At 33.2% G+C, this 72,089-nt stretch overlaps 3 protein-coding genes across 3 annotated transcripts; 1 reads left to right on the forward strand and 2 right to left on the reverse strand.

Moving 5' to 3' along the window:
• Positions 1 to 37,122: 37,122 nt before the first annotated feature.
• Positions 37,123 to 41,800, reverse strand: LOC139889284 (uncharacterized). The gene is made up of 6 exons (XM_071872245.1): positions 40,696 to 41,800; positions 40,336 to 40,423; positions 39,454 to 39,600; positions 37,803 to 39,373; positions 37,379 to 37,726; positions 37,123 to 37,229 (listed from the first exon to the last, which is right to left on the reverse strand). Exons 1-6 carry the CDS (start codon positions 41,798 to 41,800, stop codon positions 37,123 to 37,125), a joined length of 3,366 nt encoding a protein of 1,121 aa, XP_071728346.1.
• Positions 41,801 to 45,244: 3,444 nt separating this feature from the next.
• Positions 45,245 to 51,415, forward strand: LOC139892482 (probable boron transporter 2). The gene is made up of 12 exons (XM_071875584.1): positions 45,245 to 45,373; positions 46,111 to 46,193; positions 46,282 to 46,474; positions 46,566 to 46,704; positions 46,800 to 46,965; positions 48,977 to 49,143; positions 49,217 to 49,390; positions 49,670 to 49,765; positions 49,916 to 50,053; positions 50,158 to 50,477; positions 50,564 to 50,834; positions 50,915 to 51,415. The coding sequence occupies exons 1-12, from the start codon at positions 45,270 to 45,272 to the stop codon at positions 51,218 to 51,220; spliced, it is 2,157 nt and encodes a 718-aa protein (XP_071731685.1). The 5' UTR covers positions 45,245 to 45,269; the 3' UTR covers positions 51,221 to 51,415.
• A 1,236-nt stretch (positions 51,416 to 52,651) lies between these two features.
• LOC139892483 (BOI-related E3 ubiquitin-protein ligase 1-like) lies at positions 52,652 to 57,035 on the reverse strand. Its single transcript, XM_071875585.1, has 4 exons — positions 56,815 to 57,035; positions 55,998 to 56,104; positions 53,845 to 54,176; positions 52,652 to 53,347 (listed from the first exon to the last, which is right to left on the reverse strand). Exons 2-4 carry the CDS (start codon positions 56,098 to 56,100, stop codon positions 52,826 to 52,828), a joined length of 957 nt encoding a protein of 318 aa, XP_071731686.1. The 5' UTR covers positions 56,101 to 56,104; positions 56,815 to 57,035; the 3' UTR covers positions 52,652 to 52,825.
• Positions 57,036 to 72,089: the final 15,054 nt, after the last annotated feature.

Genomic DNA, 72,089 nt, shown 5'->3' on the forward strand with positions numbered 1-72,089 from the left:
CCAATATGTTGGGGTGAAGTGGGTCAAAGGGAATTGGGAAGCACGAAAGTAGTACAACAAACAACCGAAATGATAGACCAAATTCGTGAAAGAATGAAAGAGGCACAAGATCGACAAAAGTCATATGTGGATAAAAGAAGGAAGCTGATAGAATTTCAAGTGGGTGATAAAGTAATGCTCAAAGTTTCCCCATGGAAGGGTATAATTCGTTTTAGAAAAAGGGGAAAATTGGGTCCAAGATTTATGGGACCATTTGAGATAGTGACAAAAGTCGGGAAGGTAGCTTATCATTTAGCCTTGCCTGATGAATTGAGTAATATACATGACACGTTTCACGTGTCACAATTGAGAAAGTGTTTGGCGGATGAATCAACATATGTTCCATTGAATGAGATTGAGGTTGATGATAAGTTAAGGTATGCAGAAAAGCCAATAAAGATATTGGATCAAAAGGTTAAGCAATTAAGAAATAAGTCGGTTATGTTATTAAAAGTGTTATGGCAATTTAGAAAGGGCTCTGAATGTACGTGGGAACCAGAAGAATGGCTTATGAAGTATTATCCATCATTGCATCAAGAGTGGTTCACGAGGACGTGAACAATCCAACGGGGGGAGAGTCGTAACATCCCAATTAATTAAGGTATTATTTTATGTAATTTAATATGGATATATATATTGTTGGTATTATTTTGTATAATATAAGTGGATGATATTTAAGTTTGTTAGTTAAGTTGGAAAGGACTAGAGATGCAAAGTTAGATTTAAGGACCTCCCATAATATAGTTTTGGTGGAGAGGGTAGAAAGTGCATATGAGGCAAAGTTAAATCAATTAAAAGATTAAAATACTGAAAATGGATATCAGTTGCAAAGAAATTACAGAAGTGTGTGTGTGTGTGTGTGTGCGCTAGAGTGGCGACCCAAACAAGAAGAGAAGGAGAAACCTTCAATTAGAAGGATTTGAGGCATGCAAGTGAAAATTAGTGAAATCTAGTGTGCTCTAATCATCCTAGCAAGTTACAATTCTTCAATTTCTTCTCCATTGTGCACAATTAGGGTTCTTAAATTCCTAAAGTTATGGTATGAACTTCTATGCCTAATTATCACTAAAAATTTAGGTGTTTAAGATGAATCTCAAGCTTAAAAGTTGTTGTATGTTGAAAAGGTGCACACTTATATGATTAAAATGAATTTGTAATTGATATTGGAAGTAAATCCATGTATGAACTTGCAATTTGAGTGTACATTGTGAATATGATGAATTTGATGTTAGTTATAGCTTAGAAACAAGTCATGCACACTAGGTGTGTAGTGACTCGAACTTTTCCATGTTTATATATATATTAAATGAAATTGTTATTTACATGATTAAGTGTTTCCAACATGTTAAGCAATCAAACTTGTTAAGACTTGATTAATTGAAATAGGTTTCATATAGACAATTGACCACCCAAGTTGACCGGTGATTCACGAACGTTAAAACTTGTAAAAACTATACGATGACATATATATGGTTATATATATAGTTAACATGATTTTATTATAAGTATGTATCTCATTAGGTATTTTAACAATGAGTTATATACATAAAAATGAGACTATTAATTTAAGAAACTCGAAAACGATATATATAACGATTATCGTTATAACAACGTCTTACTAGGTACATATGAATCATATTAAGATATTGATACACTTGGTTAATTATGTTAAATGATAAGTAAATATATTATTAAGTGTATTAACAATGAAATACATATGTAAAAATAAGACTACTAACTTAATGATTTCGAAACGAGACATATATGTAACGATTATCGTTGTAACGACATTTAACTGTATATACATCATACTAAGATATATTATATATCATAATATCATGATAATATAACAATTTAACATCTCATTTGTTATAATAAACAATGGGTTAACAACATTCAATAATATCGTTAACCTAAAGGTTTCAAAACAACATTTACATGTAACGACTAACGATGACTTAACGACTCAGTTAAAATGTATATACATGTAGTGTTTTAATATGTATTCATACACTTTTGAAAGACTTCAAGACACTTATCAAAATACTTCTACTTAACAAAAATGCTTACAATTACATCCTCGTTCAGTTTCATCAACAATTCTACTCGTATGCACCCGTATTCATACTCGTACAATACACAGCTTTTAGATGTATGTACTATTGGTATATACACTCCAATGATCATCTCTTAGCAGCCCATGTGAGTCACCTAACATATGTGGGAACCATCATTTGGCAACTAGCATGAAATATCTCATAAAATTACAAAAATATGAGTAATCATTCATGACTTATTTACATGAAAACAAAATTACATATCCTTTATATCTAATCCATACACCAACGACCAAAAACACCTACAAATACTTTCATTCTTCAATTTTCTTCATCTAACTGATCTCTCTTAAGTTCTATCTTCAAGTTCTAAGTGTTCTTCATAAATTCCAAAAGTTCTAGTTTCATAAAATCAAGAATACTTCCAAGATTGCAAGTTTACTTCCAAGTTTTCTAAATCCATTCCAAGTAATCATCCAAGATCAAGAAACTTTTGTTACTTACAGTAGGTTATCTTTCTAATACAAGGTAATAATCATATTCAAACTTTAATTCAATTTCTATAACTATAACAATCTTATTTCGAGTGGAAATCTTACTTGAAATTATTTTCGTGTCATGATTCTGCTTCAAGAACTTTCAAGCCATCCAAGGATCCTTTGAAGCTAGATCCATTTTTCTCATTTCCAGTAGGTTTATCCAAGGAACTTTAGGTAGTAATGATGTTCATAACATCATTCGATTCATACATAAAAAGCTGTCTTATTCAACGTTATAAACTTGTAATCACTAGAACATAGTTTAGTTAAATCTAAACTTGTTCGCAAACAAAGTTAATCCTTCTAAATAGATTTTTAAAATCAACTAAACACATGTTCTATATCTATATGATATGCTAACTTAATGATTTAAAACCCGGAAACACGATAAACACCATAAAACTGGATATACGTCGTCGTAGTAAAACCGGGGGCTGTTTTGAGTGGGATAATTAAAAGCTAAGAAGAACTTTGATTTAAAAGCTATACTTCTGGAAAAATGATTTTTCTTATGAACATGAAACTATATCCAAAAATTATGGTTAAACTCAAAGTGAAAGTATGTTTTCTAAAATGGTCATCTAGACGTCGTTCTTTCGACTGAAATGACTACCTTTACAAAAACGACTTGTAGCTTATTTTTCCGACTATAAACCTATACTTTTTCTGTTTATATTCATAAAATAGAGTTCAATATGAAACCATAGCAATTTTATTCACTCAAAACGGATTTAAAATGAAGAAGTTATGGGTAAAACAAGATTGGATAATTTTTCTCATTTTAGCTACGTGAAAATTGGTAACAAATATATTCCAACCATAACTTAATCAACTTGTATTGTATATTATGTAATCTTGAGATACCATAGACACGTATATAATGTTTCGAACTATCATGTCGACACATCTATATATATTTCGGAATAACCATAGACACTCTATATGTGAATGTTGGAGTTAGCTATACAGGGTTGAGATTGATTCCAAAATATATATAGTTTGAGTTGTGATCAATACTGAGATACGTATACACTGGGTCATGGATTGATTCAAGATAATATTTATCGATTTATTTCTGTACATCTAACTGTGGACAACTAGTTGTAGGTTACTAACGAGGACAGCTGACTTAATAAACTTAAAACATCAAAATATATTAAAAGTGTTGTAAATATATTTTGAACATACTTTGATATATATGTATATATTGTTATAGGTTCGTGAATCAACTAGTGGCCAAGTCTTACTTCCCGACGAAGTAAAAATCTATGAAAGTGAGTTATAGTCCCACTTTTAAAATCTAATATTTTTGGGATGAGAATACATGCAGGTTTTATAAATGATTTACAAAATAGACACAAGTACGTGAAACTACATTCTATGGTTGAATTATCGAAATCGAATATGCCCCTTTTTATTAAGTCTGGTAATCTAAGAATTAGGGAACAGATACCCTAATTGACGCGAATCCTAAAGATAGATCTATTGGGCCTAACAAACCCCATCCAAAGTACCGGATGCTTTAGTACTTCGAAATTTATATCATATCCGAAGGGTGTCCCGGAATGATGGGGATATTCTTATATATGCATCTTGTTAATGTCGGTTACCAGGTGTTCACCATATGAATGATTTTTATCTCTATGTAAGGGATGTGTATTGAAATATGAAATCTTGTGGTCTATTGTTACGATTTGATATATATAGGTTAAACCTATAACTCACCAACATTTTTGTTGACGTTTAAAGCATGTTTATTCTCAGGTGAATACTAAGAGCTTCCGCTGTTGCATACTAAAATAAGGACAAGATTTGGAGTCCATGTTTGTATGATATTGTGTAAAAACTGCATTCAAGAAACTGATTTCGATGTAACATATTTGTATTGTAAACCATTATGTAATGGTCGTGTGTAAACAGGATATTTTAGATTATCATTATTTGATAATCTACGTAAAGCTTTTTAAACCTTTATTTATGAAATAAAGGTTATGGTTTGTTTTAAAAATGAATGCAGTCTTTGAAAAATGTCTCATATTGAGGTCAAAACCTCGCAACGAAATCAATTAATATGGAACGTTTTTAATCAATAAGAACGGGACATTTCAGTTGGTATCCGAGCGTTGGTCTTAGAGATGCAGAATTTTGCATTAGTGTGTCTTATTGAGTTTGTTAGGATGCATTAGTGAGTCTGGACTTCGACCGTGTTTACTTGAAAAATGATTGCTTAACAAATTTTGTTGGAAACTATATATTTTTAACATGTGAATATTATGTGATATATTAATCTCTTAACGTGTTTGATATTATGTGATAGATGTCTACCTCTAGAACAAGTCCCATTGACTCACCTAATAATAATGAAGAGTCAAATGTAATTTGGAATGATTCATGGACTGATTCACAAGTTCCCGAAGAGGAACCGGAAGAAGAATCGGAACCGGAAGAAGAATCGGAACCGGAGGAGGAGGAACCGGAAGAAGAAATAGAACCGGTGGGGGGAAATAATAAAACGGTTAAGTAAAAGAAAATCCTCAACCAACCGACCAAGGTTAATTATGGTCAACGGTGTTTCCGCCAAGGAAGCAAAATATTGGGAGGATTACCAATTCTCCGATGAATCGGATCCCGACGAGGATTCCGATGATGTTATAGAAATTACCCCAACTGAATTTAAAAAGGCAAAAGAGAACAATAAGGGAAAGGGCATAAAAATAGAGAAATCTGATTCCAACCCCGATGAACTTTATATGTATCGTCAATACCCGTATTTCTTAAGTTGTAACAATAACCCGGGAACCTCTAAACCACCAGGTTTTTCTAGACCAATGTGGAAAACGACGGCTCGTATTAGGGGAACATCATATATCCCTAAAAACTTAGCAAAAAGAACCAAGTTCGAAAAAGAAGAAACGAGTGAGTCGGAATAAGATAGTTGTATTTGTGCGGTGTAATATATGTAATATAGTGTGCTTATACTTTACGATATATGTAAAAATTGCTTGTATTAATAAGTATCTTTTATGAATCTAACTCTTGTCTATTTTACAGTATAAAAACACAATATGGATAGACAACCCAATATTTTAGAAGACTTACCCGGAGACATGATTGATGAAATCTTGTCTAGAGTTGGTCAGAATTCCTCGGCACAACTATTTATGACAAAATCAGTTTGAAAGACATTTGAAGAACGTTCCAAGAATGCCTTGGTTTATAAAAGGCTTTCGTTTGAAAGATGGGGGATATCACATTGGGAAACCCATAAGCTACGATGTGTTTACTTTGACGCATATATTGCGGGGAACCCAAATGCTATTTTACGCAACGGGTTAAGAAATTATTTTGACTTAATGTATCCGAATATAGAACTTCATGATTTAGAAAAAGCGGCTAACATGCAACATAAAGAAGCATGTTATGCTTACGGGTTAGTAATGTTCGCTTCTCACCAAAGTGAGAAAAAGAACATCGGGCTACAACTATTAAACAAAACGTTCCCACAAATGACGGAGTCGGTAATTGGGGTAAGAAATGAGGTTTTTAGGTTATTACGAGACTGTTGGTCATTACGTAACCTTTGTCCTTTTGACGACGTTACAACACGTTGTCATACTATCGGTCACAACGGTTACGTTCCACAAGACCAAGGATGGGAAGTGGTATTAGTAAAACCAGAATGCATGACTTGTTTCTGGACGTATGAATTACGTGTCTTTGTTGCCTTTGCTGAACGCCTTATTTATTAACTAGAATTATCTTCGCAACTACTTTGTATCAAAGTTTTATGTGCTATATTTCATGCTATATGTAAAATAGCGGTATTGTAAGTTTGCAAGTTATTGTATAAAGGTTTGAATATGATATATATTTTTTTGTGATTAGTTTTTCATATAGAATTGTAGTAGTTAAAATGGTATGTTAGCTACTAAGTATGAACTTAACGGGTAGGTACTACCCGAATTAAAGAATATAAAATGCTAATATGAAGAAAGAGCTTTTATAAATTAGTTCATATTACGCTACGAAATACTATTGACTACTCTTGATATTCTATATGATTAACTCGTTTCATTTAACTATTTTGAAGGAAATGGCACCGACTACTCGACACACCTTGAATATGAGTGAAGAGGAATTTCGTGCCTTTCTTGCTTCAAACATAGCCGCAGTACAGGCTGCACTACATACCAACAATAACCTTGGATCTAGCAGTACAGGAAATCGTGTAGGATGTACCTACAAAGAATTCACTGCCTGCAAACCTTTGGAATTTGATGGAACCGAAGGACCGATCGGATTGAAACGGTGGACCGAGAAGGTCGAATCGGTGTTTGCCATAAGTAAGTGTACTGAAGAGGACAAAGTGAAGTACGCTACGCATACCTTCACAGGTTCTGCGTTAACATGGTGGAATACATATCTAGAGCAAGTGAGACAAGATGATGCTTACGCACTACCGTGGTCAGCATTCAAGCACTTGATGAACGAGAAGTACCGTCTCAGAACCGAGGTCAATAAGCTCAAGACAGAACTTAGAGGGTTACGAACCCAAGGATTTGATATTACCACGTACGAAAGATGATTCACAGAATTATGCCTTTTGTGTCCGGGAGCGTTCGAAGATGAGGAAGAGAAGATCGACGCGTTTGTGAAAGGATTACCGGAAAGAATCCAAGAAGATATAAGTTCACACGAGCCCGCCTCTATACAACAGGCATGTAGAATGGCTCATAAACTAGTGAACCAGATTGAAGAAAGAATTAAAGAACAGACTGCCGAAGAGGCCAATGTGAAGCAAGTTAAAAGAAAGGGGAGGAAAATGGTGATAAGAATCACCAATACAACAACAACAGCAATTACAACAATAATCGCAACAACTATCCAAACAATCACAACTACAACAAATGGCCCAACAACAACAACAACAACAACAACAACAACAACAACAACAGCAACTACAATAATCATCCCAACAACAATAATAACCGCAACAACAACAACAATCAGAAGCAGCTATGCCAAAGGTGTGAAAAGTATCACTCGGGGTTCTGCACCAAATTTTGCAACAAGTGTAAAAGAAATGGTTATAGCACGGCGAAGTGTGAGGTCTACGGACCAGGGGTTAACAGAACGAAAGGAACAAATGGTGTCGGAACGAGTAATGGCGGAGCAAGTAGTGTCAGAGAAAGTTATGCCAATGTAGTTTGTTATAAATGTGGAAAACCGAGCCACATTATTAGAAATTGCCCGAACCAGGAGAACACGAATGGACAAGGCCGTGGAAGAGTTTTCAATATTAATGCGGCATAGGCACAGGAAGACCCGGAGCTTGTTACGGGTACGTTTCTTATTGACAATAAATCTGCTTATGTTTTATTTGATTCGGGTGCGGATAGAAGCTATATGAGTAGAGATTTTTGTGCTAAATTAAGTTGTCCATTGCTGCCTTTGGATAGTAAATTTTTACTCGAATTAGCAAATGGTAAATTAATTTCAGCAGATAATATATGTCAGAATCGAGAAATTAAACTGGTTAGCGAAACATTTAAGATTGACTTGATACCAGTAGAGTTAGGGAGTTTTGATGTAATAATCGGTATGGACTGGTTGAAAGAAGTGAAAGCAGAGATCGTTTGTTACAAAAATGCAATTCGCATTATACGAGAAAAAGGAAAACCCTTAATAGTGTACGGAGAAAAGGGCAACACGAAGCTACATCTTATTAGTAATTTGAAGGCACAAAAACTAATAAGAAAAGGTTGCTATGCTGTTCTAGCACACGTCGAGAAAGTAAAAACTGAAGAAAAGAGCATCAATGATGTTCCCGTCGCAAAAGAATTTCCCGATGTATTTTCGAAAGAATTACCGGGATTACCCCCACATCGATCCGTTGAATTTCAAATAGATCTTGTACCAGGAGCTGCACCAATAGCTCATGCTCCTTACAGACTCGCACCCAGCGAGATGAAAGAACTGCAAAGCCAATTACAAGAACTTTTAGAGCGTGGTTTCATTCGACCAAACACATCACCGTGGGGAGCTCCTGTTTTGTTTGTCAAGAAGAAAGATGGTACATTCAGGTTGTGTATCGACTACCGAGAGTTGAACAAACTTACCATCAAGAACCTCTACCCACTACCGAGAATCGACGACTTATTTGATCAACTACAAGGCTCGTCTGTTTATTCAAAGATTGACTTACGTTCCGGGTATCATCAAATGCGGGTGAAAGAAGATGATATTCCAAAGACTGCTTTCAGAACACGTTACGGTCATTACGAGTTTTTAGTCATGCCGTTTGGTTTAACTAATGCACCAGCTGTGTTCATGGACCTTATGAACCGAGTGTGTGGACCATACCTTGACAAGTTTGTCATTGTTTTCATTGATGACATACTTATTTACTCAAAGAATGACCAAGAACACGGTGAACATTTGAGAAAGGTGTTAGAAGTATTGAGGAAGGAAGAATTGTACGCTAAATTTTCAAAGTGTGCATTTTGGTTGGAAGAAGTTCAATTCCTCGGTCACATAGTGAACAAAAAAGGTATTAAGGTGGATCCGGCAAAGATAGAAACTGTTGAAAAGTGGGAAACCCCGAAAACTCCGAAACACATACGCCAGTTTTTAGGACTAGCTGGTTACTACAGAAGGTTCATCCAAGACTTTTCCAGAATAGCAAAACCCTTGACTGCATTAACGCATAAAGGGAAGAAATTTGAATGGAAGGATGAACAAGAGAAATCGTTTCAGTTATTGAAGAAAAAGCTAACTACGGCACCTATATTGTCATTGCCTGAAGGGAATGATGATTTTGTGATTTATCGTGACGCATCAAAGCAAGGTCTCGGTTGTGTGTTAATGCAACGAACGAAGGTGATTGCTTATGCGTCTAGACAATTGAAGATTCACGAGCAAAATTATACGACGCATGATTTGGAATTAGGTGCGGTTGTTTTTGCATTAAAGACTTGGAGGCACTACTTATATGGGGTCAAAAGTATTATATATACCGACCACAAAAGTCTTCAACACATATTTAATCAGAAATAACTGAATATGAGGCAGCGTAGGTGGATTGAATTGTTGAATGATTACGACTATGAGATTCGTTACCACCCGGGGAAGGCAAATGTGGTAGCCGACGCCTTGAGCAGGAAGGACAGAGAACCCATTCGAGTAAAATCTATGAATATAATGATTCACAATAACCTTACTACTCAAATAAAGGAGGCACAACAAGGAGTTTTAAAAGAGGGAAATTTAAAGGATGAAATACCCAAAGGATCGGAGAAGCATCTTAATATTCGGGAAGACGGAACCCGGTATAGGGCTGAAAGGATTTGGGTACCAAAATTTAGAGATATGAGAGAAATGGTACTTAGAGAAGCTCATAAAACCAGATACTCAATACATCCTGAAACGGGGAAGATGTACAAGGATCTCAAGAAACATTTTTGGTGGCCGGGTATGAAAGCCGATATTGCTAAATATGTAGGAGAATGTTTGACGTGTTCTAAGGTCAAAGCTGAACATCAGAAACCATCAGGTCTACTACAACAACCTGAAATCCCGGAATGGATATGGGAAAACATTACCATGGATTTCATTACTAAATTGCCAAAGACTGCAAGTGGTTATGATACTATTTGGGTAATAGTTGATCGTCTCACCAAGTCAGCACACTTCCTGCCAATAAGAGAAGATGACAAGATGGAGAAGTTAGCACGACTGTATTTGAAGGAAGTCGTCTCCAGACATGGAATACCAATCTCTATTATCTCTGATAGGGATGGCAGATTTATTTCAAGATTCTGGCAGACATTACAGCAAGCATTGGGAACTCGTCTAGACATGAGTACTGCCTATCATCCACAAACTGATGGGCAGAGTGAAAGGATGATACAAACGCTTGAAGACATGCTACGAGCTTGTGTTATTGATTTCGGAAACAGTTGGGATCGACATCTACCGTTAGCAGAATTTTCCTACAACAACAGCTACCATTCAAGCATTGAGATGGCGCCGTTTGAAACACTTTATGGTAGAAAGTGCAGGTCTCCGATTTTTTGCAGTGAAGTGGGGGATAGACAGATTACGAGTCCGGAGATAATACAAGAAACTACCGAGAAAATCATCCAAATTCAACAAAGATTGAAAACCGCCCAGAGTCGATAAAAGAGCTACGCGGACAGTAAAAGAAAAGATATAGAGTTTGAAATTGGAGAAATGGTCATGCTTAAGGTCTCACCTTGGAAAGGCATTGTTCGATTTGGTAAACGGGGGAAACTAAATCCAAGGTACATTGGACCATTCAAGATTATAGATCGTGTCGGACCAGTAGCTTACCAACTGGAGCTACCTCAACAACTTGCGGCTGTACATAACACTTTCCAAGTCTCAAATTTGAAGAAATGTTTTGCTAAAGAAGATCTCACTATTCCGTTGGATGAAATCCAAATCAATGAAAAACTTCATTTCATTGAAGAACCCGTCGAAATAATGGATCGAGAGGTTAAGAGACTTAAACAAAACAAGATACCGATTGTTAAGGTTCAATGGAATGCTCGTAGAGGACCCGAGTTCACCTGGGAGCGTGAAGATCAGATGAAGAAGAAATACCCACATTTATTTCCAGAAGATACGTCAACACCTCCAACTGCTTAAAATTTCGGGACGAAATTTATTTAACGGGTAGGTACTGTAGTGACCCGAACTTTTCCATGTTTATATATATATTAAATGAAATTGTTATTTACATGATTAAGTGTTTCCAACATGTTAAGCAATCAAACTTGTTAAGACTTGATTAATTGAAATAGGTTTCATATAGACAATTGACCACCCAAGTTGACCGGTGATTCACGAACGTTAAAACTTGTAAAAACTATACGATGACATATATATGGTTATATATATAGTTAACATGATTTTATTATAAGTATGTATCTCATTAGGTATTTTAACAATGAGTTATATACATAAAAATGAGACTATTAATTTAAGAAACTCGAAAACGATATATATAATGATTATCGTTATAACAACGTCTTACTAGGTACATATGAATCATATTAAGATATTGATACACTTGGTTAATTATGTTAAATGATAAGTAAATATATTATTAAGTGTATTAACAATGAAATACATATGTAAAAATAAGACTACTAACTTAATGATTTCGAAACGAGACATATATGTAACGATTATCGTTGTAACGACATTTAACTGTATATACATCATACTAAGATATATTATATATCATAATATCATGATAATATAACAATTTAACATCTCATTTGTTATAATAAACAATGGGTTAACAACATTCAACAAGATCGTTAACCTAAAGGTTTCAAAACAACATTTACATGTAACGACTAACGATGACTTAACGACTCAGTTAAAATGTATATACATGTAGTGTTTTAATATGTATTTATACACTTTTGAAAGACTTCAATACACTTATCAAAATACTTCTACTTAACAAAAATGCTTACAATTACATCCTCGTTCAGTTTCATCAACAATTCTACTCGTATGCACCCGTATTCGTACTCGTACAATACACAGCTTTTAGATGTATGTACTATTGGTATATACACTCCAATGATCAGCTCTTAGCAGCCCATGTGTGTCACCTAACACATGTGGGAACCATCATTTGGCAACTAGCATGAAATATCTCATAAAATTATAAAAATATGAGTAATCATTCATGACTTATTTACATGAAAACAAAATTACATATCCTTTATATCTAATCCATACACCAACGACCAAAAACACCTACAAACACTTTCATTCTTCAATTTTCTTCATCTAATTGATCTCTCTCAAGTTCTATCTTCAAGTTCTAAGTGTTCTTCATAAATTCCAAAAGTTCTAGTTTCATAAAATCAAGAATACTTCCAAGATTGCAAGTTTACTTCCAAGTTTTCTAAATCCATTCCAAGTAATCATCCAAGATCAAGAAACTTTTGTTACTTACAGTAGGTTATCTTTCTAATACAAGGTAATAATCATATTCAAACTTTAATTCAATTTCTATAACTATAACAATCTTATTTCGAGTGGAAATCTTACTTGAAATTGTTTTTGTGTCATGATTCTGCTTCAAGAACTTTCAAGCCATCCAAGGATCCTTTGAAGCTAGATCCATTTTTCTCATTTCCAGTAGGTTTATCCAAGGAACTTTAGGCAGTAATGATGTTCATAACATCATTCGATTCATACATAAAAAGCTGTCTTATTCAACGTTATAAACTTGTAATCACTAGAACATAGTTTATTTAATTCTAAACTTGTTCGCAAATAAAGTTAATCCTTCTAACTAGACTTTTAAAATCAACTAAACACATGTTCTATATCTATATGATATACTAACTTAATGATTTAAAACCCGGAAACACGATAAACACCATAAAACTGGATATACGTCGTCGTAGTAAAACCGGGGGCTGTTTTGAGTGGGATAATTAAAAGCTAAGAAGAACTTTGATTTAAAAGCTATACTTCTGGAAAAATGATTTTTATTATGAACATGAAACTATATCCAAAAATTATGGTTAAACTCAAAGTGGAAGTATGTTTTCTAAAATGGTCATCTAGACGTCGTTCTTTCGACTGAAATGGCTACCTTTATAAAAACGACTTGTAACTTATTTTTCTGACTATAAACCTATACTTTTTCTGTTTAGATTCATAAAATAGAGTTCAATATGAAACCATAGCAATTTGATTCACTCAAAACGGATTTAAAATGAAGAAGTTATGGGTAAAACAAGATTGGATAATTTTTCTCATTTTAGCTACGTGAAAATTGGTAACAAATCTATTCCAACCATAACTTAATCAACTTGTATTGTATATTATGTAATCTTGAGATACCATATACACGTATACAATATTTCGACCTATCATGTCGACACATCTATATATATTTCGGAACAACCATAGACACTCTATATGTGAATGTTGGAGTTAGCTATACAGGGTTGAGGTTGATTCCAAAATATATATAGTTTGAGTTGTGATCAATACTGAGATACATATACACTGGGTCATGGATTGATTCAAGATAATATTTATCGATTTATTTCTATACATCTAACTGTGGACAACTAGTTGTAGGTTACTAACGAGGACAGCTGACTTAATAAACTTAAAACATCAAAATATATTAAAAGTGTTGTAAATATATTTTGAACATACTTTGATATATATGTATATATTGTTATAGGTTCGTGAATCAACTAGTGGCCAAGTCTTACTTCCCGACGAAGTAAAAATCTGTGAAAGTGAGTTATAGTCCCACTTTTAAAATCTAATATTTTTGGGATGAGAATACATGCAGGTTTTATAAATGATTTACAAAATAGACATAAGTACGTGAAACTACATTCTATGGTTGAATTATCGAAATCAAATATGCCCCTTTTTATTAAGTCTGCTAATCTAAGAATTAGGGAACAGACACCCTAATTGACGCGAATCCTAAAGATAGATCTATTGGGCCTAACAAACCCCATCCAAAGTACTGGATGCTTTAGTACTTCGAAATTTATATCATATCCGAAGGGTGTCCCGGAATGATGAGGATATTCTTATATATGCATCTTGTTAATGTCGGTTACCAGGTGTTCACCATATGAATGATTTTTATCTCTATGTATGGGATGTGTATTGAAATATGAAATCTTGTGGTCTATTGTTACGATTTGATATATATAGGTTAAACCTATAACTCACCAACATTTTTGTTGACGTTTAAAGCATGTTTATTCTCATGTGAATACTAAGAGCTTCCGCTGTTGCATACTAAAATAAGGACAAGATTTGGAGTCCATGTTTGTATGATATTGTGTAAAAACTGCATTCAAGAAACTGATTTCGATGTAACATATTTGTATTGTAAACCATTATGTAATGGTCGTGCGTAAACAGGATATTTTAGATTATCATTATTTGATAATCTACGTAAAGCTTTTTAAACCTTTATTTATGAAATAAAGGTTATGGTTTGTTTTAAAAATGAATGCAGTCTTTAAAAAACGTCTCATATAGAGGTCAAAACCTCGCAACGAAATCAATTAATATGGAACGTTTTTAATCAATAAGAACGGGACATTTCAAGGTGTTTGATGTAATGCCTCAATGAAAATGTTTATGATATTTATTTAAATTTGCAAAGGAGAAAGTTTATATGTGAATTGTTGTTATTGTTGTAAGTAATGATATTTGGATAAATGATGATTTAGGGTTGCTAGTAGTAGAAATGTGTTTATGCACATTTGATGTTTGATGAAATGTTTGAAAGAATTGCAAGTCATGATTGTAAGGGATGAACTAGAGAAATTGTATAATTAAGGAAATGATGTTTGTATGATAATGTTGTTATATTGGAAAAGATAAGTTAAACATGTTATGTATATGAGTGTTTATGTGAGTGTTGGAGTAAAAAGGGGATTAAGTCAATGTGTAAGTGTATGAAAGTGTTGAAAGCTTTTGAAAGTTTTGATTTCGTTGAGCTATGTTATTGATGAAATTAGCTCATGTATAGGTGCTATTCAAGGCATAGGAACTCCAAGAGATCAAGGAACCTCATTTAATCAAGGTGAGTTTATAGGGGGTAAATTGGGCGAGTCAAGAGTGACTTAGTGTTTCCGGATTGCATCCGTGCAAGAGGACAATGACTAAGTGCACTAGATGGATAGCTTAGATAGAATTATTAGGCATGCCTAGTAATTGTATCTACGATTGATGATTAGCTTAGGCAAGGTCATTAAGCTTGCTTAATGATCTTATCTATGGTATGACTTAGCTTAGACACTTTGGGTGTCTATGTACATATGTATGAATGCAAGGTGATTAAGGTAGCTTAGGCATATGCGTATGTCTATGGTTGTGTTTAGCTTAGACATAATTACTAGGGTTGGCCTTAGTAAGTTATGTCTATGGTAAGTAATGGGTCGTATCCGAAAGTAAGTAAGCAACCATTTGGTTGGAAAGACAAAGTGATATGATGATTATGCTCAATATTGTATGCTTTATTATTCGCCTATAACTCACTATGCGTAAAATCTTACCCCCCCCCCCCCATGTTGTTTTATGTTTTTATAAGAACGAAAGGACATCGAGAAGGTAAGGAGCCTATGTAAGGATAGCGGAGCATTGGGTTTTAGTAAGTGGTAATGCAAGTCTCTATTTTGAATCAAGCTCTAATGGTACCGCTTATCAACTCCAAGTCTTTTGTATTTATAAACTATGTTTTTTTGAAGGAGTGGGACCAAAATGTTATGTTTAAGTTGTGTAAAAGTGTTACTTATGATTAAAAGATTTTCGAAGTATTTAATGATGTATGAAACTGTTTTAATTAAGTTTGTTTATGAATTATGTTGTCAAAATATGTTGGATGATGATGAAATGGCAAAAATGTGGTTTTTTGTAACAAGATGCAGCTCAGTATCAGCAACCGTGTAAGGTCGCACCGCGACACTATATGTCGCACCACGACATATCGAATGTTTCAAATACAGAAGGGCTGTCAAGCAGGAATGATTTCCTTTGAAATGTCGCGCCGCGACCAAGGCTTGTCGCGCCGCGGCATATCACTTGGTCTGGGCGGACACCCATTTTAAAAAAAATATATATCTATTGTTTCATGGCGTTAAACGATCATAAAAGTCTTCAGCATATCTTTGACCAGAAGCAATTAAACATGAGGCAAAGGCGTTGGATCGAGTTATTAAATGACTACGATTGTGAACTTCGATATCATCCTGGCAAGGTGAATGTAGTTGTCGATGCTCTTAGTCGAAAAGACAATGTTAGACGTGTTCGTGCTTTAAACCTGAAAATCAAATCGAATCTTATATCACGAATCTGTGAAGCTCAACTTGAAGCTATTAAACCAACACTTATCGAAGGTGAAGGACCTATCGGTTTCGAGAACCAACTCCAAGTGAAAGATAATGGTACACGGTACTTTGGTAACAGAATTTGGGTTCCTCGCTTCGGTAATCTCCGTGAACTAGTCTTGGATGAAGCTCATAAGACTAGGTACTCTATTCATCCCGGTTCCAGTAAGATGTACCACGATGTGAAGGAATTCTACTGGTGGCCTAACATGAAAGCCGACATTGCTACTTATGTTAGTAAGTGTCTCACTTGTTTGAAAGTCAAGGATGAACATCAAAAGCCTTCTGGTCTGTTGACACAACCCTATATCTCGCAGTGGAAGTGGGAATGTATCACTATGGATTTTGTTACTAAGTTGCCTAAGACTTCAAATGGTAACGATACTATTTGGGTCATAGTTGATCGTCTTACTAAATCTGCACATTTCTTACCGATCAAGGAAACCGACAAGATGGAGAAATTATCACAACTCTATATTAAAGAAATTGTCTCACGTCATGGAGTTCCTATCTCAATTATTGCCGATCGCGACAGTCGATTCGTTTCTAAATTCTGGAAAACTTTGCAATCTGCACTTGGAACTCTGATAATGCTAAAAACGAACATATATTTCATAGCATTATCCCTCAAGAAAGACAAGCTTTTAGTTGCAATTGTTCTATTTACAAATGATATTCGGTTAAATAATAAAAGGTGAAGACAAAAGACAGATTCGACGAATTGAAGACGCAAACGACCAAAAAGCTCAAAAGTACAAAGTACAATCAAAGAGGTTCCAATTATTGATAAGAAACGTCTCAAAATTACAAGAGTACAATATTCAAAACGCAAAGTACAAGATATTAAATTATACGCAAGGACGTTCGAAAATCCGAAACCGGGACCAGAGTCAACTCTTAACGCTCGACGCAACGGACTAAAAATTACAAGTCAACTATGCACATGAATATAATATAATATATAATTAATTCTTAAAATTAATATATATATATATTATATTATAAACCGTCGGCAAACTAAAAAACAAACACATGTGAGCCTCCCCAGCTGGCCATGCGATCGCATGGCCTTGAAGGGCAAAGCTCATGCGATCGCATGAGCCACTTTTTCTGGCCACAGCCCTATAAATTTCGAGCTTTGGTGCATCATTATATATCCATTCATCTCTCTATCTATATACGTAAATATATATATATATATATATATATATATATATATATATATATATATATATATATATATATATATATTATAATTTTAATTTTAATTTTAATTTCTAATAATAAGGGTATGTTAGCGAATGTTGTAAGGGTGTAAATCGAAATTCTGTCCGTGTAATGCTACGCTATTTTTAATCATTGTAAGTTACGTTCAACCTTTTTACATTAATGTCTCGTAGCTAAGTTATTAGTATGCTTATTTAAAACGAAGTAATCATGATGTTGGGCTAAAAATATTAAAATTGGGTAATTGGGCTTTGTACCATAATTGGGGTTTGGACAAAAGAACGACACTTGTGGAAATTAGACTATGGGCTATTAATGGGCTTTATATTTGTTTAACTAAATGATAGTTTGTTAATTTTAATATAAAGATTTACAATTAGACATACCTATAAATAACCATATACACTCGATCGGACCCGATGGGCGGGATATTTATATGTATGAATAATCGTTCATTTAACCGGACACGGGAATGGATTAATAGTCTATGGAATTATTAAAACAGGGGTGAAATTATGTACAAGGACACTTGGCGTAATTGTTAACAAAGTATTAAAACCTTGGGTTACACGCAGTCGATATCCTGGTGTAATTATTAAACTAAGTATTAAAACCTTGTTACAGTTTAAGTCCCCAATTAGTTGGAATATTTGACTTCGGGTATAAGGATAATTTGACGAGGATAGTCGCACTTTATATTTATGACTGATGGACTGTTATGGACAAAAATCAGACGGACATATTAAATAATCCAGGACAAAGGACAATTAACCCATGGACATAAAACTAAAATCAACACGTCAAACATCATGATTATGGAAGTTTAAATAAGCATAATTCCTTTATTTTCATATTTAATTGCACTTCTAATTATCGAACTTTTATTTATTGTCATTGTATTTAATTGCACTTTTAATTATCGTACTTTTTAATTTTCGTAATTTTATTTTATCGCACTTTTATTTATCGCAATTTCATTATCGTTATTTATTTTACGTTTTAAATTAAGTCTTTTATTTATTAATATTTTACATTAGGTTTTAACTGCGACTAAAGTTTTAAAATAGACAACCCGGTCATTAAACGGTAAAAAACTCCCTTTTTATAATAATAATAATATTACTTATATATATATTTGTATTTTTATAAATTAAAACTAATATAGCGTTAAGCTTTGTTTAAAGATTTCCCTGTGGAACGAACCGGACTTACTAAAAACTACACTACTGTACGATTAGGTACACTGCCTATAAGTGTTGTAGCAAGGTTTAGGTATATCCATTCTATAAATAAATAAATATCTTGTGTAAAATTGTATCGTATTTAATAGTATTTCGTTGTAAAAATAAAGTTATTTCATATACACCTCCCATAACATCAAGTATTTTTGGCGCCCCTGCCGGGGAACAATCTAGCTTAAAAGCCAGAAGCGCAATGCTATATATAGAAAAAAAAAATATTTTTATTTTTAGTTTACTTTTATAAAAAAAATACGCTTTTGTAAAAATACGTTTTAAATATTCGAAAATATAAAAAGAAAAACAAAAATATAAATATTTTTAAGAGTTTGTTAAATATATAAGTTTTATAAAGTTTCTTTATTTTTATTTTTAAGTTTGTAAAAATATAAATTTTATTTAAATATTTTGTATTTATTTAAAACAGAAAAATCAAAACAGCAAAATAAAAAAAAAATAAAAAAAACACTCGAGTCCAGTACTGTAGCAGCCCAGTCACTGGCCCGAAACCCTAGCCCATGCGATCGCATGGCGGGGTAACTTAGAACTCATGCGATCGCATGAAGCTGTCTGACACGCCACAGGAAGCCCTAAAACAACATTAATTACGGTATATTATTTATTATTATAATTTAAAACCCTAATTAGGTTATTAATTATTTATTAGTTAATTTAGTTTTGTTAATTAATTTATATATTTAGTTTATTTAGTTTTAATAAATTATAAAATAAATAGTTTTATAAAATAAATAATATAAAAATAATATTTTTTATAAAAATTGTACTTTTTACAACTTTTAGTATATTTTTATATTTTGTTTCTTTTTAATTGTTTTAGCGTAATATTTATATTTTTCGTTCGTATTTAGTTTTAAGTCATAGTTTTTGCCATAGTTATTTTTATTTCTAGATTTTTAGGTTTTGCCGTAAAATTCCTTAAGTGCTTTTTCTTTAGACTAAGATTTAGGTGCTTTAGAATTTTGCAACACCTTTTTAAGTTTTAGTACCTTTTTAAGATATTGCCATTTGGGATATAGTTTTACTTGTAAGCTTTAATATTTTTAGACGCAACTTTTAATTTTTAGTTTTTAGTTCCTTTTTAAGTTTCGACGCGCTACTTTCTTATTTTTATTTTTCGACGCCTATTATTTTTCAACCTTTTCTTTTTCGACGTTTTTTGACGCGCTCTTTTTCTTTCTTATTTCTCGCCATTCTAGTTTTTAGGACTTAGAATTTTCTATTTCTTCTCTAAAATTTCTTTAAATTACGGAAAATTATTTTAAGTGATTAAATTGATAGACATCAAAATTTTCTGGTTCGCAGTAATAGTTGGATTTGTACGTGGACCGGGTTATTGGAGCCAAACAGTACTCAATTATATTGAGACCAAACGAATCCTGCCCCTCTGCTACATCTTTTGGCTATTCGAAACGTGGGCAAAATCAGAAAAGTCTATTAATTGGATAACTTATATAATTTTTCTTTCTTTTTAAAAACTAATAGGATATTCAGTGAATGCACCGAGCAAAACGTTCACCACCTTTTGTACGTTCACCACCTATAACTCGATCAAGACATCTAGCAAATATTGTCTCCGTTGATTTTTCTTTAGAATCGTCATCCAGTCGACCAAGTACTCCAATTCAAATTTCCGATAATCCATTTTTTGAACCCGACCTCACAATTGAGAATCCGGAGAATATTCAGGGACATTTCATAGATCCTGAACCACTAATCTTTCCTCCGGAACCACCAATCATTCAAACAGAGATTGTTGAGGAACCAACCATTAAATCAGAATCCTCTAGTGATTCAGATTCAACAAATTCAATTATGGAAAATCTGGAACCTTTAAGTATGGAAGATCGAATGAGAGCTAAACGCACTGGCCAAGGTCACGCAATTACACATCCAGACATCAATGCGCCAGATTATGAAATCAAAGGTCAAATTTTACACATGGTGACTAATCAATGCCAATTTAGTGGTGCGCCGAAGGAAGATCCAAATGAACATCTTCGTACCTTTAATAGGATCTGTACACTATTTAAAATAAGAGAAGTTGATAATGAATAAATATATCTCATGTTATTTCCCTGGACTTTAAAGGGAGAAGCCAAAGATTGGTTAGAATCGTTACCTGAAGGGGCGATTGATACATGGGATGTTTTAGTTGAAAATTTTCTTAAACAATTCTTTCCGGCATCTAAAGCCGTAAGACTTCAAGGAGAAATTGTTACGTTCACACAGAAACCAAATGAAACTCTATATGAGGCGTAGACCAGATTTGAAAAGTTATTAAGAGGATGTCCGCAACAGGTTTAGACACTTGTCAAATAGTACAAATATTCTACCAAGGATGCGACATCACTACAAGAAAAGACATAGACATAGCAGCTGGTGGTTCTATTATGAAGAAAACAGAAACTGATGCTTATAAAATTATTGATAACACTGCTTCCCACTCACATGAGTGGCACCAAGAAAAAGATACCGTTAGATCATCTAAAGCAGCTAGAGTCGATTCTAGCCATGACTTAGATTCCATTTCTGCAAAGATAGATGCTGTCGAGAGACGAATGGAAAAGATGACTAAAGATATCCACTCAATACGAATTAGTTGTGAGCAGTGTGGAGGACCACATTTGACAAAAGATTGTCTCAGTATTGAACTAACAATGGAACAAAGAGAGAATGTTTCATATCTAAACCAAAGGCCTGGAAATAATTATCAGAATAATTATCAACCGCCAAGACCAATTTACAATCAAAACCAGAATTATAATCGAAATGTTCCATACAACAACCAACAAGGTCCTAGTAATCAACAAGTATCCAACAATACTTACAACCAGCAAAGACCTAATTTTCAAAACAAACCACCACAAACCGATGATAAGAAGCCAAATTTAGAAGATATGATGACGAAGCTAGTTGAATCTCAAACACAGTTTTTCACATCTCAAAAACAAACGAATGAACAAAATGCTCAAGCATTTAGAAATCAACAAGCTTCTATTCAAAATTTGGAACAAGAAGTGAGCAACCTAGCAAGGTTGATAGGTGAAATAAAACCAGGAAGTCTACCTAGTAATACAAATGTTAACCCCCGGAATGAAACAGCTAAAGCTATTACCACAAGAAGTGGTATTACACTTAAACCACCTGAAATACCTGTAATTTCTGATGAAGCTATTCCTACTCCACAAGAACCACAACCTGAACAAGATAAGGAAAAAGAACCGGTAGTTGAAAAGGTTAATGAAGATAACACAGTTAAGGCTAAACCTTATGTTAAACCATACCAACCACCACTTCCTTACCCGAGTAAAATGAGAAAAGAGAGACTTGAAGCCGAGCAATCCAAATTCTTGGATATGTTTAAACAGATAAATGTAAATCTTCCTTTCATTGACGTAATTTCAGGAATGCCTAGATATGCTAAATTTCTGAAAGATCTAATATCGAATAGAAAGAAAATGGAAGAACTCTCGGCTGTTACTATGAATGCTAATTGTTCTGCAGTGCTGTTGAATAATATACCAGAAAAATTATCAGATCCAGGAAGTTTCACAATTCCATGTTTTCTGGGTAGTCTTAGTTTAATAGAAGCATTGGCAGATTTAGGTGCTAGTATAAATTTAATGTCGTATTCACTATACACTAAACTAGACCATGGAGAATTGATATCAACACGAATAAGTATACAACTAGCCGATCGATCAATAAAATATCCTAGAGGGATAATGGAGAACATGCTAGTTAAAGTTGGTACTTTAGTATTTCCAGTAGATTTTGTTGTTCTGGACATGGAAGAAGATTCTCAAGTTCCTCTCATATTAGGAAGACCATTCTTAAAGACGGCTAAAGCAATGATAGACGTGTTTGGTAAGAAACTGACCCTAAGTATAGAGGACGAGAGTGTTACCTTTTCAGTTAATAGAGCTATGCAACAACCGCAATCTGCAGATGATACATGTTATTATATTCAAACTATAGAATCACATGCAGAATTGTTAGAAGAATTTCCAGAATTACAAGGAACAGGAGAATGTTCTTTAGGAGAAGGAACTGAACCAATTGATGAAACTGAAATGTTAGCTACACTAATGGCTAATGGATATGAAGCAACAACAGAAGAAATTCAAATGCTAAAAGAAGAAGACAGATATCGATATAAATCATCGATAGAAGAACCTCCGACATTAGAGTTAAAGCCACTTCCAAACCATTTGGAATATGCTTATTTACATGGTGAATCTGAATTACCTGTAATAATATCGTCTTCTCTTACTGAAAATGAAAAATCTCAACTCATTTATGTGCTGAAAGCTCATAAACCAGCTATTTCATGGAAGATTCAAGACATTAAAGGAATAAGTCCTTCGTATTGCACACATAAAATCCTTATGGAAGAAGGTCATAAAACGTATGTGCAACGCCAACGAAGACTAAATCCTAATATGCAAGATGTTGTTAAGAAAGAAATTATTAAACTACTAGATGCAGGTTTAATTTATCCAATCTCTGATAGTCCATGGGTAAGCCCAGTTCAATGCGTGCCTAAGAAGGGTGGCATGACTGTCATCACAAATGAGAAAAATGAGCTTATTCCTACTAGGACTGTAACAGGATGGCGTGTATGTATTGATTATAGAAAATTAAATGACACCACCAGAAAAGATCACTTTCCCTTACCTTTCATTGATCAAATGTTGGAAAGATTAGCCGAAACAGTTACAATTGTTTTCTTGATGGTTTTTCCGGATATTTTCAAATTCCAATAGCACCCGAGGACCAAGAGAAAACCACATTCACGTGCCCTTATGGTACTTTTGCTTATAAACGCATGCCATTTGGACTTTGCAACGCCCCTGCAACCTTTCAAAGGTGCATGATGGCGATTTTTCACGACATGATAGAAGAATGCATGGAAGTTTTCATGGATGACTTTTCAGTCTTCGGTGATACTTTTGAATCATGTCTAGTTAATCTTGAACGAATGCTTATTAGATGCGAACAATCAAATCTAGTTCTTAATTGGGAGAAATGCCATTTCATGGTTAAAGAAGGCATCGTTCTTGGTCATAAAATTTCAAAGGAAGGAATTGAAGTGGATAGAGCTAAAGTAGATGTAATTGCTAAACTTTCAAATCCCACCAATGTTAGAGGAGTTAGGAGTTTTCTAGGACATGCCGGTTTTTACCGATGTTTCATAAAAGATTTTTCTAAAATTGCCACTCCTATGAATAAACTCCTAGAAAAGGATGCTCCATTTATCTTTTCAGAAGAACGCATCAAATCTTTTAATATTCTTAAAGAGAAACTCACTAATGCGCCGATCATGATAACTCCAAATTAGAATTTACCGTTTGAACTTATGTGCGATGCAAGTGATTTTGCAATGGGAGCCGTTTTAGGACAAAGGATTGAAAAACGATTTCAACCTATATATTATGCTAGTAAGACGTTACAAGGAGCACAAACAAATTACACAACTACTAAAAAAGAACTCCTTGCCATTGTCTTTGCTTTTGACAAATTTCGTTCATATCTCGTTCTAGCTAAAACGGTGGTCTATACCGACCATTCTGCTCTTAGATACCTATTTTCAAAACAAGATGCTAAACCAAGATTAATCCGTTAGATCTTACTCTTACAAGAGTTTGATATTGAAATCCGAGATAAAAGAGGAGCAGAAAATCTCGCCGCTGATCATCTTTCTCGTATTGAAAATCCTGAATTAGAAGTTCTAAATGAATCGGCCATACAAGACAACTTTCCTGATGAATATCTATTGAAGATAGATTATAATGAAATTCCATGGTTTGCAGACTATGCAAACTATTTAGTATGTGGATTCCTTGAAAAAGGATTGTCGTACCAAAAACGAAAGAAATTCTTTAGTGATACAAAACACTATTTCTGGGAAGATCCACATTTGTTTAAAAGTTGTCCCGATGGAATAATACGCCGATGTGTATTCGGAGATGAAGCTAGTAAAATTTTAAACCATTGTCACACAGGACTAACAGGAGGGCATTATGGGCCTCAACTCACAGCAAGAAAAGTTTATGATGCTGGATTCTATTGGCCTACAATTTTCAAAGACGCACACCTTCTTTGCAAATCCTGTGATGCTTGTCAAAGGGCCGAAAAAATAAGTCAACGTGATGAAATGCCACAAAATGTCATTCAAGTATGTGAAGTATTTGACATTTAGGGTATTGACTTTATGTGTCCATTTCCAAAATATCATAATAATCTCTATATTCTCGTTGTCATTGATTATGTATCTAAATGGGCGGAAGCACAAGCTCTCCCGACTAACGATGCACGAGTTGTAGTCAACTTTTTAAAACGTCTTTTTGCAAGGTTTGGAACACCGAAAGCTTTAATAAGTGATCGGGGAACTCATTTTTGTAACAATCAACTTGAGAAAGTTCTTAAAAGATATGGAGTAACTCATAAAATCTACACTGCTTATCATCCACAAACAAGTGGACAAGTTGAAAATACCAACCGAGCTTTAAAACGTATTCTAGAGAAAACCGTAGGATCAAATCCAAAGGAATGGTCCATTAAATTGGAGGATGCACTCTGGGCTTTTAGAACAGCCTACAAAACTCCAATTGGAACCACACCTTTTAGACTCGTTTACGGAAAAGCATGTCATCTTCCAGTAGAAATTGAACACAAAGCATTTTGGGCTTTGAAGACATGTAATCTTGATTTACATGAAGCCGGACGTCTACGATTAAGTCAACTAAACGAATTAGAAGAATTAAGACATGAAGCATACGAAAATTCGTTAATCTATCAAGAAAGAACGAAGAAATGGCATGATAAGAGAATCAGAAGTTCAAAAGAATTTAAAGAAGGAGACAGAGTTCTTCTTTTCAATTCACGATTCAAGCTATTTCCTGGAAAATTGAAATCAAGATGGTCTGGACCATTCATAGTCAAAAGAGTTTTCCCATACGGAGCAGTAGAATTAATAAATTCAAATGGGATTGAATTTAAGGTTAATGGTCACAGAGTTAAACATTATATAGATAGTCCGATGGAAGTTGACAACGAAGTTAATCACAATTTCGATACCACAGCTAACTAAGTGTGGGGAGAATCAAGTCTTTTAAAGGATAATATGAATTTCTGTTAGAGTTAGATTTTCTGTTTTCGTGTAGTTCTCGAAAATGAAACCCGAATGGTCTTTCCCTAGCAGACCCTAAAGAACTAGTCTTTTCCCCCCATTCTGAATTTTTATTTTTTTTAGGTTTTACGAATGAAGACTTCCTGTGAACTAAACCATGGTCTAATGCTACACGCTTTGATCACTAAACGTAATAATGACACACTTCCAAGTGAATTGGTATCATTAATCAGAGGTAAATTGGACGGAGTAAGAAAAGAATCCAGATGCGAAAATAATAAGTTACAATTTGGTAAAGGAAAATCAAAATCCGCAGCGAAAAGAAGAGCACGACACCTTAAAAGATGTCACAAATGCGGGAAATGGTCACACGAAGGTAAATGTTCAAATAATTAAACTTATTCAAACACCGAATTTGTTACTTTATGCAGAGACGGACCGTTCATATGTTTAGAAGAAAAAACGTTAAATGCTCGAGGTTACGCCTATGTAGCCATGGAAAATCAATTAGTCCGACTATCTTATGAGTGGGCTAGAGCATATCACTAAGAAATCTATTTCTCACAGGTAAGTTTGTACAGTTTTCATTTTTATTTTTATTTTTTTTATTTTTAACCTTTTGATAATAAACGCTAATTTGTTCGCTATAAAGTATTAAATTGGTATTCTATAAAATTAGGTCTTGCGACCGAAATTATTGATATCATACAAAAATTTATTACATCATTGCGAAATTTAACGTTTATTCTTAAGGTATAAATATCTTTAATCAATCAACCCAAAAATATTTCAAAAATTCGTCAGGAGTTAAATTAGGTTATGAAACCGAAATTACTATACCGAAAAGAGAGGCGTATATTTTTGATAATATTTGATTGATTAAAGTGGGATAAAAGACTAAAAAGATTTTTAATTTTATTTTTACCATGTTTTTAAAATTAATATATAAATATTAAATTAATATTGTGAACTTTTTAAAATCAATATATTTAAGTTTGTAAATAGTTGGAAAAAAATTTAATATTTTTAATATAAGTTTGTATGTATAAAAACAAAAATATAATATAAGTTTAGTGTGAATTTTTAATTTTTAAAATATGAATTTTTAATTTTATGCATTTTAAATTTAAGTTTGGTGTGAATTTAAAAAACAAAAATTTACTTTATTTTGCTAAGTTAAAAATATGATTTTTAAAATTCGTCGTAAGTTGAAGACTAGGTCGTTGAACCGAAATTGCTTTACCCAAGGGAGGGACGAGAACTTTTATTATCATTATTTTTAATCTTATTGAATTAAAGTATGCCAAAAACATTAAAAAAATCCAAAAATCTTTGCTTTTAAAACCGCGCTTTAAATTGACAAATTTTAAAATTTTATCGAGGGACAGACTAGGACATCGATCCGAAACACCCTCGCTCCTAAAGGAAAACAAAATTTTTAGAATTTAATTAATTATTTATATGTTTTATAAAGTATAAGGTTTTATTAAAAAAAAAAAAAAAAACAGCCAAAACACTGTAGCCGGACCCCCATGTGATCGCATGGGGTTTACACACCAACCTCATGCGATCGCATGAGGCTGGATTCCAGGCCAGAAACAAAAGGACCAGCGAGTCTGCTTCTTCACCATAAACACACACACATATACGAACCTACTCACAAATCACCTCTAAAATTCACCATTTTTCACCGTAATTCGTCAAATTTTTCACTCTAATCATGCCTAGATTCTCATTCTTCAGCAAAAAGGTAAAAATTACACCCCTAAACTCTATAAATTCCTAGTTTTTGTGATAATTACCAATATTTTATCTAATGCAATTTTGTTGATTTCTAGTGTAATTAGTGTTAAATTGTTAGTATTTTATGCATGTATAACCTAGATTGATGCTATTTAACATGATTTGAAGCCAAAAATTTCAAAATTTTTAGAAATCTAGGGTTTGTGTTCTTGAGCAATTTGGGGCTTTTTGATATAAACAGGTTATGGCCAATTTTTGTCATGAATTATTGCTAAATTGAGTAGTGTAACATGTTTAGGTAGTTAAATGATCCAAACATTGATCCTAAACATGATTTTTGGAGATTAAAGTGGACTTTTTAGTTGAAAAATTCATGAACTTGATTAATTTGATATAATTGCCATTTGAGACTTGTTTAATTGTTAGTAATGACTATTTTGACATGTTATTTGAGTTAAATGCTTATGAACTTTGTATACATTTTCATATGTGCTTATTTGGAAAAGTGTAGAATTGTGAAAAATTGTGAAAATGTGTATAAGTTTAACTTTGATTTAACATGTTATTGTGATTGTTTTAAGTTGTTATTTTGTTAACACTAATGCATATTTGGATGCACAAATTTTGTATTTAATGTGTTTTGCAAAAAGCCGATACTGGAGGTTCAGGAGCATCATCATCTAGACTACCTGCTCTAGCATTTGAACCAGAACCAGAAATGCAATATGAACCCGAACAAGTACCACAACAGGAACCACAACATCAGCCTGATCAGCACGTACCTTATTATGATCCGCTACATAATGTTAATGCCTTCATAGTACATCCGAGGCATCCACCAGTAGAATACCCAACGATTCTTGAGCACACTTTGCATCCTAATCTGAGATTTGATAGAAGATGGAGAGATTACGAGACATATCAAAGGAACAAATTCAAATTGGTAACAAAAGAGGTAGAGGTGCCAAGGGTAATTGATTGGAATCCTTTGGAAACGGTCCATCTAGCTGACCGTGTTAGACAGCATTTGATTCAAAGGTATGGCAGTTCTTCTTTTACATATTCGGAACGTCTTTTCACCATTCGTAGACCTGTATATAAGGAATGGTGTGTTGAGTTGATGAGTACTATAGCGTTAAATGTAGATGTAGATAGGTTAGACGATAGAAGTTTTCTTAGATTTATCCTTGGCGGTAGGATGTACAGAATGTCCATGATGGACATGGCCAGGGCATTACAGATTTACACTCCTAGTGAATTGCTACTACCCGATTGTATGAGTTTGATTTATCATGGTGAAAGGGTAGATAGGAACTTTGACGTTGACGCCATTTGGAGGCGTATGTCAAACTATAATGTTTTTACACTAGGAGGAAAACACTCCTACTTACATATTAACAAAGCCGAGCTTCGTGTGATTCATAGATTTTTGGCAAACTCGATTACACAGAGAGGTCACAATAAGGAGAAAATGACCTTACATGATTTATTTTACCTAAAGTGTATTCGAGACGCGAGAAGCTTTATTAATATCCCTTACTGTGTTGGTTTTTATTTATCTAAAATGGTAGAGGGAATGCAGGACGGGAGTATAATAGGAGGAGGTATTTTTGTTACTCTCATTGGAGAGTATTTAGGTGTTGATAGGAACCAAGGAGGTCCATTACAGGTTTGTAGAGAACAGGATGAGACCATAGGATTGCGGGTTTATGTGGGTGCTAAGGTATTGAAGAGTAGACGCAACTAGGCATTGCCCTATGAAGGTAATCATCCTCAGGCAGAGAGAGCCTCAGACGAGGAAATGGAGGAAGTGGAAGACATTAGGGATGTCCTTCGAGATGCTATTCTTGACGTCCACGTTCGTATAGATGAGGAATCAATGACGAACGCGGCCAGACATAGTATGTACGAGCAGTGGAACTCCGAGCGAGTATACGAGGACTATAGGCGACGCCAACACGATAGCTGGGTAGTTCATCAGCACCAAATCATGAGCCAGCTATCATATCAGGTACCAAATAATTATGTGCCTACTCGACCTGCTCATTTTCCGCCACACAGCCCCGACATCCGACCACCCTTTAACCGGTATGACTATAACCAAGCCTATCAGGACACCTATAACCAACAATGGAACCCACCTAACGAGATGAACTGGAACCCCTATCCAGACTGATTTAGTTCCATTGGTTATTTTTATGATTTTTATGTTTTTATATTTTTACTTATTCATGTTTAAACTTATGATATTGTGATACATTAATGTATTGTTTAATATTTTTATTATTATTGTGTACTAATATTTCACATTTAGGATTTGAAAGTGGGATATTAAGTCTCATTTCAAATTGCCATGCATGTTTATATTTGTATTGTATGTATATTGTCGATTGTACAAAACAGGGTAAAACAGCGCATTTTCAAAGACTGGCATTAAGTTCAGCAAAAGCTAGTACTTTTGACGACAAAACGAAAAACAAATGTGATGAAACAACAAGACGAAATGAACAAATGATGTGCACCATTTATCATTCAGCAAACAAACGCCAATATGTTTGGAAACTTTGGTAAAATTTAATCATTTTTCTACGCTAATCACCCTCAGTAATTTAAATTGTTACTGATTTCTTGCAAATGAGGGCATTGCAAGATCTTAAGTGTGGGAAGGGGTTAAATTCTTTCGGATTTTAAAACTTTTTGATTTAAACACTTGGTTACCATTAAAAATGCTAGTAACGCAGTAGTTGTATTAGAATCTAGTGCTCTCTGATAATAAAGAACAGCCCTAGTCTTATATACTGACTACCCAATTCTAGTAAAAATTTTCAAAATTTTCAACTAAATGAATTCAAAATCATGTTTATACATATTTATGAACGATAAAACTAGGTGTTAACACCGAAATTATTGTTACCTCGAAAAGGACATAAATTGAGAAACAAACCAAAATGTTAGAATTCATTTAAAATGGAATAGAGGACAATAAAAAGGCAAATAAAAGAAAATAAAAGCCAAGTGTGGGAAAATTTACCAAGTTATTTAAAACATAAGTCACATATTTTTGTAACAAATAACTGAAGATACTTTTGTTTTGGACTAATTTAATCAGTTTTACCCGATTTACTGTAAGAAAAGATGGATCTACACAATGAATCAATTCCATCGTTAAAAGGAAGTAAAGTCTTCCGAAAAAGAAACGCGCTTCTTGATTTAGGTCATGAAGTTGTCGTCCAGACCAGCTGTAGGTTGACGAAAAACCTAGAAAAGTCATCTCTAAAATCAGCAGGAAATCCATGGACCTCAGTATCAAACAGGGTCGCCAAGTGGTCAGACTTATCCTAACCATGAGAGGATCTGTCTTGTAAAATGGGGAGGACGCCGTGCAAATTAGCTGGATAAGACTAATGAATCAGATCCCCAGAAAGGATAATCTCCTTAAAGATCAAAAATCAGCTTTTAAGACTGATATTACTCAATCCTAGAGATTGACCTTAAAGATTGAGAATTACAAACTCATGGAATTCAATGATATCTAAACTCGAGCTTGAACGAGAAAATATTTTGATAAAATTACAAACTGATTTGTTTTCTGAAAACCCATTTTTCAATGCGTTCATTACCATTGAACGTAAAATCCTAGGAATTCACTTGGAATTCATTAGGTCACCTGAACCAAATCGGGTGTCAACCGTAAGAACGGTGGTTGCATAGCATGGTCAAAGAGAGGACCTTGTGCCAGACCGAAGAAAAATTATAAGGGTGAGCTTTACTATTGCTCCTACCAAGGATAGTAATTGCATCCGACACGTTATAGACCATAATTAAAAGCATGTCAGAGGACATTGCCTTAACAGTTGCTTGTTCAACGCTTTCCTTTACAACCGAACGGTAGTTTATCGAAAGGTAATATACGGAGCAAGTAAACTGGACGTGTTGCTTTCCTAATACAAGGTTAGCAAGTGGGTGACACAAAACCACAAGTTTTGGGCTAAAATTTTTAAATCTGAAACCCACCAAACCCACAAAAATAATTTGCAAACACCAGTGAAGGGTTATTCCGAAAAACTTATCTAGGGTAAAAACTAGATTGAATTTTCAAAAGATCAAATGTTTTCATAAAGATCCAATTTCCTTAATTGGTCTAAAATTTTTATAGTCATGTGGGACTGTAAACCACATCATTACTACCATTGTTTATACCGCCGTATAGAAATCACTGATGTACAAAGTGTGAAGAATAAAGAAGTGATTCTAATATATTTCAAGACGATATTGCTTGAGGACAAGCAACGCTCAAGTGTGAGAATATTTGATAATGCTAAAAACGAACATATATTTCATAGCATTATCCCTCAAGAAAGACAAGCTTTTAGTTGCAATTGTTCTATTTACAAGTGATATTCGATTAAATAATAAAAGGTGAAGACAAAAGACAGATTCGACGAATTGAAGACGCAAACGACCAAAAAGCTCAAAAGTACAAAATACAATCAAAGAGGTTCCAATTATTGATAAGAAACGTCTCAAAATTACAAGAGTACAAGATTCAAAACGCAAAGTACAAGATATTAAATTATACGCAAGGACGTTCGAAAATCCGGAACCGGGACCAGAGTCAACTCTCAACGCTCGACGCAACGGACTAAAAATTACAAGTCAACTATGCACATGAATATAATATAATATATAATTAATTCTTAAAATTAATATATATATTATATTATATTATAAACCGTCGGTAAACTAAAAAACAAACACATGTGAGCCTCCCCAGCTGGCCATGCGATCGCATGGCCTTGAAGGGCAAAGCTCATGCGATCGCATGAGCCACTTTTTCTGGCCACAGCCCTATAAATTTCGAGCTTTGGTGCATCATTTATATATCCATCCATCTCTCTATCTATATACGTAAATATAAAAATATAAAAATATATATATATATATATATATATATATTATAATTTTAATTTTAATTTTAATTTAAATTTCTAATAATAAGGGTATGTTAGCGAATGTTGTAAGGGTGTAAGTCGAAATTCTGTCCGTGTAACGCTACGCTATTTTTAATCATTGTAAGTTATGTTCAACCTTTTTACATTAATGTCTCGTAGCTAAGTTATTATTATGCTTATTTAAATCGAAGTAATCATGATGTTGGGCTAAAAATATTAAAATTGGGTAATTGGGCTTTGTACCATAATTGGGGTTTGGACAAAAGAACGACACTTGTGGAAATTAGACTATGGGCTATTAATGGGCTTTATATTTGTTTAACTAAATGATAGTTTGTTAATTTTAATATAAAGATTTACAATTAGACATACCTATAAATAACCATATACACTCGATCGGACACGATGGGCTGGATATTTATATGTATGAATAATCGTTCATTTAACCGGACACGGGAATGGATTAATAGTCTATGGAATTATTAAAACAAGGGTGAAATTATGTACAAGGACACTTGGCGAAATTGTTAACAAAGTATTAAAACCTTGGGTTACACGCAGTCGATATCCTGGTGTAATTATTAAACAAAGTATTAAAACCTTGTTACAGTTTAAGTCCCCAATTACTTGGAATATTTGACTTCGGGTATAAGGATAATTTGACGAGGATACTCGCACTTTATATTTATGACTGATGGACTGTTATGGACAAAAACCAGACGGACATATTAAATAATCCAGGACAAAGGACCATTAACCCATGGACATAAAACTAAAATCAACACGTCAAACATCATGATTATGGAAGTTTAAATAAGCATAATTCCTTTATTTTCATATTTAATTGCACTTCTAATTATCGCACTTTTATTTATTGTCATTGTATTTAATTGCACTTTTAATTATCGTACTTTTTAATTTTCGTAATTTTATTTTATCGCACTTTTATTTATCGCAATTTCATTATCGTTATTTATTTTACGTTTTAAATTAAGTCTTTTATTTATTAATATTTTACATTAGGTTTTAACTGCGACTAAAGTTTTAAAATCGACAAACCGGTCATTAAACGGTAAAAAACCCCCTTTTTATAATAATAATATTACTTATATATATATTTGTATTTTTATAAATTAAAACTAATATAGCGTTAAGCTTTGTTTAAATATTTCCCTGTGGAACGAACCGGACTTACTAAAAACTACACTACTGTACGATTAGGTACACTGCCTATAAGTGTTGTAGCAAGGTTTAGGTAAATCCATTCTATAAATAAATATCTTGTGTAAAATTGTATCGTATTTAATAGTATTTCGTTGTAAAAATAAAGCTATTTCATATACACCTCGCATAACATCAAACTCAACTCGACATGAGTACCGCGTATCATCCGCAAACTGATGGTCAAAGTGAACAGACCATTAAAACAATGTAAGATATGATACGTGCCTGTGCAATCAATTTCGACAAAGGTTGGGATAGACATCTACCTTTAGCTGAATTTTCCTACAACAACAGTTATCACTCTAGCATCAAAGCTGCACCTTTTAAAGCTTTATACGGTCAGAAGTGTAGATCCCCTTTGTGTTGGGATGAACTCAAGGACAGGCATTTAACTGGTCCTGAAATTATTCATGAAACTACCGAAAAGATCGTTCAAATTAAGAAACGATTAGAAACTGCCAGCAGCCGACAAAAGAGCTATGCCGATAAGCATCGAAAGGATATAGAATTCCAAGTTGGAGATAAAGTCATGTTGAAAGTATCCCTTTGGAAAAGTGTCGTCCGCTTCGGTAAACGAAGTAAACTCAGTCCACGATATGTTGGACCTTTCACAATCACTCAAAGAGTCGGTCCCGTGGCGTACCGATTAGAACTACCAACTGAACTTAGCCAAGTACATGATGTGTTTCATGTATCGAATCTTAAAAGGTGTCTTGCTGATGACACACTTGTTATTCCTTTGGATGATATCCGCATTGATGAGCAAATGCACGTCGTTGAAGAACTTATAGAAATCATGAATAAAGAGGTCAAACAAACGCGTAAAAGCAACATACCTATCGTTAAAGTCCGTTGGAATTCACGTAGAGGCCCCTAATATACATGGGAACGCAAAGAACAAATGATATGGAAATATCCACATCTCTTCTCAACTGCTGATACAAATGAGAAGTCTACCTAAAACTTCGGGACGAAGTTTCTAATAACGGGGAGGTACTATAACGACCCTCATTTTTTTCATCTATATATTTTTCTTCCTTTAATTTAATGCCCGAATAAAAGAATTAAGTGAAATAAATAAACTTTAATCCTTAACTGTCGACTTTAAAAGTTATTAAACATACTAATTAACTTTGTACAATATTTGATAAGTTAATAAAAGATAAAAATAACGAGCTAATAAACTTCCGTGAACAAAATGAATAACTTTAAAACTTGTACTCTTAAATGACTAAACTTGGATACTTAAAGAACCATTTAAACTAATCACAAGATCAAGGACTAAAGTGAAAAGTTCCAACCCTAACCCTAAACCCTTTTGGCCGATTTTTTTAACGGGCAAAAAGACTATTTTGCCCTCCCATATTCACGGCCACCACCACCCATGCAAACCCTAACCCTAATCGATTACTTTGGCACTAAGTTTTTCCATTTTACCCTAAACCTAGAACCTTATAACCTCACCTATAAATAGAGACCTAGGCTAATGCTTTTCTTGTACCAAAACATTCTTATAATCCTCTATCAAAATCACAATCTCAACCTCCATCTCTTCTTTGGTTTTCGGCCAAGGAATCACCACCACCATCAAAAGCCGCCACCCTACCACCTTACAACCACCATCGACTACCAAGAAACACCACACAACCACCACCTCTCGGTCATCACCAAAACTGAGGCTACCCTTCGGTTTTACCCTAAGCCGATCGCCGCCCATCACCATAGTGTTATCGTGTTCGTTTGCTTCTTGTTTCCGGGTTGATATTCGTCGCGTTCATCGAATCTTCAAGGTGTTCATAATATTTTCGGGTTTGATCTTCATCATCAAGTGTTTCTTCTTTTCTTTTGTTAGTTATCCTCATATCTTCAAGGTATAACATAAACCCTAAACCTATTTACATTACCTTTGATCTTTACTTTCAATTCATATTCATGTTTCGATCTTGTTAATTCAAACAAATATATACATATACATTATATACATATACACACATAGATATATACATATACATGTAACAAATATATATATATATATATATATATATATATATATATATATATATATATATATATATATATATATATATATATATATATATATATTTGTGTTGTAATAAAAAAGGGATAAAAGTGTTTGATCCTTAAAAACCTAAAACCTAATAAAGAATATGTTAATATGGTTATAATTGGAAAGTATATACACACATATATATACACGTTACATATACATATATATACTATTTAAAAAATAAATAAATAAAATAATAATATATATTTATATATACACATATCGGCATACATATATATTTATAAAAAAATAATAAAACATATATACATATATTATACACGACATACACATATATATATTACATTAATTATTAAAAACTCTAATTAACCTAACCCTAATTTATTAATCCCTAATTTACTACCTAAACCCTAAACCTAAATACACCACTAAACCCTAAACATTAATGCTACTTTAATTAATTAAACCTAATTAATTAATACTACTACTACTTAACCCTAACTACTAATACTACTTAACTACTAAACCCTAATACTACTAATCACTTACTTAATACTACTTATACTATACTACTTAACACTTACACACTTATACTACTACTAACACTTATAATGTACTACTTATATTATAATACTTATGTTATAAGATTATGACATACGATTACAATAGTCATCCACGATAACGTGAAATTACTCGAACGTCAACGCTACTTAAGGCCTAGGGTGATCCTTGTTAAAATTGATAAACAGAATACAATAAACTTCTGGAATGACAGAAAACTTCAACTATTAGTCAAAATTACACAATCCTTAATCAGAGAACAAATCAGAATAAATCTCAAAATGTTTGAGATTTAAAATACACAATCTAAGACTGATAATAATGAAACTGAAACTGAAGAATCAAAAGAACTGATTCTTCACAAAATATGAACTAGGGTTTTCCTTTGAGAGAAATAATGAAGCAGATGATGAATACGTGAAAACTGCAGAAACCCTAGATCTCATTCTCTTTTATAATGTAGAAAATAGCAGAAAGATCCTTGAATCTTCTTTGCACAACCTCAGCAGCCCATCTACTTTTGATAATGTCAAAATTGGTCCCTTGAGTATCATAAGAATGTTAAAACCTGCATAAACTACTAGAAAACACCACAAATAAGGCAAAATAACAAACATATCAAAAATAAGTTTGATTGTTAATAAATTTAACACCCTCCCTCAAACTTATTTTTGGTACATATCATATAAACCAAGTTTACTAGAAAGAAAGCCATGTTGAGTGACACTTAATCCTTTAGTTAAGATATCAGCATATTGTAAATCTGATGGAACTTTAACAGTTTTAATCAGACCAGTTGAAACTTTCTGCCTTATAAAATGAATATCAATCTCAAAATGTTTGGTTCTTTCATGAAAAACAGGATTTGCAGCAATTTGAATTGCAGAATTATTATCACAGAATAAGTTAATAGGCAGTTTAAGATTAAAATTCAACTCTTGAAGTAAATTTTTTAACCAAACAATTTCACAAGTTGCTGCTGCCATAGCCCTATATTCTGCTTCAGCAGAGGACCTAGCAATAATATCTTGTTTTTTTACTTTTCCAAGATATTAAAGATCCACAAAAATAGACTAAGTATCCAGAAACAGACTTTCTCATAACTTTGCACTTACCCCAATCAGCATCACAGTAAGCATAAACATCAAGATCATTACCTTTAACAAACTGAATTCCTTTTCCAGGAGCACATTTAAGATATCTAAGCACTCTAAAAGCTAAATTCAAATGAGATTGTAATGGAGCATGCATGAATTGACTAAGAACTTGTACAGCATAAGAAATATCAGGTCTAGTTAGGGTAAGATAGATTAATTTACCAATCAATTTCTGATACTCATTAATATTTGATAACAAAGGATCTTTTTCACTTGGATCACAAGCAACACAAAGATTTGATTCAATAGGAGTATTTGCAGGTTTACAACCAAGCATTCCATAATCACTAAGTAGATCAAGACAGTATTTTCTTTGATTCATACAAATACCTTTTTCATTATTTAAAATTTCAATTCCAAGAAAGTATTTTAATCTACCAAGATCTTTTATTTGAAACTTTGACTTCAAGAACAATTTAAATTTCTCAATTTCATTCAGATTATTACCAGTAACAACAATGTCATCAACATATACCAAGATAGCAATAAACACATTATCATATGACTTAACATACAATGAGTAATCACATGTACTTTGTTTAAAACCATGTTCAACAAGAGCAGAGTTTAATTTTTCATTCCATTGCCTAGGAGCTTGTTTAAGTCCATAAAGAGATTTGTTAAGTTTGCATACTCTATTATCATTTTCAGAAAAATATCCTTCAGGCAATGTCATATAAACTTCTTCATATAAATCACCATATAGAAATGCATTATTAACATCTAATTGAAACATGGGCCAATTGTTATTAACAGCAAGAGTAACAATGCATCTAATAGTAGCATGTTTTACAACAGGAGAAAAGGTTTCTTCATAGTCAATACCTTCTTGTTGATTATACCCTTTAGCCACAAGTCTTGCTTTATATCTTTCTATTTCACCATTAGACTTATATTTGATTCTATAAACCCATTTATTACCTATAGGTATTCTATCAGGAGGTAATTCAGTAATTTCCCAAGTATTATTTCTGTTTAAAGCAGCCATTTCAAGATTCATAGCATCTATCCAATTTTGATCACATGCAGCCTGTTTATAAGTCTTAGGTTCAATAGATTTATTCAAGTTAGACACAAAACACCAATTATCAGAATTAAGCATAGAATAATTTACAACTCTTTCAACACCATATTTAATTTTTCCTTCAATGACATAATCATCAAATTTTTTAGGAATATTGGTCTCTCTGGTTGATCTCCTTAAGTTTTGTTCAACAACACGTTCAGAATGACTTGTGCCCTCAGGAGATATAGAATTGTCCAAAGGTGTTGCCATAGGGCACTCATCACTTGAAGGACAAGTGTCACTAGCATTACCATCAGTAGGACACTCATCTCTTAAAGGACAAGTACTACTATTACCCTCACCATCACTGATGTCTCTCTCCTCATCATTGGGACTTAGAGAATTTGATTGACTTAAACCACCATCAAAAAAATTAATTTGATTCAAATCACTACTACTATCACAATTATCAGAAAACTTTTTATTTTTAAAAGGAAACACAGTTTCATAAAACTTAACATCCCTAGAAAACAACACACTTTTATTTTCAAGATTAAAAAGTTTATAACCCTTTTTTTATTTGAATATCCAATAAAAACACACTGCACAGTCCTGCTACTAAATTTATGTTTAGGTTTTAAATCAACAGCATAACAAAGACAACCAAAAACTCTTAAATGAGAGAGACTAGGAGTTTTCTTAAAAATAACTTCATAAGGAGACAGACCAGAGAGCACAGATGAAGGAGTCCTGTTAATTAAGTAACATGCAGTTAGAACACAATCACTCCACATATTAAGAGGTATCCCCCCTGAAACATAAGAGTTCTTGCAACATTAAGCAAGTGTCTATGTTTCCTTTCAACAATACCATTCTGTTGAGGAGTGTAAACACATGATGTTTGATGTAAAATTTCTTTGGAATTAAAAAACTCATTAGTTTGATTATTAACAAATTCAGATCCATTATCAGACCTAAAGGTTTTAACTTGTTTAGAAAATTGTGTTTCTAAGAAAGAAACAAAACTTTTAATTTGATGAATAACTTCATCTTTATGTTTGATTAAATATATCCAAACACATCTAGAAAAATCATCAACCACGGTTAAAAAATATTTAAATCCATCTCTACTTTAAACTTTGAAAGGTCCCCATAAATCTAGATGAACCAATTCACCTAGACTTGTAGTTTTATGATCACTAAGAGGGAAAGGATCCCTTGTCTGCTTTGCCTTATGGCAAATATCATAGGGTTCAATTAACTTTTTATCACAATTAGTTACAGCAATTTTATTTTTCAAAACATCTAGACACATGATCAGAAGGATGACCTAGTCTAGAATGCCATAACTATTTAGATGTATAACTTTTATTTTCAGAGAAACAAATATTCATACACATAGAATTGCTTACATCAAATACATAGAGACCACCACACATATCACCAGTCCCTACAATTGTCCCTAGCTTCAAGTCCTGAATGTACCACTTAGACTTATCAAAACCAACAAATAAATCATTATCCTTAGAAAGTTTATACACAGAAAGCAGATTTACACAATATTCAGGTATAACTAACACATTGTGCAAAACAATATTTTTGGTTAAGTTTAAATCACCTATTTTTTTTTAATATGAGCTTTTGTACCATTAGGATGTCCAACAGTAAGATTTAAATGAGTTACATCAAAAACATTAGTTAAACCTTGAATAGAATCAGTCATATGTTGATTTGCACCAGAATCAATAATCTAACTTTTACTTTTGTTACTTTTTAAACATCCATTTGCATTAAAAAATGTACTAAAGTTTTCATTAAACTTCTTACTCCCATTAAAAACAGTACCTGCTATATTATCATTAGCAATTTCATTCACATAATTCTTTTCATTTATTAGAGATAAGAGTCTCATCATTTGATCATTTGTAAGATTCATGTTGCTTGAACCTGAAACATCAGAACTACTACTAACAGCATTGTTGTTAGTAACACTTTTATTATTATTATTAAACTTATTAACAAAGGGTTTTCTCTTCCAATTTGATGGGTAGCCTACAACTTCAAAACATCTATCAATAGTATGACCAACTCTATTACACTTAGTACATTTTAAGTCAGAGTTGACATTTCTATTAAAAGTATTTGTGCCTGCATTTCCTCTGTTAAAGTTATTATTTCTATTAGTGTTACTATAGTTAACAACAGTACTATTAGTGTCAGATTGAGATAAAAACACAGAATTCTGAGGTTTACTAGATTCACCATTAATAGCACTTCTATGAGACTCTTCTCTAGAAATCACAGAATAAGCAGTTTTAACATCAGGTAAAGGATCTCTAAGAAGTAAATTACTCCTAACAACCATATAACAGTCATTTAATCCCATAAGAAACTGCATCAATCTTAACATATTATTATGAGTTTGATTTGATTGAGCAGCATCACATGTGCATTTAGTCAATTTAATCATGGCATCATACTGAACCCACAAAGAACTCAACTTATGATAGTATTCAGCTAATGTACTATTACCTTGTTTAACAGTATTTATATTTTGATACAGATTAAAGATAACAGATCCATCTATTTTATCATAAGTATCTTTTAAATCCTTCCATACAGTAGCATCATCAACAGAAAAAATTGAACCAGAATACAATTCTTCACTTAAAGATCCAAGTAACCATATTAACACAACAGCATTACACCTATCCCACTGTCTAGCAAGAACACCATCTGTAGTGTTTTTTATACAAGTACCATCAATAAATCCAACTTTATTTTTAGTACCTAAAGCAAGCAAAACAAATCTACTCCAGATATTATAATTTTCAGTCCCTTTTAACTTGATAGAAACAAGTGGTGTACCAGTATTATCACTAGGATGCAAATAAAGTGGATCACTAAAATCAAGTTTATTAATAAGAGTAAGAGCAGTTTCATCACCCATAATGAAAGCAAAAAATAGAAACACATAATTAATCAACCAGAAATCAAATAACAGTAAGACAAGATAAAAATTCAAAGAAGAAAACAAATAAACACACAAGGAATAACACGAATAAATTCGAGACTCCCCTTTGAAGATCAACCAGACGAAATTTCAGCGGAAGACAAGAATCAATACCAACGGAAGCACAGAACAATCAAGATCCAAAAATAAGAACCACAACTTAACTGTGCTTGATCAGGTTTTCATCAACCTCAAGGGGTTGAGATCAAGAGTTGGGCACAGTGTTGTAATCCTTAATCAAGATCTTAAAGAAACTCAAGCAGATCTGAGAAAGATCAACTTGAAACCCTAACCCTAATTTCTTCAAAGAAATTAGGGAAAACACCAGATCTTCACAACCGAAGATCAAACAATACCCACAGACTTTGTCGAACCCAATAGAACACCAAACCAATTGATCGAAAACCCCAAATCTGAACGAATCCTTAATTTCAAACCAGAATCAACAATCACAACTCCGATCACTGTTGCTCCGATCACTGTAGCTCTGATACCATGTTAAAATTGATAAACAGAATACAATAAACTTCTGGAATGACAGAAAACTTCAACTATTAGCCAAAATTACACAATCCTTAATCAGAGAACAAATCAAAATAAATCTCAAAATGATTGAGATTTAAAATACACAATCTAAGACTGATAATAATGAAACTGAAACAGAAGAATCAAAAGAACTGATTCTTCACAAAATATGAACTAGGTTTTTCCTTTGAGAGAAATAATGAAGCAGATGATGAATACGTGAAAACTGCAGAAACCCTAGATCTCATTCTCTTTTATAATGTAGAAAATAGCAGAAAGATCCTTGAATCTTCTTTGCACAACCTCAGCAACCCATCTACTTTTGATAATGTCAAAATTGGTCCCTTGAGTATCATAAGAATGTTAAAACCTGCATAAACTACTAGAAAACACCACAAATAAGGCAAAATAACAAACATATCAAAAATAAGTTTGATTGTTAATAAATTTAACAATCCTTGGTACCATTATGGGACGCTTGTGGATCTCGAATGCCAAACTTAGATTTTGGTCAAGAGATCCTGGGCCAACCGGTAACAATAGATCATTCGAGTGACTCGGCGGTGGCATAGATGTTTGGGTATGGTGCACAATGTCAAACCCGACTATAGTAATCATACACTCACTAAGTGAACAACACTTAGTCACTTGCACACTTAATAAGTGGTGGACTTATTAAGAACAACTCACTAGTGTTCAACACTAATTTACTAAAAATGGGAACTTAGTAAAACGAACTACACTTAAACACTTGCATACTTAACTTAAACTTGGGCAAACATTTAACTACTCTTAAATGTCATTAGGTTGACTTTCTGCTCACATTCATCCAACTCTTCTATTCCGAGGAATAACAACTCTTCTCCTACTTACTAAGGTGAACTTCATAGCCCCACTTACTATTGCGCAATTTATTTAAACTTACTGGGGTGAGACACATGCTTCTTTTAATATTTACAACTTAGACACAAGTACCAACTATTAAACTGTGCTATACCTGGCTATGTCCTGCAAGTCCCCACTATGATATTTTTAATTGCTTTTACGTAACACATTCTTAATTATTGGGGGTAGGCTTATCGGGAGTAACGTCCCCGATACATTTGACCAAGTCATTGTATTACTTAATAATGATTGAAACCGACAAGGACAGTACAACTTGTCACGGGGCAAACTTTGAAACAAACTTGTCACTACTTTTAGATCCCTACGAGATCTACTTTTATAAATAAAAAATCTTGTGGTCTAAACAACGGTCAACTATTTTGTTAAACCTATGAACTTCACTCAACCTTTTTGGTTGACACGCATGTTTTGTCTAAGGTTACGATTGATCAGCTTACTCTTATCTATGTGATGCTACTTGGACTCTAGGACTTGAAGAAAGAGTCACATTTATTATTTATGCATTTATTTACATTCTTGTAATTTTAATTCTTGTAACGACATTCAATTTCATTCCGCTGCGTACTCAATAAAGTTTATTTTTATCATATAGTGTCGTTCTCATTTATTTTTGATATTAATGTCACATTCACCCAGGCCTAACTGAGGGTGTGATAGTGGCGGAGCTGGGTCGCGGTGATAACAAGTGGCCTTACTATCATAACTCTATTTGTACCTTTAATTGATTGGTTATTGTTTCATTATTCTAATCTAGTATTCATGATTTAATTGCAAATATATTTTGACTTTTATTTATTTTACTTTTTAAAAAATAATATTACAGTAATTTCTATTTTAAAAGTTTGTTAGTTTTGCATTTTGTTATATGTCTCCATCATGCTCATGTACAAAACATGTGTATTGTATAGTTTATTTACTTTATTTTGTTTTTGATTTTCAGAGGACGATGGTGTTTATTTAAGCTTACTCACCACACACTATTTTCTCTCATTCACGCCAAAAATCATTTTCTTTCTTTTTTCAGTTTCTTCCCCCAAACCCTCTCCAATTGGCTACATCCTTTTTTCATGTCAATTTAAAGCATATATACATACATACATATTTATATGTGAGCACACGCTTTTCTGTTCTTAAAACTTCCATCTTCCACATAAATTTCGTTGCTTTCTTGTTCATATTATAATGTAAGAGCAAAACAAGCTTTTTTTTGGATCAATTGCGTTCTTTATCATATTTTTTGTTCATGGGTTTTCGTTAAATCATTCAAAGAGTAAAGCTTTCTTCAATTCTGGCGATACCCATTTGTTTTAAACCGCTTTAAATCATTTTCTGTTCAAATTTGATAAATGGGTCTTCGTTAATTTCGGTTTCTTGATTATCCTTTGAATTTTGAAGTTGTTTTTAGTTGCAGATATCCACAGTGGTTTGCTTTACAAACATGTAATTGTTAGGTTGACTAAAATTGCATTGTTACTGTTTGATAAATTGCCTAAAAGAAAGCAACTTTAGTGAAATGAAGGTTTTTGTTTAATTAATCTGGTATCTCAACTATGTCGATGAATTCGATTCGTTAGTATCGTTGTCTATTACTTTCCTATGGAGCTCAAGTAGTGAAGTTCATACTCACACAGCTCACATTTTTAAACTAACTGATTTATCTAATTATTATTTTTGGAAAATATTCATATTCATTATGTAAGTGTATATAGATTTTAACATCATGAACATCATTGAGGGTCCTTAATATAGTTTTGTACAACAAATTGACTAAGTCAACAGAAGAATTTAACCATCACAATGAAGTAAAGTTTCTTGTGCTTCTGCCCATACCTAGACGTATACGAATTCGAGTTTCTGTGGGATTATCCTTTCTAAGCTTTATATTTCAAAGTTATCTTTCAAGAAAAGAACACAAAAGTAAGCACACAGGGCGCGAGTGACGTCATTAAGAAGTATATACTAAAAAATCATAATCATGGAAGAAACATTTGTTCCGTTTCGTGGAATCAAGAAAGACCTTAAAGGAAGATTATTGTGCTATAAGCAAGATTGGAGTGGTGGCATCCGTGCGGGTATCAGGTTTGTGATTCTACTTTTAAGACAAAGTATTTGAAAAGACGCATCAAATTATATATTTTTTTGGACTTCAGTTTGGGATCACGCAGGGGACTAAACCACCCACGCGTTCATCTCCCGTAGTTGCATAACCCGCCCCTGCTACTGCCAAAACCGGACCAATCCGAGGGCATGGTCGGTAAAACCCTCCTCCCCGTGCCCCACACTAAGTGAAAGGCGACCTGGGTGGATATTTCATCCGAGGGATAACATTGGGGATAACATTGAGTGCAATGTCAGCAGAGTCGAACTACTGACCTCTCGCTAAGAGAGGCAGGCCACTACCAGTTGAGCTACAACTCAATGTGCATCAAATTATATTATATCCATAATAATATAGTATGCATCCAACATTCCAACATTAAAAGTTCATATTGTGTGTATCAAAGTTCAAATTCATTGGGTAACCCATTTTTGTTGATGGCATGACAACCATATAAGTTGCAACAAGTTATAAGACGTCGAGTATATACAATTGTAATTTTGAAGTACGATACATTTTCAGAACAGATTGCTGAACGGTTCAGCACAGATTGCTAAAAAGGTCACCACAGATTGCTGAACGGTTCAGATGTTAGTAACAAACACGCTGAATATTGAATGACATTCATGTTGAACTAATTAATTAAGAGACAATCAAACACACCCTTACATATGATGTCATAGCTGTAAAATCATTGTTATTGTGTTTTCGTGATCAGGATATTGGCTCCAACCACATATATATTCTTTGCTTCTGCAATTCCAGTTATATCTTTTGGCGAACAACTAGAAAGAGACACCGGTTAGACTTTTAATTAGTTTTCCCAATGTTGTAACTGTATCAAGTTGATTCACTTTTATAAACTTTAATGATGTTTATTGTTCCACAGAGGGAAGTTTAACCGCAGTTCAAACTTTAGCATCAACTGCATTATGTGGCATAATCCATTCTATAGTTGGAGGTCAGCCACTACTAATACTAGGTGTGGCTGAGCCAACGGTGCTAATGTACACGTTTATGTTCAAGTTTGCAAAAGATCAGAAGGATTTAGGGCAACCGCTTTTTCTAGCGTGGTCCGGATGGTACTTTTCAGTTACTCATTTGGCTTTGCATACACTGAAAAAGTTTAAAACTTTAAGTCTTAAGTAAGTTGTTTAATTTTACCAAGAACAGGGTTTGCGTGTGGACGGCCCTTTTGCTCGTATTGCTATCTGTTCTTGGTGCCTGCTCGATTATCAATAGATTCACGCGTGTGGCTGGTGAATTGTTTGGGCTTCTTATCGCAATGCTCTTCATGCAACAGGCTATTAAAGTGAGTTTTTTTTTTTTTTTTTCATTTCTACTTGAGCAAAAATTACTAGAACTTTGGTGATTAGGATGAATTTGTGAAAAAATATCATTTCGTAGGGAGTTGTAGAAGAATTTGGTATTCCAAAAAGTGAAGATGCCAATGATCCTGCCTTTCAGCCCGCGTGGCGGTTTGGGAACGGAATGTTCGCACTTGTTTTGTCGTTTGGGCTTCTTCTTACTGCTTTGAAGAGCCGTAAAGCAAGGTCCTGGCGTTATGGAAGCGGTTAGCTTTTAACCCTTAAGATATACAAAACAAAACATTTGATACCTCTTGTTTTTTTTTTTTTTTTTTTTTTTTTTTGAGCAAAAAGAAATATTTTATTAACAAGGGCCAGGAGAAACCCAAAGAGCCCAAATACAACACAATACAAAAACCAACAACTAATACAATACATTCAAATACAAAACAAGCAGACAATTAAGCCAACTTAAAACGATTGTTACACCATTGGAGACCCCATAATTCTGCTACTCGAATTCTTAACTGTGAGAGTAAGCAACTTCCACTTAATATAATTCTGAACCTCCTCTCCCAGCTTTGATGCAATTTTCTTCTGGGATCGAAAAAGCCTTGCATTCCTTTCACACCAAATATAATATACACAAGCAGCCAGAGCACATCTATTTAGGACATTCCATATATTCAAAGTGAAAGGGTATACAGCCAACCTCTGCACAATGCTGTCCAGATTATTAGGCAGCCCTCTAAAAATCAGTTTAGCCTTAACACTTCTCCATACATGATCACTGAATTCACATTGAAAAAACAAATGGTTAACTGAATCATTGGTTTTTCCACATAAAGGACATAAAAGTTGCACTTGAGACATCTAGGCTTGCATTCTATCTTGAGTATTAAGCCTATTAAGAGTAGCTAGCCACATAATAAATGCATGCTTAGGCTCTAAACCCTTAAACCATATAACATGATACCACTCAACTTTAGATCTATTACTTTTCAGATCCCTCCAAACCTGTTGAGTAGAATAATTCACAACATTGCCTTCATTAGTTTTCCACTTGTATCTGCCATTTTCAACAATAACATGATTCTGAATCTTTTGTCTTATATCTAAAATGCATTTCCAACCCCAACTATCATTACACTTATAAACAGCATCCCAAATACTACCACCCTTTAGTTTTTCCAGATTGACCCATTTACTCCAAAGTGTGTCTTTATGGGCAAACACCCTCCATACATTTTTAACCAATAGAGTTTCATTCCATTCCCTAAGAAGCTTAACTCCTAAACCCCCTTGATCTTTAGGCACACAAATATCCTTCCAGGCAACCCTTGCTTTACCTTTACTATTATCACCTTGGCACCACAAAAACCTTTAAGCAATCTATCAATTTCATCAATAACACCATGAGGAATTCTGTACACAGAAGCCCAATATAATTGCATAGAGGATAGCACAGAAGTGACTAATTGTAACCTGCCTGCATAAGAAAGTTTTCTATGCCTCCAATTACTCACCTTGCTTCTAACCTTATCAATTAAGCACTTACAATCCTTAATAGACAATTTCTTAGATAATAAAGGAACACCTAAGTATCTGACAGGCAGTTTACCAACTGAAAAAGGTAATATCTGAATAATCTTAACCTGTGAAGCTATAGGCACACTCCCAAAGAAAACAGTGCTTTTATTTATATTAGGTAATAAACCAGAAACTTGACCAAATTCATCCAATGCCTTCTTGATCACTCTCACTGATTTGATATCCCCATGACAGAATACCACAAGATCATCAGCAAAACAGATATGTGTAAGCTTCATATGTTTACATCTGATGTGATATTTGAAACTTGGTTCACTTCTTATGTTTTTGGCTAAGATAAGAGAGAATACTTCCATAACTAAGGTAAAAAGATAAGGAGAAATAGGATCTCCTTGTCTTAAACCTCTACCACCCTTAAAGAATCCCTTAATCTCACCATTAATGCAAATTGAGAAGGAAGGATTAGAGATACAGGCCATTATCCATTTAATCATCTTATTATGCACACCAAAACAGCCCAATTTGATACCTCTTGTTCTTGATGAGTAGAAGTGGCGAAATGGGCAAAATGGGCAAAATGGGTAATGAGTCATAATGGGTCATTTTTAAATTTGGTGTTAACGGATTGGATTGACCCGTAACTTTTTTTGTCCAATTTCTTTTCTTTTTCTTTTTTTTGTTATCTGTTTTGTTTTGTGTTTTGCTGACTTATGGTTACTTTTTAAGGGTGGTTACGGGGATTCATTACGGATTACGGTGTTCCGGTAATGGTTGTTGTTTGGACCGGTATTTCATATATCCCGGTTAACGACGTCCCAAAAGGGATACCACGTCGACTTTTCAGTCCCAATCCATGGTCTCCTGGTGCATATACTAACTGGACTGTGGCAAAGGTAAAATACGTGATCATACTTTATCACTCGCATAAATATATATCTTTTTCTTATACTTAATAACGACTTGTAGGAAATGTTGAATGTGCCACCTGTGTATATCGTTGGAGCTTTTATTCCAGCAACCATGATTGCAGTGCTGTACTATTTCGATCATAGTGTCGCATCTCAACTTGCACAACAAAAAGAGTTCAATCTAAAGAAACCGTCTTCATATCATTATGATCTCCTTCTGTTGGGATTTCTGGTAAGCAATCCTTCATATCTGATCTCCAGTGACTTATAAATCAGTGATGTGACACTGGTTTTGAAGATATGTCAAATTATTTGGCTGCCACATGAGCGGAAAAAGGTTATATGGTGAATAAGTCATTGGATACATTCAATGGCAATAACTGAAAGTTTGACACAAACAACAGAACCTTTTAAAGGCTGAATAAAGATGGATACATATTCATACATTTAAACTTTGCTTTAATCGACCCGAAATATATACATTCATCTTTATCACTTTTATTTTGGTCAGACATTGTTATGTGGACTCATTGGAATTCCTCCAGCTAACGGAGTTATTCCACAATCTCCGATGCACACCAAAAGCTTAGCCACTCTAAAACATCAGGTACATCGTATTTTTTCGGATTTTTGGTCTTTTGCTACTAGATTTTGATTTTTTTTTTTTTTTTTTTTTTTTAAAAGGCAATAACTTTAAAACTAAAGCTACTAGATTCTGATTAAGGTAACACTGTTTCGTTTCTCCGTTTTGGAACAGCTTCTAAGAAGTAGACTTGTGGAAACAGCTCGAAGAAGTATAAGTAAAAATTCAAACTTGAGTGAGCTATACGAGAACATGCAACAAGCATACAACGAAATGCAGACACCACTTATTTATCAAAATCCATCAAACCTGGTACGTAAACTTCACTCTATCTCCCTAAAAGTTTCAAACTTGGTAAAGTTTTATCCTTTTTTCAGAAAATTGGCTCTTTATTTATAATTACTCTTTTTAAACAGGGATTAAAAGAGCTAAAAGAATCGACGATACAACAAGCTTCTAGTAGTGGTTACATGAACGCACCAGTTGATGAGACCGTATTTGATGTTGATAAAGATGTTGATGACCTTCTACATGTTGAAGTCAAAGAACAACGACTTAGTAATGTGCTACAAGCGTTTATGGTTGGTTGTTGTCTTGCTGCTATGCCATTACTTAAAAAGATCCCAACTTCGGTTCTTTGGGGCTACTTCGCGTTTATGGCTATAGAAAGTTTGCCTGGAAATCAATTTTGGGGACGTATATTATTACTTTTCACTGCTCCAAGTCGAAGATACAAGTAAATTTCATTGATTTTTTACAAATTTGAAGTGTTAAAGCGTTTCTTGATTATATTCTTGATTCTTGTTTGATAATCTTGATCAGGATCTTGGATGAAAACCATGCTACATTCGTGGAAACGGTACCTTTCAAGACGGTTGCTGCTTTCACATTGTTTCAAACATTTTACTTGCTTGCGTGTTTTGGCATCACGTGGATCCCAATTGCCGGTGTTCTTTTCCCACTTTTGATCATGCTTCTTGTTCCTGCAAGGCAATATTTACTTCCTAGATTCTTTAAAGGTGCTCATCTTCAAGATTTGGATGCAGCTGAATATGAAGAAGCATCAGCCACATCCTATAATACGACGTTTGGTGTAAGTTAACATGTTATTGTAGAGAGTCAACTCTCAATCTATACTTTTTTTAACAAGTGATACAATTGTGTTTTTTGCAGGATGATGATCCATATTCAAGAACACCACATGTTGATAGTGTGTACGTTCTTGATGGAGTTATTACAAGAAGTCGAGGAGAGATTCGCCACGTCATTAGTAGTCCAAAAATAACAAGTTTGAGACAAACACCAATTGAAGGTATGACACCTGTGTATAGTCCACGTGTCTCACAACGGGTTTACAGTCCACGATTAAACGAGTTTAGGGTGAACAAGAGCCCTAAGATAGCCCTACGAATCAAGAACACTCCAAGTCCGGGTCCATCTGTCCTTGGTCAAACTAGTAATGGTTCATCTCCTTGCTAACTTGTGCTTAAGAAGTGGTGTAATTGTGCTATAATGATGGTTTTTGCAGTGTGAGTGCTTTGTGGAAAAAGATTACAAATTTGTCATTATGATCTATTTTCTTGTATGTATGCATAGGCAGGGCAGAGCACATCTTATCAAGTTTTATAATGGAATAAAAGTTTTATCAAATATCAGATCATAAGTACAAAGGTAGACACAACTAGTAAAAGACTACTACTTTGATTCATTTATACGAGTACGTGAAAACATATAGATTGCCTAAACTGAACTTTACAATTATAATGATTCGTATGACAAAAAACGACATGTATGCGATGAAGTGTCATCTACAAACAATAAAGAAGATTCCTCTGTCGAAGTTCTGAACAAAATAATGAAATGATTTCCATGTTCTTATAATGGTTCATTGTATTGTATCATAATTCACCTCTGATTGAACTCCCTTTTGAATCATAAGGAAACATATAATTTCAAATTTTAGTTGAATGATTTGGTGATTGAAAGGGTACATTTGTTAGTGGAATACAAAGGATTCATTCCACTACATGTTATCAACTTGTACCTTCATGTTTATTTTAAAGTTTTGTGCTTTATTTATTGTGAAACAAATCTCTTAGTGATCACTCCATTGTCACTTTGTTGTGACCCTACTCTATAGTTTACCATGTTTTTCAAACATCAGAATACAAGTCTGCTTCCATCATTTGGTATCTTACTCTTGTATACAATGTGAGGGATAATGACAACATAATGCGAATTTATTTATTTGGCGTAAAAAGTAATTGAATGTAGCAGAAAGAAAGCATAAACCAGATATGAATAAAGCATATCAGAAATCTATAACCATGATTATCAGAAGTTGAAGTAGACTAAAATGATCAATTTGTGTCAACTTCCAAATGTCATTTTAAAATACAACATTTTTTCTGTTTCATCTTTATTGTAATCACTAAATTTTGGAAAAAGTTTGATTGTGCAAAACGAAACGCGTAAGCGAAAGAATTTTCATATTGAGGCTACTCGAAGAGAGTGAATCAGATGTACACGGCCTAGAGTATCCTCATGACCGTGTTTGACCCTTTTCATATGTTTACCTAGCGACTTTACAATTTCAGTTGATTATAAGCACTTAGGTTATATATTACTCCCAATCGTCCCAAATATATAGTACAGTATTCATTTTTAGGATGTCTTAAATTAATAGATCACTTCCATAAATAGATAACGATAAAGAGATAAAGTTCTTTTAAATACACGGTGTAAATTTGGGAGATTTTCTTTTATACCGTTGATGACATTTTATTAAACTGCACGTTCTTTAGACAATAGAAAACTGTGTGTTCTTTAGACAATAGAATTGGAACGGAGGGAGTAATATAGAGTAGTTGTGAAATGTTATATTGAAGACATTGAACTATACATGTAGTCAAACATTGCATCTTTTGTAGAAGCAAAATAATTCTTCCATGTAACCAAAATTTCATCACAAACAAGCCCAAAACCAAATCTTGCTTCAATTTCTTATGCCAAGATTCAATTTTTACGCATAATTCGCATAATCACTCAAAACACTTGACAGGAGCCATCATTTTAGCGCTCAATTCAAGACGTGAAAACATGTACACTTTCAGTTCTCGCTGCCTGACAAACAGGACAAATTTCCATAAATGCTTCACAATCTTTACATAAACAGAGGTGCCTACAAGGGAGTAACAAAACACAAACTTCTTTAGCATTGCACGCTCTGCAGTTTAACGCCTTCATAGAAAACGTTTGATTTGGGTTCCCCAAATCGTTAACATTTGTATACGAAGCAGCATCGTCTACCTCACTATCACCAAACCCTTCTTTTGCTTGCATCGGCTTTTGTGCGATCACTTGTTGAAGATTGTTCTTGAGAGTGTTTACTACTGACTCGTTGTATTTCGCTCTGTAGTGCCAAGCTTGTGCTTCCATGGCAACTTGCTTTATTTTCAAGCCCAATTCCATGTTTCTTCGGTTCATGTTAGCAATTTCCATATCTTTTTCGCTTAACTTTTTTGTTACTTCTTTCTCCAATGCGTTTAGTAACGATGCAGTATGTTTCTGGTTCAATTCTCTTATTCCCTTGATGATATTTTCTTCCTAAACAATACAAAAATGCTCAAGTGATTTGTAGTTGCAGTATGTTTTTGGTAAAATTTGACACATTCAAATGCAATTGCTCCAATGTTCTAAACCATTTATTTTGAAATAACTAGATTATGGTTGTGAAGATATAGTTTTTGCAACCATAGTTAATGCGTTGATATTTACAGATAATATTAAAAAAAGATTTTTCTAATGACGGCCCTAAGGGTTGTCATTAATGCGCATAAATGAGTTGTACATAGCAGTTACATTTGACTTTTATGTGATGGTTTATTGAATATTATAAGTTTTTATGCACGTTAACTACAGGCCTTATGGCTGTCGTTGGCAAAATCCACAGAGAAAATGAAGAAAATGTTTAACCCATTTCCACCCGAATCGACCCGTTACCACCCGTATGATGACCCATTTCAATCAAAAGTCATTATAACCTATTAACCAACCCACCCAACCCGAATGACTTGCAACCATAAAATCATTAAAGGCTTTACCTGAAGTTTAACATACTGATTAAGGAAATCTTTTTGACGATCCATCTCAAGTTTAATACTATTGGTGAGTGAATGAGTAACGGGATGAAGAGGGTTCAAGTTTCCACTAATGGATGTGACAGACGAGTTGCGTGAATCTTCCTCATAAGATAGTTTCAAACCGGTTGATACAGGATTTGAGTTATCTTGACAGAAATTGTTGTTTAAGGATATGTGAATTTGTTGTTGTGTGGAAACAGGTAGCTCTCGTGCCCTCTTGATCGGACGACTTGAAGCCATTGCAAGCTCATTTCCCGCAAAGTTTATGTTATCCAGTGTACAATCAACTGGAACTGTTGTCGTATAAAGATTGAGTAAGCTATGATACATAAAACAAACAATAGAACTTGCAAAGACAAAGTTCAAATGAAGTTACTATATATAAAGCAAATAACTGATCTTGAAAATAGTAGACCTTGCAAAGACAATATAAAAACATATGCAAGGTTGAAAATCTCGATGATTATGGAGTAGCCGGTTGGGACTTTTAAGGGAGTACTCGGCAACTCGGGGAGAACTCACGGAGTACTCAGATGTTGACCAAGTTCGACTTTGACCAGTTTTGACCGAGTTTGACCAATTTAAACTGATTTTCTAGAGTAATCCCTAGTTTTGATCGATTTTCCAAGTAATTCCAAGTTTTGGCCAAGTTTTGACCAAGTTTGACCGAGTACTCGCGGAGTATTCCCCGAGTTGCAAAAACCGATTACTCGCCGAGTAATTCCGAGTTCTTCAACACTAAACGTATGGATAACAATTTCATTTAGTACTTCATATCCATTTTAACCATCATGTTGAAATCTAACTAGCAGCACTTATTGGCAGGGAAATTATTGAAAACGGTCAAAGGGATAACCCGGTAAAGCATCTGGGTAAATATTAACCTGCTGTTTGGATAAGTGTCTAAAGTAAGGTTGCAACCATCAATCTGATTGTTTGTCAAAAATGACCAAAACGGGTGATTGCCCTTCAGTTTTGAAACTCATCATCTAATTATTTGTGATGTGGTCCAGCGGTTGGTGGCCTGCCTCCTTTAGGGGAGGTTAGGAGTTCGACCCCCGTTGGCTACATAAAAAAAACACAATTTCATCCCTGCCATGAAGTATCCACCCATGGCACCTTTCCCATATCGTTTGGGGGGTAAAGGGGAGGGGGGGTTTTACTTGGCGGTGCCCTTGGATCGGTTTCAAGGTTTCCTCCCGGGCAGCGATGGGGGCGGGGTTTATCGCTGCATCGGCATAGTCGAAACGGGAGATGATCGCAACGGGTGGTTAAAGTCCCCTCGGGTGATCCCAATTACTGTTCAAAAAAAAAAATTATTGTGCTTTCAAGAAGCAGATATTCAGTAGCAGGAATAAAACTGGTTCTGATCTTTAAAAATCATAAACAAGTTTAATAATAATCAAACACTAGAACAATTGAAATATCAATGCTTTAGATAGAACTCCCCCAGCCAGTTTCCTTACAGCTGATTTTTCTTCTTCTCATTATTCAATATCACATAGTAATAACCAACATTTCTGATGATGCAATATGATTTTACCGAAATTCAATCTAGATAAACGTAAATTCACCGAAAGGGCAATTGGCCTAACAATATCGAGTTGCCACTCTAACCGAGAGGTTATGATAGGACCGATAGTCCAAACAACATGTCATACATACAAGCCCAAGAGTCCATTTAGACTTGTATGCATACATTTGTTTTGTCTCATGACCAATGTGGGACTTTGGTTTGCACCCCTACAAACCTAAGTCCCTCCCTTAGGCCTCCCCTCGAACGATAGCTGGGTCCACACATCATTAGGCCGCACCGAGGCGCCCAGTGCGCCGTCCACCACAGGCTATAGCCTGACTCTATACCACTGATAGAATCAATAGCCCAAACAACATGTTCTACATACAAGTAGTCTGTTAGTACTCTAAAACGAATTGGTAGTACAGGGAGTTCCCTTAAACTTATATGCATACATTTATTTTACCGATGTAACACATTGGTTTGCACCGTTATGGATTCAGGTCCATGGTGGAAAATATTAGTGGATAAAAATTGTGTTGAGTTGACTTTTTGAAAAAGAAAAAAAAAAGTAAATCCTGAACAGAAAGAAACTCACATTTTTCAAATAGCTGAAGCTGAGGCAATGCACTCATATCATATTGTTGTTCCTCATGGAAAGCAGGATATCCAGAATGGCCATTAGTAAGACCCCCAAACATGTTCCTGTAACCACCAATAATATTTCACACATCAATAACAAAATCTTTTAAGTTTCCAGTTTCAACTACAGACGATTAACAAATCACAGACAAATATCTATTCTCTAAACGCACAACAACCCAGATACATCAAAATCACAAATAATGAAATCAACACCAAACCATGAATGATGAATATGTCAAACAAGAACCCTTAGATCTAAAAACAAATTTCTCTTATTTTTACCATAACCATAAAAGGGTAACATAAAAATCAAAACTTTATCATCAAAGAAACACCTCCGTTACCCAAAACAAATCAATTCTTTGGAAATCAAATAGTTTTGACATATATAACATAAAAATCAAAACTGTATCCTAAAACAACACCCCCATTACCAAAAACAAATCGATTCTTTGAAAATTAAAGTAGTTTTGACACATATAACATAAAGATCAAAACTTTATCCTAAAAAAAAATACACCCATTACCCAAAACAAATCGATTCTTTGAAAATCAATTAGTTTTGACATATACAACATAAAAATCATAACTTTATCCTAAAACAACACCCCCACTACCAAAAACAAATCAATTCTTTGAGAATTAAAGATCAAAATTTTATCCTAAAAAAAATACACCCATTACCAGAAAAACATCAACTCTTTGGAAATAAATTAATCTTGATGAAAAGAATTACAGTATATTATAGAATGTGGGCAATAGTGACATACCTTTAAATTCACAATAGGAATGAAAGGAGATAAATCAAAATGATGAAATGGGTGTGATGAAAGTAGTGGGTGAGAAATGGGTTGATATGATGGTGTTGTGTTGTGTTGTTGTTGATGATGTAAAAAGAGAGAGATAAAATAAAGAAAGAACTTGTTGAAGAATTCTTCTTGTTGTTGTTGTTTCCATTGTTATCTCTTGTCTTGTGGCAGCTTTGTTTTCATTTTCCCACCAGTTAAATTTTTTTTTTTTTTTTCTTGAAATACGGTTACCGACGTGCGGACTACTGTTTGCGTTTGATTGTTAATTTTGACTAACTTTTTTTCTATTTTTTTTGGTACCTTATTTCATCATTCTTTTCGTTGTTTTGTGGATTTTTTCTTTCTTTTTGGTTGATTCATTATCAGTATTAATTATTCATTACGATCACATATCCCCAACAAACTTTTCTTTTGACTCAGTTCTCGGAGTATTTATATTTATTATTATCGCATTTTCCTCTTCTTTTTTTAGAATAAAGTTGTTACTTTGTGCCTTAATTTTATATATTTTGCATAGGAGGTGATGAAATAAGTGTGTTAGGTGTTAGTTGATTGGTGGTTGATTCATAGGAAACTTAATTTTTGTCCATCTCGTATATCATCTTTTATACAGTTTCCAAGTGTCGACGTAAACTTTAATTTATTTTGAAAAAAATAATGTGCGACAATTTATTTGATTTAACTAAATCCTTAGTACACAAGTTAAATTTTGACTTATTATGTGTATCAAAATTTAACTTTTGATAAAATGTGACAACTCTATAACTCAGAATTTTATTTGATTAAACCCTGATTTCACGTCACTTGAACACACAATATATCCAAATTTAGAAGTTGATACACACAATATCCTAAAATGAGGTTAAGTTCACACATATACATCTAAAATTAACTGCAACTACATGCACTAATCTTTTTCTATACTTAAAAGCAAATGTAACCAACTAATAGAAATAAATGCACTAATAGATGAACCAGAATTATTAGAATTGGTGATAACGGGAAAAGTGATAAATGTTGAACGTGCCACATCTTAGTTGTTAGTTACTATTGTTAAGTTCAATCGTTTAAGGAGTAGTACTAATTTGTAGGCACTGTCTTGATTAGTCATTAGCTAGTCATTCATATAATTTATTCGTAACTACTTGATTTGATATATAACAATATGGTATGATTAATTAGTTGATTTTTTAAAAAGTAGAAGGCCCGGTTGTCTTGAACTACCGAGTATTTATGTTGAATATTTACTATTAGATGAATTTTCATTAGTACTTTTTTACTCGTAGTTTTCTACCCATCTCTCTTTTTCTTGGCAAAATCATCTTGTGATATCAAAGATTATTATTATTATTATTATTATTATTATTATTATTATTATTATTATTATTATTATTATTATTATTATTATTATTATTATTTTTAACAGTAGTTTGGGATTATCCAGGGAACTAACTCAACCATACGTTCAAATCTGGCCCAATCCGAGGGCATGAGCGGTAAAACCCCTTCCCCCACTGCCCCCACAACGCAATGTGCGGAAGACACTCTTGGGTGAAATTCAAGAGTTAAGGGCAACCTTGTGTGCAATACTGCACCCCACGGGAGTCGAACTCCTGACCTCTCGCTAAGACAAACAGACCACTACTACAAGAGCTACAATAAAATGTTGATATCAAAGAAAAATTACCAAACAACATCCAACCCTATAGGCTTTGGCACTGAGCTTTTATGAGCTTTTTTGAACTTTTAGCATCATGAAAAAACTCCTAATTAACAAAAATCTCTTCTTTTTTTTTAAGATACCTTTTAGGAGTGGAAAAAAGCTTTAATTAAAAACGCTACTAAAACAAGCGTTCAGATAAAGATGATAGTGTTCGAAACTTAAATTACGCAGATATCCTTCAAGTTGCAGTATGTGGTCATAGTTGCAGTATGTGGTCATGCAGTATGTGGTCCAATGTAGACGATCGATCCTCCACTTAAGTGTAAATTAAGAATGTTAAGTCATCTCTATAATGCTAAACGTAGCTTTTAAGACTATGTTTAAGCATATCATATTTAAATTTACAAACTTTGTTTAATAAATTAAAAAATATAAATATTTAATTTTTAGTATCGACTTCCCTATATAATTTTGGTACTAATACTATTTATGGCAACTTTGGATTATAGATATGAATTTAAATTTAAATTTAAATTATATTTGTTATGCTTAAACATGGCATTTAGCACTACGTTTATTATTTTTCAAAAAAAAAAAATTTACGTTCAATGAAAATTACCAAAAAATCAAATTGGAAATTAATCAAATTTAAATTAACGTTAGTATCCTTTTATAAGCATGCCAAAGAAAAAGATGAGATTGCTCTTTCCTGTATATATAAAGATGCCATACTACCCATATATACTACTGATATAACGACCCGTCCTAATCCATCTGGACGAATACATTACATTTGGTTACATCGCGAGGTACTTGACCTCTATATGATACATTTTACAAACATTGCATTCATTTTTAAAAGACAAACTTTCATTAAATCGAAAGTTGACGGCATGCATACCATTTCATATTATATCCAACTATAATTGACTTAATAATAATCCTGATGAACTCAACGACTCGAATGCAATGTCTTTTGAAATATGTCATGAATGACTCCAAGTAATATCTCTAAAATGAGCAAATGCACAGCGGAAGATTTCTTTCATACCTGAGAATAAACATGCTTTAAAGTGTCAACCAAAAGGTTGGTGAGTTCATTAGTTTATCGTAATCAATCATTTCCATAATTTTAATAGACCACAAGATTTTCTTTAATCAATAATCATACACTCGCAAGTGTTTAAAAATCATTCATATGGATTGAACACCTGGTAACCGACATTAACATCATGCATATAGAATATCCCCAAAACAGAAATTCATCTGTATAATATAAACTCGAAGTACTAAAGTATGACAACCCGGAAATTTCTGACTAAATTTAAACCTAACTTTTATATGATTCCGACGATTCACGAACAATTTTATGTATATATATATATATATATATATATATATATATATATATATATATATATATATATATATATATATATATATATATATATATATATATATATGTATGTATATATTAATTAAAAACGTTACGTGTTATAATAATTTCTATTATTTAAACGATTTTAAAATAAACTTTAAAATATAATTGATTTTGAAAAACTAAATATTAAATAAATATTTCAAATATACATTTCGAAATGAATATATATATATATATATATATATATATATATATATATATATATATATATATATATATATATATTTCAATGTAATTTATTTCAATGTAATGAATTAGTAAAAAGAAAATAATACTTATCATGTAGTAAATGTAATAATAATAATAATAATAATAATAATAATAATAATAATAATAATAATAATAATAATAATAATAATAATAATAATAATAATAATAATACTAATAATAATAATAATAAAATAATAATAATAATAATAATAATAATAATAATAATAATAATAATAATAATAATAATAATAATAATAATAATAATAATGAGACTAAAAAAAGAATCCTAAACAAATACATCCTTATGTTGACTAAAAATAAATAAATAAAAAAAAAAGAAAGTATAAACTAGTACATCCTTATGTTGACTAAAAATAAAATTATAAACTAGTATACATATATTCAATTTTGATACATAAAGTATGTATTTTTATATTGAAATTTTAGGCTATAAATACTCATGAATGCAAGCATTAAACTTGCACCATTTCTCACACTTACAAAGTGTTTCTTTCTTTCTCTCCATTATCATCTTTGTTCTTACACTTCATTATTAGTATTCTTAATCAAGAATTAAACCACTAAAGGTAGTTATAAGCCTACTGAATTATAACATATTATTATCTATACATAAAATACTACGACGAAGTCATGAGCGGGTCATTTCAAAACGGGTTTTATGAGCGGGATAGAGCTAAGGAAAGTATGGGTTATAGCTATGGAGGTTATGGGTATTGTTTGTGAGGTCAACCTAGCATTTGTAATGTCCGTTACATCTGCGTACTTTTTCCTGCAATATTGAGTCACAATATTGATACGTGAGTGATGCTTCCATTTTCAATTATTATTATTATTACTATCGTTATTATCACCAAGGTTATAATCAAGATAACGTGCACTATATATGAACCTCAACGCTACTTAAGGCCTAGGGTGATCGTTGGTACCTGTGACGATCGCTCCAAATCCATATGGACGAACACGTCATTCATCGATTTCATTGCGAGGTATTTGACCTCTATATGATACGTTTTGTAATCATTGCATTCTTTTGAAAAGGCACACCATAAATGAATATTCAAATCAAAAGTTTTCGATATCTGATGATTTCTACATATAGACAATCACCATAAATAATAGTTTACAACAGTACTTTCGTTGACAATGCAGTCAAAATAAGATACATGGTGATGATTTGGTGAATGCAACGTTTTCTTGAAAAATATGTCATGTAAGACTCCATGCACATAGCTTGTCTAACATCTAAGCAAACAGTGGAAGACTTCTAGGAAACCTGAGAATAAACATGCTAACAAGTGTCAACACAAAGGTTGGTGAGTTCATAGTTTTAATATTTCGTATAATCTGTATATAAAGGTGGATCACAAGATTTCAGTTGTTTCATCCAGAAACGTTTATCAAAATATTCTACGAAATTGAGCACCCTGGTAACTAAACTTAACATATATATATAATTTGTACCCTTTGTATAATCATCTTAATAATACACGCAAACCAACGTGTACGCTTCTCAAATAGCATACGTCCGTTAAAAGGCTAGTGCTCTAGCTCGGACGGGGATATCAAGCCCTATGGATCCATATACTACTACTCGCGCCCACCAGTTCTTATAACTGGCAGTTACTAGTTACCAAAGCTAAGGGATTTTCGGTTCAAACTCAGTGTAGAATTTAGTATGTACTTGTATCCATTGCGTTTAAAATAAAGTGCATGTATTCTCAGCCCAAAAATATATATTGCAAAAGCAATTAAAAAGGAAGCAAATGAAACTCACCTTAGCAGCATATAAAGTCGTTCACCAAAATGTGACCGAAACACGGATTACCAAATAACCGTAGATCTCAACCTAGAGAACATATGTTGGTCAATAAATGTCTATCAAGTTAGGTCAGGTCATAGTGTATCACAATCCTAATGCTCGAGATCGACATACAAAAGTTATCCAAAGTTGTTTCAAAAAGTCAATTTTGACAATAGTTCAACAAAACGAGACGTATCTTATATAAGGATTCATTTACTCGGTTGGTAATACTCAAAAATTCAATTTATCAATCTTACAACCAAGTTGTTTAAATATTAATTGCAGATTCAAAAGCAATTCCAATTAACGTCAATTATAATTCAGTTGATCATATCTTTTAATCCGTTCATCGAAACTATTCGATATCTAAATGAAAAGTTATTGATTTTTCACCAGCTTTCCAAAAACATGTATATCATATATACCTTTTACCAGTAATATATGTATTTAATTCGTGATCTATTATAAACTGTTTAACGACGAAATTTAGCATACACGTATGTATAAATATATATACTCGAGCACTAGACATGGATACACAATTAATATATAAAATATAAAATATTAGTGCTTACGTATCAATATTGAGATTCAATATTGTAGGATAGTACGTAGAAGTAACGGAGATGATAAACACTAGGTTTGATTCACAAATATACCCCCGAACATTACCCATAACCTCCTTGACAATAACCCATAATTTCCTTAGCTCTATCCCGCTTAAAAACCATTTTGAAAGTGACACGCTCAAGACCTCGTCGTAGTATTTTATGTATAATATTACTAATAACACTAATATTACTAATAATATTAGGAATAATAATAATAATAATAATAATAATAATAATAATAATAATAATAATAATAATAATAATAATAATAATAATAATAATAATAATAATAATAATAATAATAATAATAATAATAATATAAATAAAATAAATAAAATAAATACTTACGGAGTAATTTAAATGAATTCAGAACCAGAAATGATCGGCTTTTATAGATGTGGCCTGTCCAGGGTTGCCATGCGATCGCATGGCTGGACAGTGTAATTCCCATGCGATCGCATGGGAAGCTTTTCCAGCTCACATATGATTTTGTCATGACTCTTGTCGACATATTTATTTATATTATATTTATAATATATAATTTATATAATTAATTATATATTATATTAAATTCACGTGCATAGTTGACTTGTAATTTTTATTCCGATAAGTCGTACGTCATCACTTGACTTATGTCCCGGTTCCGGTTTTTCGAACGTCCTATCGTATGCTGAGAAAACTTGTACTTTACGTTTCGTGAATCGTACCTTTGTCAAAATATAGTCTTAAATCATCCATAAACTATACCACTCGAGGTATAACTTATACATTTGAGTGTTTTGGTCATTTACTTCTATAAATCATCGTCTCGCTATTTGTTAACATATAATACATACATTTTCATTTTGAAATAGTGTTTACTGTAGCAATTCACTGTAGTAAAGTCAATTTCACTGTAGCAAATAGTGATTTTCGAAAACACTATATCATTTTGGGTACTGTAGCAATTTGAAAATACTGTAGCAAATTAGTGTTTTACTGGTTCATCTTAAACGCTTTAGTTAACTTATCTAAATATCAATCGAATCAATAAACGAATGTTACTATCGTTTACTAAATAACTTGAAATTATATATATGTATATATCTTTTTAATATACATAAATCAGTTTTTAAATACACATTGCAAGTTATTTATGAATAATTAATATTCCAATTTATATATATATATATATATATATATCTATTTTCAAATAGATGTTCATGAATCGTTGGTCAATAGTCAAAGGTTAACTGAATATATAACATTAGTTCAAAAAATTTGAGAATCAATATTACAGACTTTGCTTATCGTGTCGGAAATGTTAATCATACAAAGATTAAGTTTAAATTTGATCAGAAATTTTCGGGTCATCACAGTACCACTATGGGACGCTTGTGGATTTCGAATGCCAAACTTAGATTTTGATCGAGAAATCCTGGGCCAATCGGTAAAAATAGATCATTCAAGTGACTCGGCGGTGGCATAGATGTGTGGTATGGTGCACAATATCAAACCCGACTATAGTAATCATACACTCACTAAGTGAACAACACTTAGTCACTTACACACTTAATAAGTGGTGGACTTATTAAGAACAACTCACTAGTATTCAACACCAACTTACTAAACATGGAAACTTACTAAAAGTGGAAACTTTCCATAGATAGTAACCTTTCCGAAAATGGAATTTCTTTCAGAAAACCATTATCATTGGTATAGTTACCATACTTATGTCTATTAGACAACATCTGTGTGATGACCCGGAAATTTTTGACCAAATTTAAACTTAATCTTTAATGTTTCCGACACGATAAGCAAAGTCTATGAAGTTGAATCTCAAAATTTTGAACTATTCAATTACCCTTCGATTGTTTTCAATGATTCGCAAACCATTATATGTAAATAGATACATATATATACTATAACTTGAAAACGTAACAACATTTTAATTGTTTAATACCGTACATTAAACTTATTGGTTTAAATATTTATTTGAATATATATGATAAGTTGGAATATTAATTGTATGAATAAATTGCGACGTATATTTAAAACGTGTTTATGAATGTTGAAAATATATATTAACTTGGTCATAAAACGATTTGTTATTATATATCAACAAATAGCGAGACAATGATTTATAGAAGTAAATGACCAAAACACTCGAAAGTTTAAGATACACTTTAAATGATATAGTTTATTGATAATTTAAGACTATATTTTGACAAAAGGTACGAGTCACAAAACGTAAATTGCGAGTTTTCTAAGCGTACGAAAATGCGTTCGAGAAACTGGAACCGGGACATAAGTCGAGTGACAACGTACGAGTCATCGGAACGAAAATTACAAGTCAACTATGCATGTGAATTTAATATAATATATAATTAATTATATAAATTAAATATATTATATATATTATATAAAATTATGTCGACAAACAAAAAGTTAAAAGTTTGTGAGCTGGATCAGATGGCCATGCGATCGCATGGCCTTGAAGCACAAATCCCATGCGATCGCATGAGGTACTTTTTCAGAAAAGGTTCTATAAATTGCTCAGTTTCACACTTCTTTCTCTAAATTATATATTACTCCGTATTTATTTTATTTATTTATTTATTATTATTATTATTTTTATTATTATTATTATTAAGATTAATATTATTATTAATCTTATTATTATTAATATTATTAATTAGTATTATACATAAAATACTACGACGAGGTTATGAGCGTGTCACTTTCAAAAATGGGTTTTTGAGCGGGATAAAGTTAAGGAAATTATGGGTTATAGCTATGGAGGTTATGGGTAATGTTCATGGGTATTATTTACAAGTCAAACCTACTGTTATCATCTATGTTGCGTCTACGTACTTTTCTGCAATATTGAATCACAATATTGATACGTAAGCATTTATATTTTATCTTTTATACATTAATTGTGTATCCATGTCTAGTGCTCGAGTATATATATTTATACATGTTTGTATGCTAAATTTCGTCGTTAAACAGTTTATAATGAATCACGAATTAAATACATATATTACTGGTAAAAGGTGAACATTTGAGAAAGGTGTTAGAAGTATTGAGGAAGGAAGAATTGTACGCTAAGTTTTCAAAGTGTGCATTTTGGTTGGAAGAAGTTCAATTCCTCGGTCACATAGTGAACAAAGAAGGTATTAAGGTGGATCCGGCAAAGATAGAAACTGTTGAAAAGTGGGAAACCCCGAAAACTCCGAAACACATACGCCAGTTTTTAGGACTAGCTGGTTACTACAGAAGGTTCATCCAAGACTTTTCCAGAATAGCAAAACCCTTGACTGCATTAACGCATAAAGGGAAGACATTTGAATGGAATGATGAACAAGAGAAAGCGTTTCAGTTATTGAAGAAAAAGCTAACTACGGCACCTATATTGTCATTGCCTGAAGGGAATGATGATTTTGTGATTTATTGTGACGCATCAAAGCAAGGTCTCGGTTGTGTATTAATGCAACGAACGAAGGTGATTGCTTATGTGTCTAGACAATTGAAGATTCACGAACAAAATTATACGACGCATGATTTGGAATTAGGCGCGGTTGTTTTTACATTAAAGACTTGGAGGCACTACTTATATGGGGTCAAAAGTATTATATATACCGACCACAAAAGTCTTCAACACATATTTAATCAGAAACAACTGAATATGAGGCAGTGTAGGTGGATTGAATTATTGAATGATTACGACTTTGAGATTCGTTACCACCCGGGGAAGGCAAATGTGGTAGCCGATGCCTTGAGCAGGAAGGACAGAGAACCCATTCGAGTAAAATCTATGAATATAATGATTCATAATAACCTTACTACTCAAATAAAGGAGGCGCAACAAGGAGTTTTAAAATAGGGAAATTTAAAGGATGAAATACCCAAAGGATCGGAGAAGCATCTTAATATTCGGGAAGACGGAACCCGGTATAGGGCTGAAAGGATTTGGGTACCAAAATTTGGAGATATGAGAGAAATGGTACTTAGAGAAGCTCATAAAACCAGATACTCAATACATCCTGGAACGGGGAAGATGTACAAGGATCTCAAGAAATATTTTTGGTGGCCGGGTATGAAAGCCGATGTTGCTAAATACGTAGGAGAATGTTTGACGTGTTCTAAGGTCAAAGCTGAGCATCAGAAACCATCAGGTCTACTTCAACAACCCGAAATCCCGGAATGGAAATGGGAAAACATTACCATGGATTTCATCACTAAATTGCCAAGGACTGCAAGTGGTTTTGATACTATTTGGGTAATAGTTGATCGTCTCACCAAATCAGCACACTTCCTGCCAATAAGAGAAGATGACAAGATGGAGAAGTTAGCACGACTGTATTTGAAGGAAGTCATCTCCAGACATGGAATACCAATCTCTATTATCTCTGATAGGGATGGCAGATTTATTTCAAGATTCTGGCAGACATTACAGCAAGCATTAGGAACTCATCTAGACATGAGTACTGCCTATCATCCACAAACTGATGGGCAGAGCGAAAGGACGATACAAACGCTTGAAGACATGCTACGAGCATGTGTTATTGATTTCAGAAACAGTTGGGATCGACATCTACCGTTAGTAGAATTTTCCTATAACAACAGCTACCATTCAAGCATTGAGATGGCGCCGTTTGAAGCACTTTATGGTAGAAAGTGCAGGTCTCCGATTTGTTGGAGCGAAGTGGGGGATAGACAGATTACGGGTCCGGAGATTATACAAGAAACTACCGAGAAGATCATCCAAATTCAACAACGGTTGAAAACCGCCCAAAGTCGACAAAAGAGCTACGCTGACATTAAAAGAAAAGATATAGAATTTGAAATTGGTGAGATGGTCATGCTTAAAGTTACACCTTGGAAAGGCGTTGTTCGATTTGGTAAACGAGGGAAATTAAATCCAAGGTATATTGGACCATTCAAGATTATTGATCGTGTCGGACCAGTAGCTTACCGACTTGAGTTACCTCAACAACTCGCGGCTGTACATAACACTTTCCACGTCTCAAATTTGAAGAAATGTTTTGCTAAAGAAGATCTCACTATTCCGTTAGATGAATTCCAAATCAACGAAAAACTTCAATTCATCGAAGAACCCGTCGAAATAATGGATCGTGAGGTTAAAAGACTTAAGCAAAACAAGATACCAATTGTTAAGGTTCGATGGAATGCTCGTAGAGGACCCGAGTTCACCTGGGAGCGTGAAGATCAGATGAAGAAGAAATACCCGCATCTATTTCCAGAAGATTCGTCAACACCTTCAACAACTTAAAATTTCGGGACGAAATTTATTTAACGGGTAGGTACTGTAGTGACCCGAACTTTTCCATGTTTATATATATTAATTGAGATTGATATTTACATGATTAAATGTTTCCAACATGTTAAGCAATCAAACTTGTTAAGACTTGATTAATTGAAATAGGTTTCATATAGACAATTGACCACCCAAGTTGACCGGTGATTCACGAACTTTAAAACTTGTAAAAACTATATGATGACATATATATGGTTATATATATAGTTAACATGATATTATGATAAGTAAACATATCATTAAGTATATTAACAATGAACTACATATGTAAAAACAAGACTACTAACTTAATGATTTTGAAACGAGACATATATGTAACGATTATCGTTGTAATGACATTTAATGTATATATATCATATTAAGAGATATTCGTACATCACAATATCATGATAATATAATAATTTAAAATCTCTTTTGATATTATAAACATTGGGTTAACAACATTTAACAAGATCGTTAACCTAAAGGTTTCAAAACAACATTTACATGTAACGACTAACGATGACTTAACGACTCAGTTAAAATGTATATACATGTAGTGTTTTAATATGTATTCATACACTTTTGAAAGACTTCAAGACACTTATCAAAATACTTCTACTTAACAAAAATGCTTACAATTACATCCTCGTTCAGTTTCATCAACAATTCTACTCGTATGCACCCGTATTCGTACTCGTACAATACACAGCTTTTAGATGTATGTACTATTGGTATATACACTCCAATGATCAGCTCTTAGCAGCCCATGTGAGTCACCTAACACATGTGGGAACCATCATTTGGCAACTAGCATGAAATATCTCATAAAATTACAAAAATATGAGTAATCATTCATGACTTATTTACATGAAAACAAAATTACATATCCTTTATATCTAATCCATACACCAACGACCAAAAACACCTACAAACACTTTCATTCTTCAATTTTCTTCATCTAATTGATCTCTCTCAAGTTCTATCTTCAAGTTCTAAGTGTTCTTCATAAATTCTACAAGTTCTAGTTACATAAAATCAAGAATACTTTCAAGTTTGCTAGCTCACGTCCAATCTTGTAAGGTGATCATCCAACCTCAAGAAATCTTTGTTTCTTACAGTAGGTTATCATTCTAATAAAAGGTAATAATCATATTCAAACTTTGGTTTAATTTCTATAACTATAACAATCTTATTTCAAGTGATGATCTTACTTGAACTTGTTTTCGTGTCATGATTCTGCTTCAAGAACTTCGAGCCATCCAAGGATCCGTTGAAGCTAGATCCATTTTTCTCTTTTCCAGTAGGTTTATCCAAGGAACTTAAGGTAGTAATGATGTTCATAACATCATTCGATTCATACATATAAAGCTATCTTATTCGAAGGTTTAAACTTGTAATCACTAGAACATAGTTTAGTTAATTCTAAACTTGTTCGCAAACAAAAGTTAATCCTTCTAACTTTACTTTTAAAATCAACTAAACACATGTTCTATATCTATATGATATGCTAACTTAATGATTTAAAACCTGGAAACACGAAAAACACCGTAAAACTGGATTTACGCCGTCGTAGTAACACCGCGGGCTGTTTTGGGTTAGTTAATTAAAAACTATGATAAAATTTGATTTAAAAGTTGTTATTCTGAGAAAATGATTTTTATTATGAACATGAAACTATATCCAAAAATTATGGTTAAACTCAAAGTGGAAGTATGTTTTCAAAAATGGTCATCTAGACGTCGTTCTTTCGACTGAAATGACTACCTTTACAAAAATGACTTGTAACTTATTTTTCTGACTATAAACCTATACTTTTTCTATTTAGATTCATAAAATAGAGTTCAATATGAAACCATAGCAATTTGATTCACTCAAAAAGGATTTAAAATGAAGAAGTTATGGGTAAAACAAGATTGGATAATTTTTCTCATTTTAGCTACGTGAAAATTGGTAACAAATCTATTCCAACCATAACTTAATCAACTTGTATTGTATATTATGTAATCTTGAGATACCATAGACACGTATACAATGTTTCGACCTATCATGTCGACACATCTATATATATTTCGGAACAACCATAGACACTCTATATGTGAATGTTGGAGTTAGCTATACAGGGTTGAGGTTGATTCCAAAATATATATAGTTTGAGTTGTGATCAATACTGAGATACGTATACACTGGGTCGTGGATTGATTCAAGATAATATTTATCGATTTATTTCTGTACATCTAACTGTGGACAACTAGTTGTAGGTTACTAACGAGGACAGCTGACTTCATAAACTTAAAACATCAAAATATATTAAAAGTGTTGTAAATATATTTTGAACATACTTTGATATATATGTATATATTGTTATAGGTTCGTGAATCAACCAGTGGCCAAGTCTTACTTCCCGACGAAGTAAAAATCTGTGAAAGTGAGTTATAGTCCCACTTTTAAAATCTAATATTTTTGGGATGAGAATACATGCAGGTTTTATAAATGATTTACAAAAAATAGACACAAGTACGTGAAACTACATTCTATGGTTGAATTATCGAAATCGAATATGCCCCTTTTTATTAAGTCTGGTAATCTAAGAATTAGGGAACAGACACCCTAATTGACGCGAATCCTAAAGATAGATCTATTGGTCCTAACAAACCCCATCCAAAGTACCGGATGCTTTAGTACTTCGAAATTTATATCATATCCGAAGGGTGTCCCGGAATGATGGGGATATTCTTATATATATGCATCTTGTTAATGTCGATTACCAGGTGTTTACCATATGAATGATTTTTATCTCTATGTATGGGATGTGTATTGAAATATGAAATCTTGTGGTCTATTATTATGATTTGATATATATAGGTTAAACCTATAACTCACCAACATTTTTGTTGACGTTTTAAGCATGTTTATTCTCAGGTGACTATTAAGAGCTTCCACTGTCGCATACTTAAATAAGGACGAGATTTGGAGTCCATGCTTGTATGATATTGTGTAAAAACTGCATTCAAGAAACTTATTTTGTTGTAACATATTTGTATTGTAAACCATTATGTAATGGTCGTGTGTAAACAGGATAATTTAGATTATCATTATTTGATAATCTACGTAAAGATTTTTAAACCTTTATTGATGAAATAAAGGTTATGGTTTGTTTTAAAATGAATGCAGTCTTTGAAAAAGTCTCATATAGAGGTCAAAACCTCGCAACGAAATCAATTAATATGTAACGTTTTTAATCAATAAGAACGGGACATTTCAGTTGGTATCCGAGCGTTGGTCTTAGAGAACCAGAATTTTGCATTAGTGTGTCTTATCGAGTTTGTTAGGATGCATTAGTGAGTCTGGACTTCGACCGTGTTTACTTGAAAAATGATTGCTTAACAAATTTTGTTGGAAACTATATATTTTTAACATGTGAATATTATGTGATATATTAATCTCTTAACGCGTTTGATATTATGTGATAGATGTCTACCTCTAGAACAAGTCCCATTGACTCACCTAATAATAATGAAGAGTCAAATGTAAATTGGAATGATTCATGGACTGATTCACAAGTTCCCGAAGAGGAACCGGAAGAAGAGTCGGAACCGGAAGAAGAATCGGAACCGGAAGAAGAATCGGAACCGGATGAAGAAGTAGAACCGGTGGGGGAAATAATAAAACGGTTAAGTAAAAGAAAATCCTCAACCAACCGACCAAGGTTAATTATGGTCAATGGTGTTTCCGCCAAGGAAGCAAAATATTGGGAGGATTACCAATTCTCCGATGAATCGGATTCCGACGAGAATTCCGATGATGTTATAGAAATTACCCCAACTAAATTTAAAAAGGTAAAAGAAAATAATAAGGGAAAGGGCATAAAAATAGAGAAATCTAATTCCAACCCCGATGAACTTTATATGTATCGTCAACCCCCGAAGTCCTTAAGTTGTAACAATGAACCGGGAACCTCTAAACCACCAGGTTTTTCTAAACCGTTGTGGAAAACGACAGTTAGTATTAGGGGAACATCATATATCCCTAGAAACTTGTCAAAACGAACCAAAACCGAAGAAGAAGAAACGAGCGAGTCGGAATAAGATAGTTGAATTCGTGTGGTGTAATATATGTAATATAGTGTTCTTATGCTTTATGATATATGTAAAAATTGCTTGTATTAATAAGTATTTTTTTATGAATCT

Source organism: Rutidosis leptorrhynchoides, chromosome 2 (genome assembly GCF_046630445.1).
Source record: "Rutidosis leptorrhynchoides isolate AG116_Rl617_1_P2 chromosome 2, CSIRO_AGI_Rlap_v1, whole genome shotgun sequence".
NCBI classification, from domain to species: domain Eukaryota; kingdom Viridiplantae; phylum Streptophyta; class Magnoliopsida; order Asterales; family Asteraceae; genus Rutidosis; species Rutidosis leptorrhynchoides.

Bases quoted from the DNA above. Each gene is read 5' to 3' on its own strand.
- LOC139892482 (XM_071875584.1), top strand. From the start codon at position 45,270: ATGGAAGAAACATTTGTTCCGTTTCGTGGAATCAAGAAAGACCTTAAA. The intron at 46,475-46,565 runs GTACTTTTCAGT...TACCAAGAACAG, and splicing joins TTTCTAGCGTGGTCCGGATG to GGTTTGCGTGTGGACGGCCC. The intron at 49,766-49,915 runs GTACATCGTATT...GTTTTGGAACAG, and splicing joins TAGCCACTCTAAAACATCAG to CTTCTAAGAAGTAGACTTGT.
- LOC139892483 (XM_071875585.1), bottom strand. From the start codon at position 56,100: ATGTTTGGGGGTCTTACTAATGGCCATTCTGGATATCCTGCTTTCCAT. The intron at 54,177-55,997 runs GTGAGTTTCTTT...ATACGACAACAG, and splicing joins GCTTCAGCTATTTGAAAAAT to TTCCAGTTGATTGTACACTG. The intron at 53,348-53,844 runs GTAAAGCCTTTA...TGTATTGTTTAG, and splicing joins ATCAGTATGTTAAACTTCAG to GAAGAAAATATCATCAAGGG.
- LOC139889284 (XM_071872245.1), bottom strand. From the start codon at position 41,800: ATGGGTGATGAAACTGCTCTTACTCTTATTAATAAACTTGATTTTAGT. The intron at 40,424-40,695 runs GTACTGTTTTTA...ACAATGTGTTAG, and splicing joins TGCTAATGATAATATAGCAG to TTATACCTGAATATTGTGTA. The intron at 39,601-40,335 runs GTACATTCAGGA...CTTAATTAACAG, and splicing joins GGTTTTGATAAGTCTAAGTG to GACTCCTTCATCTGTGCTCT.